The sequence below is a fragment of the Dryobates pubescens genome, chromosome 5 (genome assembly GCF_014839835.1).
Source record: "Dryobates pubescens isolate bDryPub1 chromosome 5, bDryPub1.pri, whole genome shotgun sequence".
Taxonomy (NCBI): domain Eukaryota; kingdom Metazoa; phylum Chordata; class Aves; order Piciformes; family Picidae; genus Dryobates; species Dryobates pubescens.
Window position 1 is genome coordinate 42,195,043 of NC_071616.1, and position 72,089 is coordinate 42,267,131.

General features: G+C 41.6%; 1 protein-coding gene and 1 long non-coding RNA gene across 4 annotated transcripts; both read right to left on the bottom strand.

The window, feature by feature from the left end:
• Positions 1-46,294: 46,294 nt before the first annotated feature.
• Positions 46,295-56,628, bottom strand: LOC128897249 (uncharacterized). Of its 3 annotated transcripts, none has more exons than XR_008462270.1 (5): positions 56,384-56,628; positions 55,893-55,959; positions 50,364-50,408; positions 48,515-48,580; positions 46,295-47,573 (listed from the first exon to the last, which is right to left on the bottom strand). It is a non-coding gene; the product is annotated as an uncharacterized LOC128897249 (long non-coding RNA). The 3 variants fall into 3 exon arrangements; XR_008462269.1 differs by having other exon boundaries at positions 48,511-48,580; XR_008462268.1 differs by lacking the exon at positions 48,515-48,580 and having other exon boundaries at positions 46,299-47,573; positions 56,384-56,623.
• Positions 56,629-61,028: 4,400 nt separating this feature from the next.
• FOXG1 (forkhead box G1) lies at positions 61,029-63,262 on the bottom strand. The gene has a single exon (XM_009911706.2). It carries the CDS (start codon positions 62,947-62,949, stop codon positions 61,567-61,569), a length of 1,383 nt encoding a protein of 460 aa, XP_009910008.2. The 5' UTR covers positions 62,950-63,262; the 3' UTR covers positions 61,029-61,566.
• Positions 63,263-72,089: the final 8,827 nt, after the last annotated feature.

The following is a 72,089-nucleotide window of genomic DNA, read 5'->3' on the forward strand; positions in this document are numbered from 1 at the left end:
AAGGTTACTCAAGTTTTAATACTGTGCCAATGTAAATATTTTCTTCAGGTTATTTTTGTTTTAATAAATTGTATTTTCAGCTTATCTCCAGTTCTGGGCTCCTCAGTTTAGGAAGGATGTTGACTTGCTGGAGCGTGTCCAGAGAAGGGCAACAAAGTTGGTGAGGGGCTTGGAATACATGCCCTATGAGGAGAGACTGAGGGAGCTGGGGTTGCTTAGCCTGGAGGAGACCCAGGGGTGACCTTCTTGCTCTCTACAACTACCTGAAGGGAGGTTGTAGACAGGCAGAGGTTGGTCTCTTCTCCCAGGCAACCAGTGATAGAATAAGAGGACACAGTCTCAGGCTGCACCAGGGGAGGTTTAGGCTGGAGGTTAGGAGGAAGTTTTACACAAAGAGAGTGATTGCCCATTGGAATGTGCTGCCTGAGGAGGTGGTGGAGTCACCATCATTGGAGGTGTTCAGGAGGAGACTTGACAGGGTGCTTGGTTGCATGGTTTATTTGGTTAGGTGGTGTTGGATGATAGGTTGGACACGATGATCTCAAAGGTCTCTTCCAACCTGGTCTATTCTATTCTATTCTATTCTATTCTATTCTATTCTATTCTATTCTATTCTATTCTATTCTCTGGTGACAAACATACTCTGCAGTGAATTTTCTCTTCAGGGTAGATACAACACAGTTAAACCCCCCATCTACTCTTCATAGACTTCTTTTTGTGGGTCTGAATTGGAATTTGTTTCTGAAACATAAGCATTTAAAAATAGTTGCAAGTTGTCCAAGTAGCTCCTAGAAGTAAGAGTCATCAGATCCTTTCAATCTGGCAATTTTATGGAGAAGCATTGTTTGCCATCAAATTCTTGCCACTCTACTGACTGTTTGCCAGTTCCTGATTAGATATTTTTCTCACATTCCCTTCTACAAACTAATCTTTCACAATTAAGAGACACTATGAGATAAACTTTTAAAGAACTGCAATCAGGATATTCAATTAAAAACAAAATATTCCTATTATTAATAGATTCATTCCATTTTTAATACACAGGGGGATAGCTGTGTCTTCTGAAGGACAATTACCATGCCTGATTTTGTTGTTGTTGGTTGGTTTGTGGGTTCATTTTTCTTATTAGTCACATGTAGCTGTATTGCAATGTTGCCACAATTTTGTAGTCATAAAAGCTGACAGCTAATTATGAGAAGAATTGTTTCAATACTTCAAAAATTTAAACAAACAAACTAGATTTTTTTTTTTTAACAGCTTAAACCCATGGGGAAAAAAATAAAATACAATAAAAAGCTGATGGAATGGAATGGAATGGAATGGAATGGAATGGAATGGAATGGAATAGAATAGAATAGAATAGAATAGAATAGAATAGACCAGGTTGGAAGAGACCTTCAAGATCATCGTGTCCAACCTACCATCCAACACCACCTAATCAACTAAACCATGCCACCAAGCACCCTATCAAGTCTCCTCCTAAACACCTCCAATGATGGTGACTCCACCACCTCCCTGGGCAGCTCATTCCAATGGGCAATCACTCTCTCTGCGTAGAATTTCTTCCTAACATCCAGTCTGAACCTTCCCTGGTGCAGCTTGAGACTGTGTCCTCTTGTTCTGGTGTGGGTTGCCTGGGAGAAGAGACCAACCCCACTGGGCTACAACCTCCCTTCAGGCAGTTGTAGAGAGCAAGAAGGTCTCCCCTGAGCCTCCTCTTCTCCAGGCTAAGCAACCCCAGCTCCCTCGGCCTCTCCTCATAGGGCTTGTGTTCCAAACCCCTCACCAACCTTGTTGCCCTTCTCTGGACATGTTCCAGCAACACAACATCCTTCCTAAACTGAGGGGCCCAGAACTGGACACAGTACTCAAGGTGTGGCCTAACCAGTGCAGTGTGCAGTGATTTTCAGCTTTTTCTTGTTTCATACAATTTACAGGTGTCAAGTCCAGAAACAGAGAGAAAACCATGGGGCCTGATGTTTGAATATTGGATTTTAAATATATCCTATCCTATCCTATCCTATCCTATCCTATCCTATCCTATCCTATCCTATCCTATCCTATCCTATCCTATCCTATCATATCATATCATACCATATCATACAATATCATACCATATCATATAAATACAATATAATATAATGTAGTATAATGTAGCATAATATAATGTAATTAAACATTAGGGGGTAAAAAAAAGCAGGAGTTATACTGTACAAAAAAGTATCCATTTCAGAAAAAGAAAAAGAAAAATCCTGTTTTCACATGTAAGGAACAAAGAAAATAAGACCCAAATGGTCAGGTAACCTGTTTTTATGACTTATTCCCCCTGCTCTGTTTCCTACAGTATCACGAAAGGAGCAGCATTTCTTAGGATACAGCACGAAATCTGCCACACAACCCAGTTGAAGTGTTGCTTCAGTTCTTCTTAATATAAATTCAGTAAGTATGTAAATATATTTTAAATTCTAATTCTTCAGCAATGTGCATTCATTATCAGAATTTAGCTCAAATCAATTTTTCTTTTTTTTTTTTTTCTTGGTTACTGAATTTAAAGATATGACAAAACCTCCTGGGTATCTTTCTCACTCCATTTCTGAGCATAGCTTCCATTAAGATTAATGGCTGTTTTGTATCTAATGGGAATATGTATCTTAAGAAAGAAGCTGATGTAGAAGCAGAAATTTTAGTGGAAATGATGAACAATAGAGGTCATGATTACAATAATTGTTGAATGAGAAATTTAACAAGATTCTATGAGGGAAATATTCCTTTCTTTAAACAAAAAGGCCACATGTTGACACTAATCATATTGAGTAGACCTGCTGAAGCTGATATTCCAAAGATTTCACTGGGGACCATTTTCCAGACTAAGACTGAGATTCCTTCACTTATTCAGTGCAGACTTTGCTGTATTATTCTCAGTTGTTCAGTAAGGCTGAGACTCCTCAAGGTTGGATAGCTGAGGAGGCATGGAAATCTCCAAGGTCAAAGACCTGAAACACCATCTTAACAGGAGAGACCATTGCAGAAGATAGCCAAAACTTTTCATCGTGGGTGTTGGTTTTACAATGCAGACAATCTAAATAACGCAATAATCCAAACCACAAATGTGATGCTATGATATACATTAAAACAAAAAATAGGTTTAGCATTAACTGATTCATAAATTATAAGCAAATAAATTTGATCTGTACTGTCTGTGCCTGTACGTACCGCACAGCAGCATCCTCCCGGGTTTTAACATTGACACACAAACACTTCAAGGCTTTATTTAACTGATTCATTTTCAAAGTGAAAGCCTGAAATAGGGCCATTGGAGTCAGATGAAGTACTGAGTGTAAGATCTAATTAAGACCCTGCATAGCTTAAATGATTTTTTTAAATGTACAAGGTTGGAGAACAAAAAGTATATTCTAAATGTTTCCATTTCTTGAAGTTGGAAGAACTTTTCATGTTTTCAGCCTTACTTTTTAATCCTGAAGGCATTTCTTCAGTGTGTATACATTTATGCTAATCATATACTACAGCCATGGGTTCCTCTATCAATATGAAATGTTTTGTACTTGCTGTTTTTGTGCATCTTGTATTGTTATGTGCAATATACAAAATAATGTGTCTAACTATGCCATTTATGCTTTTGAAAGAAAAAGCAAATTACTTACTGAAGAGAATGGCATTTGCATGCATGTGTGTCAGCTTTCAAGCCATTTCCCTCTACAAAATATTGCTTTCTACACTTAGAAAATGCATCCATCCATCAGTTACAAACCATTTCAAAGCACTTTATGAATCTACAGAGCAAAATGTACTTATCTTACATTGGCAGTGTCCCAGCTGTTACAAAATTGCTATTGTCCTAATACTTACAAGGCAATTTTAGCATCAGTTAATAATTTTACAGGATAGATAACTTCTAAAGCATTATAAAATGACAGACATTAAACAATAGCAACTTAGCATTTTTTGAAACAGTTCATGACAGCTTAAAAACTAAAGTGATTTTAATGTATAGTCTACGCAGTTTTAGTTTCTCATTGACAATTCCTTTAGAAGATAAAAATGTGAAAAATCCTTTTAAATAGTGGGTGAAAGAATAAAACAAATTTATCTTTAAAAGATATTCAGTAAAAATCTCAATTAGGAATAATGTCTCAAATCTTCCAGCACAGATAGTAGGTGACAAGAATTAGAATTTATTTAGGCAGTTGGGGGGGGGGGAGAGGTGGGAAGTATCATTTAATGGTAGGATACCACAAAATAAATACCAAAAAAGGCATATGTATTCATTAAATCTAATACAAAAAGGAAAATACAGTGAACACCATTTTATGTAAATCTGTATACATTATTTCCTCTCAAAAACTGTTTTTTATCAGTCTTAGTTTAAGAGCCTTGGATAAAGGCAAATTCTTGCTAAATTGTTACCTTTAATCTCGCTTAAGTAGCCACTGTGGCCAAATACTCACTTTTTGGTTAGACATTTATAATTTACCTAATGTACAGTACAATCTGTGATAGCAAAAGATTTGGTGATGTGTAAAATGTAAACTGCTCCAAACAAATTAATTTAATTGATATTGGAGGTTTTACTTTGGTAACAACTCAAAAGAACCTTTTCACTGCACCTAATGTACATCACAGTGGCTGTTTTTTGGCAATGTACTTAAGTTAAACCAATTGTACCACTTGCTGTCATACCACACAGGGAATTGACCACCTCATCAAACCATAGCAAAAAGAATCCCTTAGTGCCTAATTACGGCATTCATCTGTACTACTGAACACATTAAAGCAACATTAATGTGTTGTGCTCTAGACATCATTACCCCAATAGTATTAGAAGGTCCTTGTACTGGAGAAAGGAGTTCTGATTGCAGTACAGCTATTTGCAAAATTCTGTCAAACCAACTTTCAAAGCACTTTCAAAAAACAGTGTCTTGCAGATTAGTTGCAACACTTATCTAGACTGAATATTTCAATTAATGTTACAGCTCTACCTTGCCCAAATATCACGAAGGTTAGAAGTTTCAGAAGTCTGCAAAGTAGAGAACAGATCTTAAGGCTTGCCAAAGCAAACAGCTGAAGTGATGACCACAGATAAGAGGTAAATAAGTAATGTTTGACATGCTACTAGTTTATCCCCAGATGTTTTACCTAATGGAACCTTATTTAAAACCTTTTGCATAGCCTATAGAAATGTGTCTAAATGCAATGGGAGAGAGTGGAATTCTCTTTTCAGAGAATTCAGGGATAAGCATTTGCCATGCCCACATTAGACAAGGTTTTTTTCTTCTTTCAGAAGCATGCTTATAAAAATGAGCATACCCTTGCTGGTTTCCCCCCAACAAATAACTTTGTAGGGCCAAATATGCAACTGAGCACAGGCAGAAATGCTGAAGCGGGCTGAAGGTGAGGATCTCTAGAGTAGGTTGTTCCTATACGAGGGGCAGCTTTTCAATAAGCATCTTTGTGAAAGATTACATGTGCTGTGTCATCACCTGAATTCCTTAATAGCCCCTTGCTTTAAAAGAATCTCTCTCTGAAGCAGTCAATTCGTGTCATGAATTCTGGAAACGGAAGACTGCATTTACAGTTTCATCTCATCTTTGTGGTTGTTAGGAGCTAAGACCTCAGAAACAGCAGTTCTGGAGGGAGGAAGAAAAAAGGGGGGGAGGGGGAAGAAAAGGAAAAGTGTGTAACTGCAATCCACCAGCTTCTTGAGATCCAGCTGCTACTTCAGTACTGTGTAAAACTTCTAAACCAAATTATTTTTAGATGAGTGTGTATAGAAAGATCACCTCATCAAGAAAGAAAATGAGAGACAGTTGCCATAACAATTTACTCTTTTACAAATTGATGTGGATCATACATGCGATCCATGCTCATCATCCAGTGATACCACACAGTGGTAAATAAAACTAAGTTGGTTCACAGTCTGGTTTGTATGAGAGGAAAGTAAGCTCTATATTGGTTAAGCTTAGAGACAAGACAAAGCGACCCTATCTGTACAGTGCGACAATGATAACCAAAAGTTAACTGATGGAAATGTTTAAGAAGAAACATTTTTTTTGCCCAACCATTCTCTACCAATGTGTAACTACTGGCATTGGAGAGTTTGGGGTATTTTGAGTATTTTTATTGCTGTCAAAGATTGTAATTTCTAGACTTGTAAACAGGTATCAGAGAACAAGGGACACAGGAATTACCAGCAAGTACCTGTGAGCTGCCTTCAGCCCCAGCTTTCCTGACATTCATAGGATTATAGAATGGTCCAGACTGGAAGTCACCTCCAAAGGTCATCCAGTCCAACCTCTCCACAGTCAGCAGCAACATCCCCAACTAGATCAGGCTGCCCAGGGCCTCGTCAAGCCTCACCTTGAATATCTCCAGGGAAGGAGCCTCAACCACATCCCTGGGCAACCTGTTCCAGTGTTCCACCACACTCATAGTGAAGAACTTCTTCCTGATATCCAATCTAAATGTGCCCTTCTCTAATTTGAAGCCATTGCCCCTTGACCTGTCACCACAGGCCTTTGTAAGCAGTCTCTCTGCATCCTTCTTCTAGGCCCCCCTCAAGTACTGGAAGGCTGCTATCAGGTCTTCCCAGAGCCTCCTCTTCCTCAGATTCTACTTTAGAGTCCACAGGGCAGGGCGAGGGGTCAGGGGGGAGAAGGAAAGTCCATAAGGCTTCAAATCCTTCATTCTCTCCAGATTGCTTAAGAAGACAAAAAAATCCTTTTGAGAATGAGGTTCTTGACAAAACCCTTCTTTTATTCTATATCACAGCTTCACCTGAATGGAGCAACCCGTGTTGCTTTGGACATCCAGTTCAGACACTACTTCATTTTGTGCAGTGAGTTTCCAAGGAGTTTTAGTCTGATCTTAAGTCATGTGTACATCTAACTATATTTTAATTTTTTTCCTAGCTGAATGTATTTTCAAAGTAGATTAGGTAAGCTATATTTTGATCCAGAAAAGTTAACAATTAAGAAGTTAGACTTCATCATCTTGCCTTTTTTTTTCCTTTTCTTCCCAGTTCCAAAGATTTCTAGAACAGATTCTACATCAATAATTAGCATCTGACTCACGTCTTCAGGTAACATTCAAGATGTATTACTCACCAGTAGCCTGGCAATGTCTGCATTCCCATCATAGAATATTTACTCTGGCCTGTATGTATGTGCTATATCACAACATTTATTCTTGGCAGAAAGAATCAACAGTTAATTGGTCCATACTTCATTTCTCACACAGAAACAGTGACATTTTGAAAGATGTAAATTGTAGGGAAAAGGTATTGATAAAATAGATTCTAGAAATAGCAAACAAATTGATGAGTGCTCCAGCCAACCACTTCAAGCTCCTGAAAATGACTGGTTTACAGAAGCTGAACCTTTGGAGGGCTGTCTTTTAATATTATTTTGTAGTAAAAATGATGCTTCCCTCTTGCAAGATGAACAGAAAGCACCCCATTGGTGCTGGTTTATTGTATTGGCAGCATTTCAAGCTAAAGAGGTGCTTCCATTATCTCTTCCCTGCAAAAAAAAATAGAACAAGTATTTGAAAGCCAGCACGAGAAACAGCCACAAGGCAGGCAGGTAAAGGCAAAACATGGAAATAAGGATTATTTGCCCACCACAGGGGATGTAGCTTGGGTGAAGTAATATGTTGAGTTCAAAATTCCAAATGAGAAGGGCAGTTGAACTGCATACATTAGCCACTTTGACCCTACTGTTACATAGCTTCTATAGTTTGATGGTTACAAAAATCTCATCCTCAAGCAAAGATCTATTTCTTCTATGGAAAAACTGTGAATGAATACATGTTTGTGTATCAATACATGTTTGTGTATCCATGTGTACATTTGAAATTACAAATATCTCATATTTAATGTACTTTAAATATTCAGGTTGCCTTTTGGGGTTTTGAGGGAGGTGGTGGAGTCACCATCACTGGAAGTGTTTAGGAAGAGACTTGATGGGGTGCTGGTTCCATGGTTTAGTTGATTAGATAGTGTTGGATGATAGGTTGGACTTGATGATCTCAAAGACCTCTTCCAACCTGGTCTATTCTATTCTATTCTATTCTATTCTATTCTGCTCTATTCTATACATTTCTGGAGAAATGAACATTTACTCTCTATCAAATATTTTATATTCATCTCTATATATTCTAACAGTTCTTTTATATAAGGTACTTAACTTGAGATTCAAAGTAGTTGGGATAGTAGAAAATGCATTTTGAATATAATTGATAATTTGCAATTTTTATCTTCTTTAGATCATCAAATCAAAGAGTGGTCTAGGTTGGAAGGAACCTCAAAAGGTCATCTAGTCCAACTCCCTGTGCAGCAAGCCTGGGCATCCTCAACTAGCCCAGGTTGCCCAGAGCCCTGTTGAGCCTCACTTTGTATGTCTCCAGGGATGAGGCCTCAACCACCTCCCTGGGGCAACCTGTTCCAGTGTCCCACCACCCTCATGGTAAAGAACTTGCTCCTAACATCCAATCTAAATCTACTCTTCTCTAGTGTGAAACCATTGCCCCTCATGCTATCACTACAATTAAGGGTATTATAAGGAAAAGTTATATATCAAAAATTCAATGTCCTTCCTGACTGAAATTTTCTTATAAAAGATACTGCCTCTTCTTGTACATATATAAGAAAGTGATTTATTGCTTCCTGCTGAAGGACATTTGCTGTTAATTCTTTTCACTGATGTACTAGTTGTAAAACAATACAAACTGACTAGCTCCTGGTACAGAGCTGGATTCAAGTATATAAATTGTACCCAGTCACACTACATTAATTTCAGCATGTGTAATAACTTTTAGTCATTGGAAATTAGATTACAATGCTAAATTTCTTTGTTAAGATTTTAGTCAGTTTTACTCTGTTATTAAGTGTACCTAAAGCAAATTTGTGGGGGACACAATATTCTCTTACTCTGTTGTACTGTCCTTTATTTTACTTGGCTCTTACCCTGCTCATTTATGCTTACAGAACAATTTCAAAGTGATCTCAAACTAAGAGGAGTGTGTCACAAGATATTGGGAAGGTTTCTTTGTACTTTGCTCATGACTTGCTGATGTGTTTCTCATTTTCTCAGTGGTGCAAATGCTCTTTGATACTGGGTTTTAGCGGTATCTTATAGGATGGTTTGTTTCTTTGATGTCCTTTCAGTGTTTCCTTCAAGGTCAATGTCACTGTGAAGCTTTCAACGGGTAAATTCTATAGGTAAAAATAGATAGAAATTTCCACTTCACATTCTCCTAAGCCTGAATAGGTAGAAACTCACACACAAAAAAAAAAAAAGGTGAAGCTGCACTTACCACAGTTCAAAATCTGTTCTGTTGGACATCTGCTTACCCTGACAAGACCAAAAATAATTGTTTTCAATTTAGTATTATTTTAAATGGAGAAGTTCCCTCCCCCCCCCCAAAAAAAAGAGAGCAAAATGAGGTATTTTGGTTTTGCTGTTTCCTGACAATCTGATTGCCAAAGTGCCAATCATATGCAATCTGAATGTGTACATTTGCAAAGGGGCAAATTTAATTACCACAGATTTGTAGAATCATGTGGGTTGTAAGGGACCTTAAAAACCCTCTAGTTTCAACCTTTTTGCCAAGGTTAGGGACACTTTTCACTAGAGCAGGTTAGTCAAAGCCCCATCCAACCTGGCTGTGAACAGTTCTAGGGAGAGGGCATCCACATGATTCATCACAGCATAGACAAAGCAGAAGGTTATAAATCAAACCTACAGTCATTTGTTTGGCAGGGTTTTATTCCAGTTTCTGCATCTCTCTGTAACTGGTAAATTAGAATAGAATAGAATAGAATAGACCTGAGATCATCAAGTCCAACCTATCATCCAACACCATCTAATTAACTAAACCATGGCACCAAACACCCCATCCAGTCTCTTCCTAAATACCTCCAGCAATGGTGACTCCACCACCTCCCTGGGCAGTACATTCCAATGGCAAATCACTCTTTCTATGAAGAACTTCTTCCTAACACCCAGCCTAAACCTCCCCTGGTGCAGCTTGAGACTGTGTCCTCTTGTTCTGATGATGGTTGCCTGGGAGAAGAGACCAGCCCCCACTTGTCTCTTGTACTTGAAGGCACAGAGAAATTCATGGTATGAATGGTGCAGGTGCATGTACAAATGTTAGATGGTCAAAAAGATGCTAATGGACAAACAAAGTATAGTAGTTCTGGCAGCACAGAAATATGGTTCCCAAGCCTAACAGAGAGAAAGCTGAACTTGCAAGGAGGCATAAAGTCCTTGTCATTAGAGATCATCCTTACCACCAGCACCTCAGATCACAGCAACAGTTTTCCACAGCCCAAGCTGATTATTTGGACACTGAAATTCTTACTACGATGGGATTTTTACCATTCAGCCGACAATAACAGTAAGAAAATTCATTTAAATCATTTTTAATCTTTTTAAAATATTCTGAAACTCAGCTTTCTGAAAAAGGTATTAATTTATTCACTCATTCAGAGGGGAAAAAAAAAAGTGCAAGAAAAGATAAAAAAAAAATATAAACAAATTTGATTTCACACCCCAAAAAATTTTGTGAAGATAGCAATTTAAGGCAAATCATAAAAAAGGCCTCCTGGTGATGAAGAGTCATTATTTGGAGGAGGAGATAACAAATATTAATCTGGGGTTTATATAAAGGCTGGACTCATCTTTCTCGCCAAAAGAGTGGAAATCTAGATGAGCAGCATAAAAGGAGGTTTTGCCTTGTGCTGGGTGTCTCTAAAGTTATCTGGAAAGCTATTTGTTGAAAATTTCACAAGTTAGATAAGGATTGAACCTTTCATGGATAACTTACTATCAAAGATGAGCTACAACTCCTCCTCAAAATAAACTGGAGAAACAGTTATGAACCATGTGTGAATTCAGCATCCCAAATACTAGAACTCCTAACAAATCTACATATTCAGTAAAAAAGTTTGTTGTATATTTTTTTCTTGGGCACTTAAAGAAAATACACTGTTCTTTATCTTTGGAACTGAATTAATTCCCCTCCCAGAGTTGCAAGAAGAATGTTTGATTGCAAGTGTCCTGTCCAAGACTGAGCAATGGTAACATTAACTCCTGAGGTCTTGAGGGTGGTACTTCACATAGATCTGCACAACTGAGTAAGGACCTTGGCTGCCTACAGGAGAGAATGAACTAGCTGGCCTCATACAGGAACAATAGAAACATAGAATAGAATCATAGAATCAATAAGTCTGGAAAAGACCTCAGAGATCATCAAGTCCAACCTATCACCCAACATCTCATGACTAACTAAACCATGGCTTTAAGTGCTACGTCCAGTCCTTTTTTGAACACCTCTGTGGATGGTGACTCCACCACCTCCCTGGGCAGCACATTCCAATGGCCAGTCTCTCTTTCTGGGAAGAACTTTCTCCTCACCTTGAGCCTAAACCTCCCCTGGTGCAGCCTGAGACTGTGTGCTCTTGTTCTGGTGCTGGTTGCCTGGGAGAAGAGACCAAGCACCCACCTGGGCTCTGGCACCTGCCCACGCTGAGTGAGGAAAGCTAAGGGTTTGGGGCTGTGCTGTCTCAGCTGGGTACCCAAGAGTGAGGCAGTGTTTACTTACCAGCTGCCCATGGCCACACTAGGTCCCCTCCCAGCACACCACATAGTTCCCTCCACTGCATGAACATGCCCAAGCCTGCACAACTTTTCCTTAAAACAGGTGCCCAAGGAGCAACAAGCTGCTGCAGCAGTGGGCTGAAGACACGGTGAGGATGCTTTGAGAGGGCAAAAAAGACTGGATTGTTGGATAGCTGGGGCTGCAAAATGGTGAAACAAAGAGTAGAAAACACTCCTAAAATAGGATCATTAAGAGGATACTTTCAGTCAGGAACATTTGTGGTGATAGAGTTCCATGAATCAACCTGCCAAAGACAGAGGTCCACTCATGAACTCAAATCTTATTTGCATCCTCTTGAAGACTACTGTGAAAGAATCAAACCCATTCACCTGAAAGTGTGGTATGAGTGGTAATGCCACTGAAGAAGCCCTGAGAGAAAAGTCTATTTTTTGAGTTTGTCTCCTCAAGAAATCAAATAAATAAACAACAGCACCAAAAATTCTGCCTAGGTTTTGTAATAACTGGAGTAAATTAAAAACAATAAAGAAATGCTCTACAAGTGGTGAAGTAGTCTTGGCAAAGTGATGAATTCCACAGATCTCAGACTGTGGAAAGTGCTGGGAAACATGCAGTCCTAGGCCCGTGTTTTGTGGTGAATTCCCTTTTCTTCTATGAACAAGTTAAAAAGCAACAAACAAGCAAGTAAGAAACAAGCCATTCACTGGGGCAAACAAAAAGAAATCAGCTGCCTCATAATGAACATCAAGAAGCATAAAGACTTTTTAAAATGTCTCCTGCAAATGGAAGGGCTTGTGGGTTTATATGTGTGTAAAGAATCATTGCCTTACTTTATAGTGGACTTCTGGTTTGTTTATTTTGGTTTTGAAATAAGCTACCCAAAACCCAGAGAGAAGAAAGAAGGAAAAAATCCCTCTGCTACTAGCATTTATTTGCTATATCCACATAATCTCACCTGCCATGTTGACCAACTCAGCCTAACCAAAACCCATTCTTTGCACAGGAAATAGGCTGTACAGAAAGGCACTCGTGTTCTCTCCAGACAGCACGGAAAACACTGCTGGTCAATACTATGCAATATATAATGGATAATTATGAGCTGAGTGTCCAAATTATAATCAGTTTGACAAATGTCCACAAGCGTCTTCAGTCTATTTTATATTTTCACTAAGACAAGGCAATCATACAACCAGACAATTCCATCAGGGAAGCTTGTTAGCTGCTTAGTCTGTTAAACCCTGGTTGCCATAGCATCTAGAGTTGAAAAAGCTGCAGATTGGCATGAAAAAGCATGTCGACAATTGCCCTGTCACAGCATGCAAGCTAGGTCTGCTCAAAGGCAGCACACTACAAGTTTTCTTTCCCAGTTTGCACTACCCCATGCTGTTTAATAATATCCATTTACTGGTATTGGGATTGATCTAGTGTAGTGTAAAATCCGCATCTAGTGAGATTTTGCTTTTCACGTGGGGGGAGATTCTTTAACAAATAACCACAAGACAATTAATTTCTAAAGGAAGCATTGTGAAAATGAAAATAAAAAGAAAATAAAATAAATGAATATAAAAAATTGTAGGAGGCATATCTGATTTGCAGAGGAGCCATCCAAACTTTTAATGATCGGATCTTTAGCAAGCTAATCAGTTGCAGAAAGTTTAGGGGAAAAAAAGGAAAGAAGGGGGGGGGGGGGGGAAGGCATTCTTTTGACATTTTCAAAATACTTTTGTTGCTGATAGCCAGTTTGATCAAACTGCTTCGCACGTGGATATTAATCTTGGTGGGTTTTTTGCCATCAGAAAAATCCGAACGTTTCTCGTGGCTATGCTTTCTTTCTAATTGTCTGCTTTCTGTAATTAAATAGATTATACGTGCTACCAATTAAAGAGAATTCCCTTCATCATTAACCTGTTCTAGTCAAACAGGAATTAGTGTAGAGCAACAAAACGGAAGAGCAGCACTTTTATTCATTTTTTTTTTCCCCCCTCCCCAGAATAAAGCCATTGTGTAATTTTAATAATAGAAGAGGTTAACGGCGTTGGTAACGTTGTTGGGCTTACTCCTTTAAGGAGTGTATTTTAGTAGCACATTCATATTTATGCTTAAATATGAATCACTACATAATAAAAAAAAAAAAAAAAAGTTCATTAGTCATCTTCACCACAGTGTTGGAGTCACAAAAATGAAATAAAAAAGCAAAAACCCACCAAACATGTAACTAGTGGGTGTTACACAAGTGTTTCCTATCAAAACTTTACACTTGGTTTATTCACTTTCCCTTCCATTATCGCCTTCTAATCTGTTCTGTCACTTCATTTTACTTTTCCTTCAATGCCACAACTGAAGAAAATCTTGAAAACTACATACCCAGGAGCACAATTAAACTGGCAAACCCAAGAGGATTCTGGCATGGATCTTTTCTCACATTTTTCCAATAGTATTGTTTCACTTCTTAATCTATCAGTATCAGGTAGACATGTTTTACTACAGCTCTCACCATCAGGGTTTTTTTTATCCTGTTCATTATAGGTCTAGATACAGAATTACAGAAAACACAGGAGAAGCTACATCTTCCAGTAATATTAGCAGGCTATTAAACTGTTCAGGAGAAGTAAATCTTTTCAAAGGTAATTTTCTAATACATGTTTATGATCCTAGTGACAGAAAGCATCACTAAAACTGTTCTTAAAACTGTTGCTGAAATTTTTCCTCTAAGGTGTCATGTGAGTTGCAGAAACAACAACAGAAAGATTCTTCTAGTTAATAATGCATTTTATTACAGTTTTTGTTGTGCCCTGTGTTTGGTGTGCACCACATTTGTATTTGCTCTGAATTTTCTTCACCCTTGTACTAAGTTTGCAAATTGGCTGTCGTCGTAAATATGAAGCTTGCCTGAATTTTTGACACAGACTGCGTTCAAGGAACTCTTTTTTTTCCTTTGAAACCCTTATCTCTGTGTGTTTGCAGTTGGGGGGGGGAATGTTAATATTGAGAATACTCCTATGCATATTTTACTGGGAATTTTTAAGCATCTTACTGAAGTGCTGAATCTACAGCTCCTCAGCTCACACCACAGGCTACAAGATGCTGTCATTCAGAAAAACGGGCTGTAGCTTCTAAGTTTTCCAGTTAATTAAATAATGTTTATTGAAGCAACTCTGCATTTACCTGCTGAAAATCAAAGCAAAAAATATCCATGTTTGATGGAGAATCTCTCAGAAAAACAGTAGATTTTTTTTTTTTTTAAAGACTGGCTAAAAAAAAATAAAATTATCAGTGGAATACAGGATGAAGTTCATCATATAAATAAATCTGCAGCAGAAAGTAACTTAGCTCCCAGGTCAACTTTTTGGTACTTCACTTTCCCCTCTTGTTGTAATGTTTCTGCTAATCGATATAAAGAAGTGCAGGCTCGTGTTGCAAGGATAAAAACGTGGTCCTTTTGGAAATCCCCACATGAAAGTCAGTATGCATATGTGAGGTGGAGTGTTTTCACATTACAGTTCAGAAGTAAGGCTCAAATATTTTCTTCTATGGGAGGTTGGGGTTTTTTGGGGGCTGAGTACACAAAGATATAATTCTGGATAGATGGAAGAGAGCATAGTGAGAGAAAGCCTGAATACAGAAGAGCTTTACTTTACTCTGATGGTGACTCTCACTGTGGACCCTCTGAGGAGTGTTAGAAGGAGGTGGACTGTGTGAGAAAAAGGTGGGTGCAGTTGGTAGCACACTAACACCAATACCCCACACAAATTAGGTAATCTCTGCCCATGATGTTGCAGGATGGCAGTGCAGCAGCACACGGAGGGAAATATAACTGAAAGCTCCAAGCTGACAGTCAGGAAAATCGAGGAGCAGCTCAGCAATGTTCCTTCACCAGAGTGAACATTTTCTGCAGGTACTCAAGCTGTGTGAGAAAGAGAAATAATCTTCTTTGCTGCTTGAATATCCTTTCTGAGGAGGGAATGAGTCAAGCTCTGTGGGCCATCTCTTCCTAGGAGCCATTGAAATCCACTGAAATTGGCATATGCTCATTTGCAGAAACTCAAAGTTGTTAAGTTCCCTCTGTTATAATTAGTTCTTCTTTGGTATCCTTATTTCTATCAACAGCAACAACTTGGTCCCAACGTTGGAAGACTGTTTTACATCTTCTGTTTTTTAAGTGGCTACTGGTTAGTAGAGCAAACACGCATTATGTGTGGTCACATTATGCTTTGGAAGCACTGAGACGGATGGTAGAAAGGAAACTTTTCTTCTCCATAAATGAGAAGTGTCTACAAACATGAAGTCCCTGGGCCCACTGTCAGGGTCCTTGCTGTATTCTGCTACTGGTCTTTGCTATTATTCCCAAGATTGTTTTCCTCCTTGTGGAAGAAAATACTTATTCGGTGCCATTAAATGTGCATGAGAATTTAGTGTGCAACGGAAAAAAACAACCCTCCATTTGCCTGGCTTTATCCTGAATTTTCTCTATTACTTAAAATGAGTAGTGACAGATTATCACTTTGTTAGATAATATACAATTTACACTAAATATTATCCTTCTTGTTAGGATACTTATTTAGAAACGTGCTTATACCTTTTTTGTCTTCTAATTAAAGCAAAAGGAAGATTAAAATAGAAATTATCGCACTTGAAATTCACTGACAGAAAAGAGTGGTTTAAAATAACAGTAAAGGCAGAGCTTTTACAATAGATGTGAATGATGCTGCAAGTCAAATAGTTCTTTTAAACTCCCACTGCAAATTTCCTCATAAAACAGATTTTCTTTTGCTTAAATCCAAACCTTTTCTACAGTTGCTGCGAAGTCAAATAGCAAAATAAATCCTGAATTGCAGAACCATTCCTACAGAGTGAAAAAAAAAAACCACAAACCACCATTGCTCTGTAGTAGCCTATATTTTTTTTTTCCCTGCTGCATTTTACCTTATTGTAAAATTTTCAACTGGCTGAAAGCACATTAGCTGCTAGATAGGCATCACACTGATGTCTCCATGCTGTAGCTTACAGCCGTGAATTTGCTACGATCTGTTTAATCATCAGTGTATTGATTTTCCTCAGCTTTCCTTCATTTTAGACCCATAGCAGGCTTCTGTAATTTCCTTTGGACAAAGTGTAACCAAACTGTGCTAAGTGATGTTGATTTGCAGGCAAAAGTAAAGGGGTAAATATAAATTAACAAGCTATAAACATTTTAGAAGTGGGGAGTCAATAAAAACAGTGTCTGCAGTTCTTCAAGGGGGGAAAAATAAATAAATAAAATAAAATATTTCAAGCAGGTTGTTAACAAAGGTGTCCAAAGAATCTGACATGAGTCTGAGAATAATTTTTGCGCTTTGTGATTAAGAATTGATCAGTCTAAAAGCCTCTGATGCAACTGAATCACCCATAAGCTGCTGGACTGAAAAGGCTCAGCAGGGGCTGGTATTTGTTTGTTAAACTCCCATGATTCCAAGTAGATAATTGGTCTGTGAAGTTCATGGCAGAATCTGAATTTGCTTTCTTGCTTCCCAGCTGGCTGAGCACTGGTTTATAGACTTCTGTGTACAAATTTAGCCAGCAGCAAACCTCACATCTTTAATGTAAAAGGTGTTTTGTTGTGTTTTTCAGGTGCTGAGTGGAAAGCCCACACTCCAGAAGCTCATTAAAAGGGCCAAGTTACAGTACAGGTTTATTTCTGTCACAGCGTTTCAAAAAACAGTGACAAGGATTAATATGTTTCGTTGGTACTGGAAAAAGCCTGATACGATCCCTTGTGAATTTGATCATCTGTTTCCTTGCCTGTACAATATTCAATCTCCTATTATATCCTGAAGTTACAGCTGTAAACCAGAGCTGATAAGAATTCAGGCAACACTGCCAGAGCCTTCAGATGACTAATTGTTTTATTAAGCAGTATCTTGTTTATTGCAATTTATTTCATACGTCACTCAGCGAACCAACTCTTCTTTAAAATGGTAACACATGATAAATCTGCTGTACATTACCCATGACAGGCACTATATTGTATAAATATGTACAAGTAATGGAGTTTAAAAAATCTCTCAAACTGGTACTTCTATTCTGTGTTGCTTACGAATAGCTATTTTTGAACATTTATGGAATTCCTTCCAAGGCTTTTCATAATTCTGACAGTAAACTCACATCTACAGATTGCCTAAAAAGTCATCTCCATCTGAACATAGAGCCTGACAATGTAATTGCGTGCTCTGGCCTGATCAGAGGAAAGCTATGCGCTATGCAAATGCTCGAGAGATTCACAGGGGCCCCCCAGCTCCAGGAGCACAGGTAGCTCTCTTTCTAGAAAGTGCTCTGTGAAAGGGGCACTCTCCTGAAAGATGGGCAACAGAGAGGGGCACCAGATCCCTTCCGTCAGAAATTCGTACTCCTGTCAAATCTTCTCAGGAACCCTGGGCCAACACATCTGAGGCTAATGGTAGCTTTAGCGTTGCCTCTGATACCTTTGTGATCAGACCCAGAGATATTACAAAGAGTTACAAGACACTATTTTAAATCACAAGCTAGAACAGATGGGCTTCACTGCATATTTATGAACCACCAGTATAATGGGATCATTTCTGAGAGTAGGAGGGAGAAGACTGAAGGTCCACTTCCATTTGCTTAGGATTTCTGTAGGGAACAAATAACGCTGTCCTTTAAAGAAAGCTGCGTTCATGTTCGAGCCTAAAGTGGGGCTCACTTTTTTTCTTTGCACTCATATGGTTAGTCCTGATGGTTTCGTGGAAATAATCAGAGAGAGAAAAAAAATAAACCACTTAATCATTGGTGCTGTGGGTAGAGTTTTGATTATTTGTCTTTTTGCTGTGATTCATTACCGTGTGTGTGAAAATATATTTCACTATACCGTAATTCAAAGCCCACACCCTTACGCAGAGAAGGATTTAAGGACTGAACACACTCAAACAAACAGATATAAAAGATACACATTTTATTGTGCATGTCAGAAATGAGACAATAAACCCACGTTATTCTTAACAGGAGTTCTTATTCCTAATTTCTTAAGTGTCACACCAGCATTTTAACCCATAATTGGTTGTATATGATTGTACAATACATAGCTAAACAGACCCTTGTTTGCAGCTGGCAATTTATTGCCCTCCTGCATTACAACAAAGAAACCCAAAATGGTAGCCAAAGAGAAAACTGCCAGTCAAAACACTCTTGCTCTCTTATTCACACTGTTGCTTTCTACCTCCACACTCCATTTTTCTCTAACAACAAATTTAACTTATGAATGAGAAAGGTTAAAGAAAAAATATTTAGTTGCCAAAAACATGGCAAAAATATTATAAAAAGATCTGTTACTGTTAAACACTGTATGTCCTTAGGAAAATGCTAGGAACCACAAGAGTTACACTTTTATCTAAGAGGTAGCATATGTGCCATATAATACATATGTTGCAATCACAGCAACTTATTTTGCATGAACAGCAGCAAACTGAAAAAAAAATTGTCCAGTGCTCAAATGAAAGCTGTCATCATGCCTTCATTTTAAATATGCATTCAAAGGAAAAGCAGTTTTGTATACTTTGCCTGACAGGTTGGTGGGTTGTTTGTTTTATTTATTTTTTTGGGGGGGGCAGGGGGCACACAAAGGTACCTGCTAGCCTGAAAAGGAAAGCAGCACATTTATCACATTTATGGGGTTGTTTTTTTTCCTATTGCAAGATGTTTTGAACAGTCCCATAATGTCATCATTTTTATGCAGAATGATATTGAGTTCAAATAATTATTCTTGTTCACAGGCTCTTATTTCATTCTTCCAGTGATCACTTAAAATGAGGGTTCACACTTGCCTCGTTACAGATACTCAGCTAGTATTCCCTTTAAATATTTGTTATGCAACCAGTAACAACCTATTTATCTTTAAAAAGAAAAGAAAAAAAAGAAATTTTAAATAAATAAATAAATTCCTGGAATATTCTGGAAATCCAAAGATGTGTAGCTAAATGAATATTAAGTATTCAGCACTCCTTATTCTGTTAAGCATCCACTTGTGCCCTAATGAAGCTATTTGGACGGTGGCCTATAATTTAACCCCTGCTTTTGTGGGGGCTCTATTGTACTAGCACCATACATTCATATAGCTAAACCAACCTCACCTAGATTGCTGCCCCTCTCGATAATGGACCAATATCTCTCTCTCCCAGCCCACTCTTCAAAAATGGGGATGGTCTTACACAAAGGGGAAAACAAGAGATCACAGAGCAACAAACTGTCCGGAGGGCAGAGTAGTGGAAAAGGCATCCATAGACTCTGAAGTCAAGATCACTGTTTTCATACACAGCAATATGAATTAATCTCAGAAACTTAACACACATTAAAACCAGACAGATTGGTCTCCATATTTCTCCTATTAGAAGACTCTATCCAGAGCCTTTATACTGCCAGCAATGATGGCAGATAGCCCAGTCACCAGCCTTTGCAGGTTACATTTGCTTCAGGCCTGAGACAAGAATGATTGGCATCAGCTTTTCAGGGAGGTCTTCTTCTTCAGAAAGCGTAGTGGCAGTGATCACAAAGTTTTAAGATTTTATTTATTAGACAACATTAATTTGCGCTCTTGCACTATAAAAGCTGAGTGCAGATTAAACTAGTAAGGATAAAATGTGTCTCAAAGCATGAATTTTATAGAACACTTGCAAAATACAACCAGGTTATCCTGAACTACAGGACAAGCATGGCTTTTGTAACTGGACTTCTTGGTACAGTTTTAGATGCATCGGTATTCACTCTTAGTCTTTTCATTCTGAATCCAGCAGTCTAGACCCTCAAAAGGCAGGGTGGCACTTAATTCCAGAAAAAGACTTTGCTCTAAATTCTTGTGATCTCAGATTAGCAGTGTCTTAATATCTAATTAAAATCTCATGGGAACTTTAGCATTTCGTTTCAAAGGCTAATTTGACCACCACGTACTCTTACATAGTTGAAAAGGAAACTAAGCTTCTGCCCAGCCTTAGGGACACCCCAAAAAAAGTATTCACCACAGCCACAGAAATTCCACAAATTTATTTTTTAGAACTGCCTTACTAAGAATGATCTATTGATTTAGACTCTTTCCTGACATTGGGGTATGTATTTCTTTTATGCTGAGCTGTTACCTGAGTAAATAGTCCTAAAGGTTCTGAACTGCTACACAGTACTCCTAAAACTCTAGGTGATCTTTCCTGAAGCTACTGTGTGATGTTTGTTTTCTTTTCATTAGAAAGGACTGGATGACCAGATAAAAGCAATGTGAACAGCTTGTCCAAAGAGCTGCTTCACTTTGCTTTCAAAAGCTGAGAAAATGAGGTTTCCAAAGATTCAAATATTTTAGGACAAATGTGGAAACGTAAGGAAGAGGTAGGTACAACACAATTTTAAGGAAAGATGAGTGTGTGGTACTTCGTAAAGACAGATCTCTCAATTCCCTGGAGGATAAAACAAACAAGCAAACAAAAACTTTAATATTTTTTTTTTAGTCAAAAGAACCTTCCAAATCCCTTCCCTCTTCAAAGACATGAATTGACATTCTAATGAAGTGGTTTTACAATTAAGCACACATTTACTTCTGAGAAAGCTACCAGACCGTGTGACTTCACATGATCTAATTTTTCTCCTGACTGTTTGCTGATGCTACCTTTGCAGCCACCAGAGTCTCAAAGACACACAGAAGCATGCAGCCAAGTTAGTGATGGGGTGGAAAGTATTCCCTGACATGAAGCCCTACTCCTTGACCCTTTAGAGCTCTTGGGAGTGCAAGTGTTACTTCTGGCAAGCAAATGAAGAGTCCTCCACAGAAAGGCTACACAGCTGCTCTTTAGCCACATCTTTGTGTGTGAAATTCAATCTCCAGAGCTTTCACAGAGCATAAGGGCTGAGCCTACCTATTCAAAACGGGCAGTGGAGTGAAACTGAGGTTTCATTCAGCGCTTAAATATGAAAATTACTGTAATATGTGTGATGGACAAGGACTTGGAGAACAGTAACTCCAATAGATCTGAGTATTTGCACACATACACATTCTATTCAAAGCATCTGTAGGCTATAGAATGTTATCAGAAGACTAATATATCCCAATCAGACAGGATTTATTTATAGAGAACGCTCTTTTTGCAGTGTTAGATGCCTCATTAACTTGATTCAGCTTGCACACAGCAAAAATATTCCCTCCCTCTTCAGATTTTTGATAGGGAATTATAATTTCTTGTTTCATTTGTTAAAATCCTTTTGCTATGAGGACATTTCAGAAACGCTTTATTGCACACGACTTTTTCAACTGCCAGACTATTCATTTTGACCAAAAGGCTCTCCTTTTTTCTGGTTTCCTCCTAAGAGACACCAGAGAGGATTGTCCTATTTCTTCTTTTCATTTGCCTCTTCCAGAAACCATTAATAGCCAACATTTGATCCTCCTACACAAAAGTTCATGATAGCAAAGTTGAAAGTGTGGGTTATATAGCATGCTAGGAACTGATTATAACTTTTGTATGTCACTGCTACTGTCACTATAAAGCTGAGGGAAATTATACTGTAAGAATTTTATGTAAATGTAAGCACAAACCCATTCCTGGAAGATTCAGGAAATCTATGGATTTAGAAAATGTGGAGATTTTGAACTCAGCCTTTCAAGTTAGTGTGGAGGTTTACATGAGTTATCTTCACAACCTGGTCAGGAGAAACTGGCAAAAGAGCATAATTCTGTTTTGGGGACTTCACCATTTTTCTCTTGGTTCCATAAAGCAACAAACTCCAAGATCCCTTTCTGGCTGGTTTCAGATCCACAGCCCGCCCTCTTTACTGATTACAATTCAAGACAGAGCAAACAGAAAACATCCTGAAAAATACACGAGCCTACAAATGTGTTGAATTCACTGAATTCCAGTCATATGCTTACCCTGCAGACAGGGTCTTTCTAATGACTGGAATGCAACAGGGATTAGGAGCTGGGGATGCTATTTTTAGGAAACGAATGGGCAATGCATTCTTTAGAAGTTGTAGTTCGTTTATGGCTTGATTTTTAAACTACCAATATCAACTTGCTTCAGTGGGTTATTGATCAAACTCCTCTAGCTTCAAGTTTTTCAGGCCAATGCAGACTCTTTTTTAATATCTCTTACCAAAGAAGGAGAAATGCTTACAGGCATTCCAGTCATTTCCATTACAAACCTCATTCTGTGTTCTTAACCATTTTAATTTTTCAGCACCTGAATATAGAGAACTGCCCTTTGAGGAGTGGTTTATCGAATTTCTTTTTGAGCACCATATGGGAAGGTGACATGGTAATAATTCTTTCCCTCAAAGGTAAGTTTGTTGCAATGCTACTTGAAGGATGATTCCGTGCCCTAATAATACATAGAAAACTACCTTCATTTGAAAAACACAGTAAATAGAAAGTTACTTTTCATCTCAAGTGTAGTCTAAAGGCCAGTTACCTAAACCAAACAGCACTGCATTGTTGAATATTGTGACTTTGTTGCCAACTGTCATAATAATTTGATGATTTATTAAAAACAAGAAGGAAAGTTATGAATCTTAAATAATTGATGATTATGATAATAATATTAATATTAGTAATAATAATTTCACTTCCATATACTATAATAATAGTTGGGCAAAAACTCTTGAAAATATGACCTGAATCAGTAGGAGACAAAAGAACCATAAATAACTCTACCTCTATTCCTATGACTGCCTGCCTCTTTCATAGAATCATAGCATCATAGAATCAATAAGGTTGGAAAAGACTTCAAAGATCATCAAGTCCAACCTGTCACCCAAGATCTCATGACTCGTAAACCATGGCACCAAGTGCCACATCCAATCCCCTCTTGAACACCTTCAGGGATGGTGATTCTGCCACCTCCCTGGGCAGCACATTCCAATGGCTAACAACTCTCTCTGTGAAGAACTTTCACCTCACCTCAAGACTAAACCTCCCCTGGCACAGTTTGAGACTGTGTCCTCTTGTTCTGGTGCTGGCTGCCAGGGAGAAGAGACCAACCCCCTCCTGGCTACAGCCTCCCTTCAGGTAGTTCTCCACCTTTCTCTCTAGTTCTGTCTCCAGTTCTCTTTCTCTCTTAATGTGTCACATTTTTAAGGACAATCTCATGATTTATGCACTCACTACATAGCTCTTGAACATTTCAAGTATGTGCATAATATTCTGGAATCCAAAGGACTTTGAAACACAAATAAATTATTACAGGGCAATCAGTTATCAGATGTGCTTTGATCTGTGGTAAATATGCTTCTGAGTAATCCCGTAGCACACATGATAATGATGGTGAGCTTCCCTGAATTAGCTTCACAGTAAGCATAAAGGCACTTAACCTGGAACAGCTGATGCATGCCAAATCAATAATTATGTTAATTTTATTGCAAAACTATTTCTGCTCAAGATTCTTAAGTTAAAGAAAGTTATGTGGACATTGTGAGTACTGCTTAGCACTATTTGGGTTCGAAAGGCAACTGATTTGCTGAATGCCTTTCAGCAGCATTCTCAGTGTCACAGAATCCAGAGCTGATGTGGATTTCATAACTGATAAATGCTCTGGTGTAACACAGAGTGACCAAGCCGCAGACCAATTTCTCTCTAAGCAATATGAGAATGTTAAGAGATGTCTTTTTAGCCAGACAAATGCAGTTAATTTCTGTCTTTGAGAATGGTTGTTTTCTTATTTTGGCAATGTAGGCATGCACTAGTTCTCCCTGTATATCCTTTTTTGGTGCATTAATGCTGATGAACCTGTGCAATTTCCTCAGTGATGAGCCAAACTTGCCATTAAAAGCACTGTTTAACCTAAAACATATAACAGGAAAAAGAACAGCAGCAGTTCATAAATGAGTCTGAGTTTCCATGGAGGTACTATAGATCTTGCTTGCGTCTCAGCTTCTCTGCTCTTTAAAAGTGCATTCCAGCTAATCTGATGATCTACTGAGAGTAGAGAGTTATTTTATAAGCATGGATTACTCTTTCTTCCTGTACAGAATGACTGAGATGATCAGGATGTTCAAAAAACAGAGCCTAGAGTCTGCTGATGATGCTACATACAAAACACATCCAAGCAAAATACGCTCAAATGCAAGACCCTGGAAAGTGGGAGCAATAACAATAATAGAATTTAGAGATTTTAAAGACACTGTTGGTATTTTTGCCTCTAACAGCTCCTCAACTAATGTGATCTTTACTGAAATTGTGCCTGTAAGGAATGCAAGATGGCTGCAATCAGCTGTTTAATAAAGCAGATTGTATAAATTAATAATTAAGTCTTTCTACCAAAATATACTTATGGTAAGTTTGTAATAAAATCTGGATCATTACCATGTAAAGGCCTCCTAAAAGCTCCAGAAAGCTTGTGAGTTTCAGCAGTCCAAGTGAAATTTTCCTTTTATTCCCTATTTTCATCTGTTTGTCTCCTCCATCAATTATTCCAATAGCATGAGAGTCTCTCAGACACATTTTTCAGCTTCTTCAAGCACCTGTATATATCTTCTTCCCTGTCTCCCAAGAATTATATTCGGCATGTCCCAGCCTTTCCACAGCATTACTAGAAAGACTGGTAATGTACAAGTGAACACTTGAGATTGCTCTGGTACCTGATTAGTTCCTATGTGAGGGAAGGTTCCACTGTGCTTTTAATATATTCATTCTATACACATGCTTTTTGAATACTGATCAATCTTCTCCCAACCAAGAACTCAAATTATCCTGTTTGCAAGCAGTACTTTTCTCACTTCTCTCTTGATTCTGATTCTCTTCTTTATCATCCTGTCTCAGCTTCAGGTTCTAACATTTTGTCGTGTCATGGGGGTTGGTCTCTTCTCCCAGGCAACCAGCACCAGAACAAGAGGACACACTCTCAAGCTGCACCAGGGGAGGTTTAGGCTGGATGTTAGGAAGATGTTCTGCACAGAAAGATTGATTGGCCACTGGAATGGGCTGCCCAGGGAGGTGGTGGAGTCACCATCACTGGAAGTGTTTAAAAAGAGACTGGATGAGGCAGTGAGTGCCATGTTTTAGTTGATTAGATGGTGTTGGGTGATAGGTTGGACTTGATGATCTCAAAGGTCTTTTCCAACCTGGTTAATTCTGTATTCTGTATAGCCAGGCTCTGTAATCACTTTATTAGCAGTCTAGCATCCCCTAAGTCTGTTATGATTCTTCCCTAGTGATATTTTTTCAGACTCAGCCAATTTTTATCAAGAAATGTACCCCCTTTTCTTTTCTGGAGTAATGATGTGGTTCTCTATTGCACCACAATAAGACAGACAGATGTGATTCTGTATTGCACCACAATCTGGAGTAATGATGTGGTTCTCTATTGCAACGCAGTAAGACAGGCTGGTGTAGTTCTGTATTGCACCACAGTAAGACAGGCTTAGTTTCTTCCACACTACAGAACACTACAAAAACAGCAAGTAAATGTTACAAGGTGTTCTACCAGTGCTGTTGCTGAGGGAACTGACCTTCATTTAGGGTATTTCACTTTTGCTCTCCATACTAATTCAGGATCCTTGTGTACAGTGTCATCTTCACAGTTCCTAGGGAGTCTCTTTGTTAGCAGTGCTCCCATTGCCAGAATTTCAGGCCTCAGAACCATATGAGGGTATAATGTCTTTTAATCCAACATGGACTGTCATTATGATAAATTTATTTCTCTGTAAACACTAAAATAACACTTACATAAGGCAGATAGCACCTGACAGGTAACTGCTGGAGGCCAGCTACCTGGTTTAATCACCGTTAGATTCAGTGGCAACAGTAATTGTGTTAATTAGGGTTACTTTAAAGATGGGCTCTGGTAACAGACTAAAAATGTGTTTTCTTGTTAGATGTGTTAGGCTATTGTGAAATTACTCCTCCTGCTACTACAGAGCAATCTGAAGCAGTAAATAAGAGGCTTGGACAACATGCACCACAGGCACTCACATACTGAAGCAACAATGTGGGAGCTCAGATAGACAGACAGATAGATGGACCTCCAAGAATCTTGTGTTGATGTGGTGGTATTCATGAACTAAAAAAGCAGCCCCCACACCGCCTGAAGTGAGTCAGGCTGATTATAAAATGCAAGGGATGCAGCCTCCCACATCTGACTCTAAATTCCCATTCGTTCTGCTAAAAAATAATAATAAAAAAAAATCCACTAAAATTGCTCAATCTGGTTTAAAAATTGTTAGGCACTTCTGTGGTCACAGTGACCCACAGCAAGGCATGCTCAAGCCTTTAGACAATACTGCTCACTGGATTAGGCAGGAAAAGATTTAATTTTTTATTTTTTATGAGGCATCACAGTGGGAATTTATTTTAGAAGAAGGACATGAATCAATATGTCGAAGCAACAGAGCCAGGGGGAAGCTTCAAAGGATTGTTTGCATAGAGGAGCTAAGAGGAAGAATTTTTTGGGGGTGCTCGGTCAGGGAAAGGTAAAAAGCTACTCAGATGTGAAGGGAACATAAAAGAAAAACATGGGGTGCTCTGATTCATGAACTGAGTGAAAATATCATTTCCATGAATGGCTTGCCCATATGTTTTGTCAGGCTGCCGTCAGCACTTTTCAGTAGCCGTTCTTCCAACTAATAGACACCAGATATATATTTCGAGATGTATCAAACCTAGGCTGAACAGTAAGATTAAATCAGGCTGCCAGTCAAGGAATGATGTTTGAGAGCAAATGCCTTTCATTCACTGCTAAGAAAGTGAAAGAACATCACAATCCTAAAGCCAGAATACATCAGATAGTAAGGCAGAAACAAAACCATTGTTTGCTTACCTACCATCCCCTTCATCCAATCCAATGGCTTCATGAGTTTAATCCTGTAGAACTGGGGTCAAGGCATTACAATCAACTCCACAACTTCCACTGCCATGTGCACTCCCTCATAGTGCCTCTCACTGCTTCACTCACAGACAGGGACTGTGATTTGAAGAAAACATACTATAAAAGACAGTGCAGGATTAAAGGTTTGGGGGAAACATACTATAAAAGACAGTGCAGGATTAAAGGCTCTGTAATATTGAAGGCAGCAATGGCTGAAAAAGTAACTGGCACAACTGAGATATACTTTGAGAGATGTACTTCGGTACTTCTTAGATGAATCTTATTTCCGATTCTGTTTTGTCTCATTTCCATTTAATTATGATTTTGGATTGTATCCCTCTAAATCTGTACTTCATTATTACCACAGCATATCTGGGCTTTTTTTTTTTTTTTAATGGCACTAATTGGCATCCTTACAGGCAGTCTCAACAAAGAGGCCAAAGTCTGAATGTGCATGGAGAATGAATTGTCACCTTCTTCGAGGCTGTCCTTCTTAAACAGGGCAGAGACATGCTGGAGAAGCAGGGCTTGTGATGTGCCGTGGAGAAGCTGGTGATGTCGATCTATGGTGGGCTGAAAATTCCCCCCACCCCCAGCATAAAATTGCCAGACCAGCTCAATTTTAAGCAAATGAAGCCATATTTACAAGCAAAACTACAATCACATTTACATTCTATTACTTTTTGTTCAGGAAAATTTTCCAGGCACAGCCTAAAACTACCACATGAGCCCACTCCCTAGAGGCAGGCTGGAGATGTTACTGTGCATAGACCTCTTTCTGCTACCAGCTCAACAGCAACAACCTTAGTTACTCTTATACTGCAACCATTTACCTGCCTTACCTTTCCTTATGGTAGAGGAAATGTAATTTACTTGTCAGATTGAATGTTTGATATAAACCCAACCCCCCCATTAATTTTGCCAGACCAGCTCCACTGGAAGCAAATGAAAGTTGTTTTACAGGCAAAACTACAGTCTACAATGGAATGCAATGAATATGTACAAATATACAATATTTAAAGTATTTATAGAAATTTACAACTAACAAACAACATGAGAAGCCCTCTGGTCAAGAGATCAAGGAAGCTGTCTTTCTGCCCCCTCAGCCCCTGTCCAAAAGGGAGAAAGGAGCTGAGAAAGTTGCTGTTAGACTTAACCTAAACAATGCAGCCAAAGTTAAGCAGAAGCAGTTTAGTATCTCTGAGAGCAACAAAGAGAGAAGAGAAGAGAAGAGAAGAGAAGAGAAGAGAAGAGAAGAGAAGAGAAGAGAAGAGAAGAGAAGAGAAGAGAAGAGAAGAGAAGAGAAGAGAAGAGAAGAGAAGAGAAGAGAAGAGAAGAGAAGAGAAGAGAAGAGAAGAGAAGAGAAGAGAAGAGAAGAGAAGAGAAGAGAAGAGAAGAGAAGAGAAGAGAAGAGAAGAGAAGAGAAGAGAAGAGAAGAGAAGAGAAGAGGGAAGAGAAGGGGGAAGAGAAGGGGGAAGAGAAGGGGGAAGAGAAGGGGGAAGAGAAGGGGGAAGAGAGGAGAGAGAAGAGAATAAGGTTGTTTAGAATGATCTCTATTTTCCTTTTCATATCCAACAGTGATTTATTTACATTTTATTCCTTTTCTGCTCAAGATCTGTGGAAAATTTTAAAGGCATAGCCTAAAACTACCACAAGTTTCCACTCCAAAGGTGCTGGCATGCAGCATTTTGCAGGACTGGCGTGCAGGTGAACAGTGGACTTCATCCTCAGAGGGCTGTTCATCTTGTCATTTTTTTTTTCCTAAAAGCAGCAAAACTCAAACATGCAATTAAAATATAAATGTCCAAATACCTGCTACTTTCAGCTTCTGCTGCAGTATAAATTGGATGAAGTCCCATTCATATTGAAATGTAAATGCAAAACATAAATCTAAAAAGGTAAAAAAAAAAAAAAAAAGGGAGGAAAGAAAAAAAAAGGCCAGCTTGGAAAAGGATAACGTTTTTCATCTGTGTAGAAGATAATGATACAATATTCAAGTTTTCCACTCTAAAGGTAATATTTTTTGTCTAAGTCAACATACTTTACCATTTTTAAACTTTTCTCATCATATTTTTGACAGCAGGTTTTCCAATTTTGACAGCTTTTAAAAAGTAATTTTAACAGACGAGTGATTTCTCCTCTCAGCAAAGTCAGATTATGTGAAATGTCAATGTAAAAACTATATACTGTGACACATAATCATTTCTCATTGAATTTACTTATTAATTTTACTTGCTATTGCTAATAAAATGTAAGTGCTTCACTAATTGTATTGCTTATTTAAATTTTTTAAAGGAGTATATTTTTTTTTAAATTGCCTTTTTTTTTCCCCTTTCTGACTCAAAAAAAAAAAAAAATTCTCTGAGGCAGCTGTAATTTGTCACCCTTCCAATGTATTTAAAGAAGAAGAATTACTATCACAATTGATATTCCCAGCTGAGCGGCCAAAGAATGAATCAGCAGGGAGAGGTTAAACCAGCTTTTCATCTGTAAGGGTAGACTCTTTGATTTATAGGTTGGAGCATATCTGCAGAGTTTTGCAGGAAAGTTGGTTTATTGAGGTTTTTTTTCCTCTGGTGTGATGCACACACTCCACAGAGAGCTTCGGGTTTTGTTTCCTGTGCTATCAGTTGGGCGCCTTCGGTAAGAGCAAACCCGGCAAAGAGGAGGGCAGAAAAATCAGAACGGAAATGGACAGCTCAAAGTTTTCATTTCTAAATCAAACTCAGCCCAAGTGAGGCATGAATTCGGTGGACAGACTTCTGTCTCTAAAAAAGAATGCAGTAGTTCTAAATCTAAGTGTTCTATTTCTGTGTGTGAGTCTTATTTGTAATTTTCTATGGCAGCGATTCAAAAATAATATCTGTTTCTACTCCATAAATGGGGGAAAAAAAAAGAAAGAAAAAAGAAGAAACATTGATCCACAATCAAACTACTCACAGTCTTGAGATCACTACTATAGGTAGAGTGTGTCTTCAAATTCAAAAATATCATCTATTTCTACTCTACATATCTAAATGCCAAAAAATTGAGAACAAACAACAAACCACAGCCAAACCGCTCACACCCTCAAGCTCAGTACTATAGGGAGAGTGTGTCTTCAAAGTCTTCAGAGTGTAAACCCAAAGTCATGGACTCACTGCAGTTCCACACACTTGTAATAAAGACTGAAATGCAACCTCAGCATAAAGTTCTTTCGTTATTTGTCTCACTTCATCCAGAAAAACTACTTCAGTGTCTGAAAGAAAGTACCCAGGGAAGTGAAAGTTAATGAGAAATAAAGACTTTCCCTTTTTATTAGGGAAGTAATCTTGCAAAGTAAGAAAGATGTCTCACAGGAGGAAAAAGGCTCAGTGTCAGTCCCTGTATTTAAAGTATTTCTATATCAGCTCAAGTGTCATTACAATCTACTTTGTATTCCATTTTGATCCATCCACTTCATATGTCACTGGGCCAAAAGTATGCTTGCGTTCAAAACCGCTGACAAACTTACCACGATGCAGGCTGCTCCTTCACAGCATTAACATAAAACAGTTCTAAATCGAGCAATGTTCAATTATCCCTGAAAGTACAGATGACTTAGTTCTTCGTTAACTTAATTGTTTTCCAGCAAAAGTGAAATGTGCTGTATGCAAATTAAATAATACCTAGTGTCAGCACTTCAAAGAAATGCTCATTTAGCTTCAGTAGAGGGGTTTGGGGTTTGGGGGGGGGGTTTGTAGTTGTTGTTGTTGTTGTTGTTCAGATCTTGTTCATTTATTTTATAAGAACTTGTGTTTGTCTTAATTTGTTCCAAACACAATAACAATTGTGAGACACAGTGCCTGCTGGCAAAGTTGGGCTTGCTGTCAGCAGGAAATGGCAAAGTAGTAATAAATGGTGGTAAAATATTTATGTTATAGTTTACTGGGAAAATGAATGCCGTTTTCCATTTCATTCCTGCTTGAGACAGTACACAATAACATAGTTGTTTCCAAAATAAGTGGATAGGATTCTAAATGCTGTGGTGGCTTATCTTGTAACCATCAGATTGGGGGGAAAAAAAAATAAAGTAATTATAAATATAGAGCCTTTTACTAGCTCTAATTTAGGACATTTTAACTGGGAATCTGTAGCACAGTAATTAGTAGCATCTCACATTCAATGTCATTGGACACTGGTCTGACAGATCAAACGCTTGTGTATGTGGCCTACTTACTTAGCTGCTCCCTCATAATTTTCAATAACAGTGCTGTTCTCATACAGGGAGGGGTGGTCCAGAGCCACAAGAGTACTCTGCAGGATGGTGATGTTCAAGTACAACACCGTGTTTATGTACTCCCCAAAGTGTATCAAAGCTCAGATCCACAGAAATAAAAGAAAAGTCAAACAAAACAAGCATTAGACTGCGTAAAATAAGGTATGGACAAGGCAAACAGGTGAGGCATTGTTTAGGTGGCTAAGGTAGATCAATATCTATGCTTGCAAGCCAGGAATTCTGCCTGCTTTCCTCTGGCACTATGCAGATCATCTTACGGCCTGCAGACAGACTGTCGCCTAAACCCAACTGACAGACAACCTATTTCACCCTTGCAAAAATCATACCCATCTTCATTCTTGCAGCTCACAGGGGAAAACTAAAAGCCCCTATGCCTGCGCAAAGTCGTTCTGAAGTGTAGGCATAAAACAAAATTGCAGCTAACGTTTTGGTTATTTTGTTATACTAATTACATGATGAAAGCAGGTAAGTTTTCTGTTTCTTCAGTCGCGAGCGACAAGTTGTGCATTTTGCCCAGGCTGGCTTATCAAAGCACACTGCAGTAGTCTTTCAGAGTTTGAAAAAGATTCATATGACAGGTTGATACCGTTCCCTCCTTTCTCTTCAGGTGATCTGTTTTATTATCTGAGATGTTTTATGATTTGAGACAAGGAGATATTGAGAACCTCTGGCTGCACGTCCTGATTACATAGATTGATTAAATCCTTTTCCCCCTCCAAAATATCTTTTCATTTCAACCAGGTCAAATTAAACTATAATCAGTTTAAAGAACCCCTGGACTCCTTCAATAAAATCTTGCAGATCACTAGCCAGTTTACCTATGTCAGAAACAGTGTCAGGATTTTGTAGGAAACCATGAAATACTTTAATTCCAGTGCCAGAAATTCCTGTGGAAAAGTCTGCCTACAGGAGAGGATAAGCCGCAAATCGTGCCAGCTTCAGTACGGGAGAGACTATTACTGCATCCTGCATCTTTTAGGTCTTAGGCACATAGTATCAGAGTCTGATGTTAGGGAAGGAAGTGAGGATAACAAAGACCTTTTTAGACCCTTAGAGAAAGCATCATCCTCCGTTTAATTAAAGATGTTAGCACATCTATGACATTTTATCCACTTTCAAATCTGAAAATCCTAAACTTTCTTTCCTCATACATGAACTGATTAGCTATTAAACAGAGCTTAAAACTGATGTCTGATTCTTTATTTTAAGGAGGTAAAATGTTTAGCTTTAATCTCCAGAGTGTAAAAGGTCACCTTTGTAAACTGATGAATGTGCTACCTCTGAGTAATGAGAACGAGTGTGCATTTCCTCAGTGCAACAACCCTAGTTACTCTGATATTGCAACCATTTTCCTGCCTTACCTTTCTTTATGGTAGAGGAAACGTAATTTACTTGTCAGATTGAAATGTTTGATATAAATCCTTAGCCTTTCTTTCAAACAAGCATTTCAGAACCATTATATTATAAACAACCAGCATGTTTAATTAAACAACTGCTTTATTTTCAGCAGCAGAAGAAGGTATGATTACATTAATTAAATAGTAGGACCAGTGACCAAATTTTGTTGAAAAAAAAACTAAACAAAAAAAAAAACAAACCCCAACATATTCAGCTCAACAAGGAGGTATGATTACCTTAATTTCAAAGCAAGACATGTGAGTAGAATTGAAACAAAACATTTAAGCCTCCATCTTCACAATTATGAAAAACTATTTTCATTGTAAAAAAAAAAATAAAGGGCCAAACAAAAGTTAATAAATGCAATTTGCGAAATATGTCTTCCCAGGATAACTCTTGCTTCAAATCACAAGCTGGCTCACCAATTATAGTCAATCAAATAAAAGTCCTGGAGCGATTTAATTCTAAGATGAAGAGGGGGTTTAACTGAACCCAAATTTTAGCATACCTTAGAATTAAAATGCTAGCATGGTTAGCAAGTGCATCATAGCAAATCTCTATATTTCATGAGATATCTGTAAGTAGATAAATGTGACCAATGCTTAAGGTCTGATGGTTTGCTCACCTAAGTAGTCCATTCAACTGATTTCATCAGCATGAGTAAAGGAGCAAAAATTCACCTAAATCAAATGGCAAATATTCTTCTAAAAGTATCAATAACATCAACATATGAAGAGAAAAAAATTTTAAGGTGTTAACAGGAAAAATGATGAGACACCAAAACAAAACAAAACAAAAATGTTTGCTTGTTTGCAGTAAAGCAAAGCAAGATGTGCATCATTTCAATGCATCATTTCAATGCTTCTGACCAAAGGAAATTATCAATGAGAAAGGCAAAGCTGTTAAGGGGCCACATACATGGAGTCACGGTTTTAATTACCTGTGTTTAGATAGGTCGATTTAGGTAAACAGAAGAAATATTTTTCATCCAGATGTGACAATTTCAGGGCTGTCATTTACCTTGCAGAGATCATAGAATTTTTGCTTTTATCACATTCCCCCGAGTACTTTTGTGTTTTCGTTAAGAAGCGGTGGTTGAGAAAACATGTCAGGAGCTAAGCACAAAATCCACAATGCAGCAACATGGGGGGGGGGGGGGGGGGGGGGGGGGGGGGGAATAATAATGTAACAACTGTTTTGGTGGAAATATCTTTAAGTCAACCTCCATACAGTCTTAAATGACTTGCCAATGAATGCTAATTAGGTCTAAAGTTACACCAAGACACGACTCTGAGTGTTAAGTAAAACACCTTCTGATTTAACTGGTCTCTGACCGAAGAACAAAAACTACTAGCAGATATGGTTTTGAACGAGAACTGTGGGTAAAGTTGTGTTAGTATTTGGGATGGTTACAACAGTGCTAGCTAGAAATTAAGCCAAAGGCTAGCTAAGTAATGTCCTTGGGCAAGTTGTAATCATTAAAGATGCGACTTTTGTTGTGTTTTGGTTTGAGTTTGTTTTGGTTTTGTTTTCATTAACAGCTGACTTTAAATGAAGCTTATACTGAAAAGCAAAAATGTCACTAAGAGCAGAGAATTTCTTCTTATAAAAAAAGTAGTATTTTATTCCTGCTGTAGCTAATGAGACTCCACAGGGGTGTAAGTTGAGTATATTATCCTAGTTCATTGCATCATTATCCAACCTATCTAACAGTTTGGAGGATGCTTGTAAAGAATATTTCCAGTGACAATGAAGTCAAACATGAATATCATTTAAGTAACCCCAAAAAAACCAACATCAATAAGTGTCAAAAGTGTTAACTATTTTGTATAGCAATGCCCCATTGTCAAGTGTGGACAGGGGACTAGTTCCCTTTTAATTTATTTACCTTTGTACAAGCAAGTGCAATATAAAAGGACAAGTCTTCTCATCCTCTCACACAGAAGCTGCTTAGATGTCAGTGGAATTATTCATGAAGAAAATTAATGAAGTTTAGTGCAAGATTTTGAATTGTTAATTTACTGGGGGGGGGGGGGGATGTATATGGGTTAACAAAGATGAATTTTTCATTTTCCTGATAATAGGAGATTTCCTTAGAGTCTTCCATGACATATCTCATCAAGATTCATCATTCTGCAAATGATATAAAGACATCAAAAGCAAGCACTCACATTTGCTAATATATCCTGTGAAGTCTGTTGAAGAGAAAGGAGAGCAGTCTTTCTTGTATTCCTGTACAAGGCTGAGTAGACAGTCAGAACTAAATAGACAAATGTAAACAACTGATTCACAGGAGATGAGAGACAACACAACTAACAGCCAAACTCTTCATGGTAACCGTTTAATACTTCTCTGCACTCCATCTTTCTAGTTAGAAAGTCCTTCCAGTCAATCTGTAAAATGCTTTGCTGATTCAAGCTACACATTTGACCAATTACTCTAGCAATCATCATTTCAGCCCTTTACTAAAACTCTTGTTTCATTCCTTCCCTCCCTCTCCCTCTGCATACCCTCAGCTGGATTTTACAGTTGTTCCTGAAACAAGCTCTATCTCCTTCACTTCTGAGAAAGGAAACCTCTTCTATTAATGCATGTGCTCCCCAGTCTGCATGTGGTGTTGACCAGAAAAGGAAGCCACTGGCCTTTGTGCCTCTGCCCTTTGTGCCTATCACCCCAAAAGCCTTCTGCATGTGATCCCCAGTCTGCATGTGGTGTTGACCAGAAAAGTCAGCCACTGGCCTTTGTGCCTATCACCCCAAAAGCCTCCTCTGCACTTTTGTTTAAACTGTGATGCTGAAAATCACTGATCATAATGGGGAAGTATGAATTTGCTTTGGTCACTCCTGCAGTTCAACACATTTTGGCTGTTTTCTATCTTTAAAGAAGTTTAAGAGGCATTTAATCTACTTCTTCCTGCAAATTGTGTCCCTGTTTCTTCCTGATGGTCAAAGCAACTAATCCTGAAGAGTTTCTATACTAAAGTGAGCTCTAAGGAGCTCCCACTCCCTTTCACACAGTGTGCATCTTGGTTAATCGAATGGCTTCTGATCCTCTCCGTCCCTGAGCTCTATAATTTGGAAAGGTAAGAATGGGTGATACTGAGCAAATCTTCCAAACTACACAGATGTTTGCAACGTTTTCACAGCATTTTAGGACTTCACCAGCAAATTTTAGTCTTCCTTTAAGTGACTTTCTCAGTTTGAATTGCAAGAGTTGCACAATAATCACCATATCTTGTCGTTTTATAGAACCTAAGCAAAGGTTCATGCTCATTGGCAGTATTCTAGGGATTTTATTAGCAGCAGCAGTAAAAGACAAAGAAAGAAGCATATTTTCACAGAATCACAGAAAGATTCAGGTTGGAAACAACTTTCACAGAATCACAGAAAGATTCAGGTTGGAAAAGACCCTCAGGATCACCAAGTCCAGCTGATAGCCTTGCTCTATAATGTTCACCCCTAAACCATATTCCCAAGCACCTTTAAATACATGCAGGGTTGGTGACTCAACCACCTCCCTGGGCAGCACATTCCAATGCCTGACCACTCTTTTTGTGAAAAAGTTTTTCCTAATGTCCAGTCTAAACCTACCCAGTTGCAGCTTGAGGCCATTCCCTCTTGTTCTATCACTAATAAACCTGTAAGAAGAGACCAGCACCAGCCTCTCTACAATGTCCATTTCTCTGTTGCAGTTGAAAGGAATATTCTCACCCTGTACTCAACAAAGCTACTTTAGGGTTCCTTTCTTTACCTTCCTTACCCTGTAAATCAATACAATTGCTTAATCCTAGTAATCCTCTCACCTTGCCTTTTACTCGCCACCACTGCCATTAGAAATATGTTAATGTCTCCACTTCCTTTTTCACTGTAAGGGAACTTTCCTATTTTTTAACTCCTTCAGACTGACTTTCCACATAAAATTAAAGCTTTTTGAGGCTTTTCCTAACAACACTCCACCTGTACCTAGGATCCCATGCCATGCCTCTCTTATCCCACTCCTGGCTGGATCATTTATACAAGTTTTCTGTCAATGCTGTTTCTGCCTGTAATTTTGTATCTGTCTCATGGTGCCAACCTCCTTTTCAGACCCGTTTTTCAAAGAATACCTGGCCAGGTTCACAAGTGTTTGCTGTCATTCTCTATACTTTGCAAATATCTTGGAAAATGACACAACCATTAGGCTTTTAGCAAATTTTTTGCCACTTTTATGGCTTTTTTTATTGCTCATGCACTTAAACCGGAGCAACCTTGGGACAATAAACCGAAATCTGTGGTTATCCAAAATAGAAGCCAAATGTTAGTTTATGCCCTGAGCAAATGTGCTTTCCAGGAAACATAACAAATGCTATGCCTATAGTAACCTGTGCTTTATAAATCAATGACTTTGTTTTATTAAAATACATGTAAATGCTGTAGAAACTTAACACCCATGGCCATAGCTTATATCTTTGATTTGACAGTCTTCTGCTTGGGTTCTAATGTTTTTTTGTTTTTAGAAGTCTGTCTTGGTTTAAGGCAGTCCACTCTCACAAGCAAGTACCCTGCAGAAAATGTCAGGAGGGAAAGTAACACACACACACACACACACACAAAAAAAAGGGTTGAGATAAGGACTTGAATGGAAATAATACAATGTATGATTACCTTAGCTATTTCACAGGAAAAAAATCAGCAAAAACAGAAGCAGCAGCAGAAGCCAGCCATAAAATAATCCCCCTCTGTCATCACCCAAGCCCAGTGGAAAAGGCCAAACCCACACAATCAGAAACCAGAAGCAGCACCTGGAAACAGGAAGCCTCTTGTGTTACAATCCCCATGATACTTTGCTCCAGCCAGCATTCTCATTTTAAAGCTGGCATGATTGCCCAAGGAGGTGGTAGAAGCCCCATCCCTGGAGGCTTTTAAGGCCAGGCTGGATGTGGCTCTGAGCAACATGATATAGTGTGAGGTGTCCCTGCCCATGGCAGCGGGGTTGGAACTAGATGATCCTTGAGGTCCCTTCCAACCCTAACAATTCTATGATTCTGTGATGTCAGCCTGGTGTTGAATACTCACCAGCAGATTCAATTGGCTAGACCCATTACATTCTCCACCCCTTATTCTATACCACCTACACCATGCCCAGCAGCAATTAGCATCAAACAGCACACTGTCTTTTGTAACTCAAAAAGAGGACCTACACCCATTAAACAATCCAAATGGCTGTGTTATAGCTGAGCAAATCATAGGTGCTGAGCCCTGCCAAATGATGACCAGTAAAAAATAAAAAGTACATCATCTTCCATCTTTTTGAAACAGAATGCTAATATTAAGCTTAGATATATGTGAGGGGGAAAAATACAACTGGTAGCTAAAGAAAGAAAAGCATTGGTGGGGCCTGTGAAGTAATTCAGCCTTTTTATTTCAGTAAACACAAAAACAATCAAATATAGTCCCTGAAGTAGTCATAACACAGTGAATCCACTGGCAGAGATGGAGTTGATGAAAGAGTGCACTGGAAACCTCCATAGTTTCCCATTTCCTGTGAAACCCAAAGCTTTCTTATTCCAGTGGAAGATACTAGTCCTCCAACAGCTCTGGTTGGTGAGGGGAGAGCTCTTGGCATTACTCAGGTCTATTCAAATTATTTGATCTGAAGAATCTCTAGGAAAAAAATGCCATGTAAATAGTAGCTGCAGTTTGAATATGAATATTAATTTGACTGCATTTGTAGCCATATATAAATTTGGGGGGGGTTCCCCTCATCTAAATATGTCTTTCATGGAAGCCAAAATGTTTCATAAAAATGTGTCCATTTTAATGAAGTTTTCAGGACATTAAGACACTTGACCATGGCCAGAGAAGGGCAACGAGGCTGGTGAGAGGTCTCAAGCATAAGCGCTATGAGGAGAGGCTGAGGGAGCTGGGTTTAGCCTGGAGAAAAGGAGGCTCAGGGGAGACCTTATTGCTGTCTACAACTACCTGAAAGGAGGTTGTAGACAGGTGGGGGTTGGTCTCTTCTAGGCAATCAGCAACAGAACACAATGACACAGTCTCAAGCTGTGCCAGGGGAAGTTTAGGCTCAAGGTGAGGAGAAAGTTCTTCACAGAGTAGCTGTCCATTGGAGTATGCTGCCCAGAGAGGTGGTGGAGTTGTTCAAAAAAGGATTGGACGTTGCCTCTTGTCCTGTCACTGGAGGCCCTTGTAAACAGTCTGTCTCCATCCTTCCTGTAGCCCATTTCAGGTACTGGAATGCTATTAGGTCTCCCCTGAGACCTCCCCTTCTCCAGGCTGAACCCCCCCCCCCAGCTCCCTCAGCCTGTCCTCATAGTAGAGGTGCTCCAAGCCCCTGATCAATTTTGTGGCCCTCCTCTGGACCCACTCCATCAGGTCCATGTCCTTCCTATATTGAAGGCTCCAGACGTGCACACAGTACTCCAGGTGAGGTCTTACCAGAGTAAAGTGGCAGAATCACCTTTCTGGATCTGTTGGCAATGCTGCTTTTGATGCAGCCCAGGATGTGACTAGCCATCTGGGCTGCAAGCTCACACTGCCTGTTCATGTCCAGCTTCTCATCCATCAGAACCCCAAATCCTTTTCCACAGGGCTGCTTTCTATCACCTCATCCCCCAAGTCTGTAGTGATAGTGAGGATTTCTCCAGGTGCAGAACCTTGCACTTGCTCTTGTTGAACTTCAAGAGGTCCACCTGGGCCACCTCTCAATCTTGTCCAGGTCCCTTTGGATGAAATTCCATCCCTTTGGTATATCAACAGCACCACACAGCTTGGTGCTATCTGCAAAGTTGCTGATGGTGCCCTCCATCCCACTGTCTATGTCATTCATAAAGTATTAAACAGTATAGGTCCCAGTACAGACCCCTAAGGGACATCACTTGACACTGCTCTCCAACTGGACTTCAAGCCATTAAGCACCACCCTCTGGATGTGACCATCCAGCCAATTCTTTATCCACTGAAGAGTCCACCCATCAAATCCATTTTGCACATATTGTGTTGGCCTGTATAAATCAACACAGAAACATAACAAACCAGTATTATACACACAGATAACTGAGATTTGTGCTCAGTTACATTTCAAATGTCAGTTATATTGTCTGGATGTGTATGAGGTATCTGTTATATTGCATACAAAACCATTTTAATATCACATATATATTGGCTTCTACAAAGAGTTTTTATTTAAGGAGTAAAAAAAAAATATCAGTTATGAATTTTCCATTGCTGGATAAGATGGAACTGAAAGGATCCATAAGGGCTGCCCTTATAATCACAGCTACTCATTAAATAGATGCAAGGGTGATATGAATTTGCTTTGATCATCCCACAGTTCCTGAAATTTAGGAAGTTATGGCTGTTTTGCTTGCTGCTAGGGAGCTGCAGTGTGAACAGATGTTAACTGTGAACTGTGCTTGGGCTTCTTCACAATGGTCAAGGACAATAGCGACCCAAGGAATATCTGTGCCCTCTGCCAAAGTGTGTCAAAAAACACTTCCCCAAGCTTTGGGATTAACTTAATTTAGGATTTATAGTAGAAGGTCAAAAGCTAGGATTAAGATGAGTGAGAAGTTGAGAACAAATGTTACAGGTTCCTGCAGTAAAAATCGTAGTATGTTAAATAAAACTCTCAGCTAATCCATGGAATACAATAATATTCCTCATTATAAAGGAGACAAAACCACTATTCAGTGGCTCCTTTAGTCGGATCTGGCGAAAAATAATCTCCCTTGTCGAAAGTTGGCAGCCAATTTCACCTCAAAGCTGCGATCATGACATGTTACAACTTCTGAAAATGAACCAATATGGCCTGCTTTTGTGTTGCTACTCAGATTTTCAGCTGAGGTGAGTTAGCATAATATAGGCCTACCCATCCTGAAAATAAGAGCACAAATAAATTCACATAGCCCACTCAATTAACTAGTACAATGCAACTTGCCAATTGCCAAAATTCACAACAAAACAAACAGGAAGGGTCCACAGAGAGAGGATTATCCACTGAAATGATTCACAAGTATTTTTTTTTTAAAGGGTAAAAGCAGTAGAGAGTTTTGCAACCTGTTTGCAGATAATTGGAGAACTTGGTGGGGGGAGTATAAAATTTGCTATATCAGTTATTCATTCTGGGTTGATCAGTTCACTTTAGTTGATACTCTAGTAGAGACATTTTCTATAAGCTTTGCATACTGCAGTGACGTAAGGCACGCACGCAGCATAGGAATGAAGGAAAGCCATTTCTTGGCCTCATTTTTTTCCTTTGTTCTTCTTCTTCTGTGTTTTTTTAAACCACAGTCATGTAGTGATTCTTTGGACTGCTCACATTGTTTACAAGGTGGTACATGTATCGCCTATAAAACATCTGTGAAGCACAATATCTGCTACATGTTAGTCAGGGATCACTTCCTTTCAAAGCAATTATTGATCCACTGTTAAAACAGCTTATAAAACAACCATTTGTGAAGAGACTTAGAACTTCATACTGCTATTCTCTTACACATTTAAAAGTTATCTGCAGGGGAAACTGCAATATTGTCAAATAATTTCTGATCTCATTACAAACACCTATGAAATCTGGAAATAAAACACTCCTGGGATTATTTATATTTCTATAGAAAGGAAAGATAATGTCCAGGACTGGCTTTTAAAACTATTAATGAGCACTGGCAATGTGAAAAAAAGATGGATTAGGTAGATGTAATGAGATATGATTAAAGGGTGTAGGCACTGAAGGGTGTTGGAGAAATTCTTTTCAGAAGGAGTATAATTAGTGTCTGATAAAAGTACTTAGTAGATGAGATTTTTGAAGAAGAAAGGTTAAGATAAACACATACCATATGACAAACTTGTTTAATTTTTTTTCCCTTTGGTTCTCTGCATACTCAATAATCAGTTAAAGTTTCATACAGAAATTACATTTGTTGAATGCTTGATGAAACTTCACGAGACAATTAAAGGGGTTTTAATTGCAGAACACAGAAAGCAGAGAAAAATGTTTAAATGTCCTCTTGCCTTTCCATAATGCATTTCTCTTTTTATTTGTGGAGGCTTGAGGATTATTTTCGTGGATCTAGACATGGGCAAGGGGAACAGTGCTATTTCAATGGTAAATCAAGATCTTAAAAAGAAGCAGAGCAGATCATTTGTCTCATGACTTCTGCAGTTTATACAGATCCTAGCAGTCTATTGCTAATTAATTAATTAATCAATTATGAGATTCGTAGCTCCTCCAAACATCAAGCAGACCTTCCAATAGAAGTGAATGCAGGGTCCTATTCCAGGTGCTAGAAGGGAGTTTCAAAGTAATTCCTAATCAACAGCCCTTAAAGAAGATTGAGAAATTCCATTTCTTGTCAGTAACCTGTTACTTCTGAAGTATAATGATAACACTTTAGGTCAGCTCTGTCCAGCACTGTCAGTGTCACTGATGCTGCTTTGTCATCTTCAGCTAAACATAATGCCCCCACCCCCCAAAAAAAAGAAAAGAAAATGAAGGGGGAAAAAAAAACCACACACCTGTTTTATTATTATTACTATCCCAAGGGAATGTGTTCATTTGGGTTATGTTTATGTGAAAGTTGAAATTCTAAACATGTGCAAATTAAAGTTGCTCTAAGACTATCTATTCCCTTTCAATGAAAGGACGTTCCTCAGATTACATTTTTCTCCAGGTTTTTCACAAACTTGGCATCCAATGGTTAGATTCATGAGGCTTCCAGTATTTACCTGGAGAATATTTTTCTCCAGATTTCATCAATCAGGAATATTTCAAGAACATTAAACCCTAGGTTTTCTCCTGGTGATACTCCAGCACCATCAGGCTGGAGGTTCGATGGACTCTAAACGAGCAGGAAAGAAAATCATAGAATCATAGAATCAAGAAGGTTGGAAAAGACTTCAGAGTTCATGAAGTCCAACCTGTCACCCAACACCTTGTGGCTAACTAAACCATGGCTTCAAGTGCCACATCCAATCCCCTCTTGAACACCTCCAGGGACGGGGACTCCACCACCTCTCTGGGCAGCACATTCCAATGGCAAATTACTCTTTCTGTGAAGAGCCTAAACTTCCCCTGGTGCAGCTTGAGACTGTGTCCTCTTGTTCTGTCAGTGGTTGCCTGGGAGAAGAGACCAACTCCCACCTGTCAAGGCCTCATTGCCCTTCTCTGGACACGTTCAAGTGTCTCACTGTCCTTCTTAAATTGAGGGGCCCAGAACTGGACACAGTACTCAAGGTGTGGCCTAACCAGTGCTGAGTACAGGGCACAATGACTTGCCTGCTCCCGATGGCCACACTATTACCGATGCAGAAAACAAAAGTTTAAGAGTTCAACTGTGTTGCAGAAGGAGAAGATGAGGAATTTCTTCAGGTAGGATAAGGCAGCTAGGCCACTTCCTTCTCATACACATTTCTTGCACTCACTCACTCACTCACTCACTCACTCACATACCTTCTTATGGAACTCTCCATGTCCATTTCTTCCTGTAAACCAATGACACTGTGTTTTACACTTCCAGTAAAGGTCACAGTGGAGATGTACAGTGAAAGTCAGGACATTTTTGGGTTCTACACCAAACCAAGGTAGCAAGTACTTTTCTGCATTGCTTATAGGGGCATGGACGTGTCGGAAAAATCTCAGAGATAGTGACAGAGGTGGCTTCACATGCTGCAAAACAGGGACAGTACTCAAACACCCACAGACCAGACCTATTTTCTCCTGTCACCTGTCTGGGTACTACAAACTGTGGCACACTCCATCTTTGAGCTAGGAGCTACATACATGGAAAATCAGTAGTACAACCTTGCTCTGTAAAACTTTTCTACTTGCTTGCCTTCACTGCCATTTGGATTTCTTTCCTCTTCATTCTCTCTTTATTCTTGATACAGTCCTAATGTTGCCATTGTTGCTGATACTGCTGTTATGCTCGAAATTGGAACCAAAACCATGTGACTTTTCCTAGCTTTTTAGTATCTGCAGCTCCTCAAACTGATGGGACAGCCTCCAAAGCAACAACTCTAGGCCTCTTAAGATTTGGTACCAACACACCACAAAGAGAAAAAAAGCAGTTGGGCCTGTAGCTGCTCTGCACTTTTCACTGAGCTCATTTTAAGCTGACAGAAACTGGGTGCAGTGTTTGAGAGATAGCATTTACCGTACCCAAAATGGAACTCAGTGTAGAGGAGGGAAACATCAGAAACATAATTAAAATCTTTAGAAAATGACATTCTGTTTGAAGGGAAAACTGTGGACTAAGTCCTGCTGGCCTTAAATTCTTCAGGCGTTTCTGAAGAGAGCTGAAACCCATCATTGGTTTGATTTTTTTATACAATGAGTTCATGACTAATATTTTCTGCTGTATTACTGCCAGTCTGTGTGATTTAATGTTCCCTGCAACTGTTATACACCAGTTCATTATTTTCTTTAAATGTGAACTTAAAGGGACTTTCTTCTGCTGTGTTCTCACTTCATTGTGTTGTGGGGTTTTTGTTGTCATTGTTGGTTGGTTGTGGGTTTTTTGGCTACATTCAAATAGGTTCTATTTCTAGGTGAAAGGAATATTTCCTTCCTCTTCTCTCCCCAAAAGAAAAATTAAAAGTGGCTCTTCTAAGCATCATTCCCCTGTAGGAAGGTCTCTGCAATCTGTTGAAGATTAGGGACACATTGTATGCAGGAAGAAAGTTGTCACAGATTAGATCAGGTGGGGTGAGGGGGGATGGGAATAAAAAAAAATTAAAAAAAAAAAAAAAAAGAAGAAGAAGAAAAAATAATCACCAAGCTGATCTGAGAGACTGCAAGGCATCCAGTTCCTTCTGTGTCAGGGAAACACATATCTTTTTCCCACTACTTTCAAGGAGTTGAAATAACTATTTGAAAAATAAGGAAAATCGCTCCTCGCCTCAGGCTTGAAACAACAGTGAAATTTAGGTACCATCATTCTGAGCCGAAGCTTTAGGAAAATATTGCCCCCCCTTTTCACCTCTCAGACTGTTAGAAAATTCTTAGCATGTTCTGTTTCAGAAAAACTCACAAATAATGGATAGTTCCTTTCAGAAATTGCCAGCAACACCCTATTCTTACTAGATTTTCAGAGCTCACAGTAGTGGCTGCATAGATGAGGCCATCACGAGCCAGAGGCACCAGCAGCACAGAACACTCTGCTGTTTATTTAGGCTCTGAAAAAGAGCCTTCTTGCTTATTTTCCTAAAATAATTAAAATGCATCACTGAAGTTCCGATTTGCTAAAAAAGAAAAAAAAAGCAAAAAAAAAAAAAAAAAAGCGTGGGAGCATAAATGTTTTGGCTCAGAGCTGACAGTAAATATATCTTCATATCATGTTTTTATTTTACCACTTTTAATGCATCTATCCTTTCTGCCCGCTTCCCCTCCCCCATTAATTCCTGAAGTGCTTGACAGAGCCCTGGAGCTCACACTGTTCTCTCCCCTCGCTGCAGCGGAAGATCAAATGTATTACTTTACCCCCTTTGCATGTCTGGTGACAGGATAGAAGTATTGGCTCAGTCGGGATTTACTTCTCCTCGGGGACGAGCCCCGGCAGGGCGAGGGCTGAGAGCCCGTCCCCGTCGCCGGTGCGGAGCGGCGCGGAGAGGGGCTCACCGCGGCGGGGCTCGCCGGGGCGCGGCTGCGCGTCAGCTGTGGCCGGGGAACAGGCCTACCCCGCGCTTGTCCTGGAGTCGGGCTTGGTTTGAGGGTTTGTTATTCTTGTTGATGGATTTATAACCCACGAAACAGGTCGTGGGGAGCGTTACCCCAAATTCCTGCACTGCTGACTGGCTACACTGGGATTAAACCAGGGGGAAATATATATCTGCATGTATTTATCTAAATCTTCATTGCCCTCGAAAGCTGAGAGATCACTGTTATTTGCACGTTGTGCAAGGAAGGCATCTCGATATTAGTTTAAGAAGGGTAACTCCACCACTGCTGGTGCTGTTCATTTGCAATTCCTACACACTGGCTATTATGTGCAGTGAACTAATCCTGCCTTGCCTTGGAAACAGAGCTTCCACTTAGCCCACTACACTCCTCAGATTTCCTTTATAAGAGAGCCATTGTTTTGCTGGGATTTTATGATTATTTATAATATTACATAGAAATTTGAATGCTCCCAATACGCATGCAGAGTTTTCTTTCTTTTTTTTTTTTTTCTGGCCCTTTCTGAACTTTCTGGGGTCTTTCTGTGCTCCCCGTGTTATAGGAAGGAGAAACTCGGGGCATCCACGTTTCTTTAGTCCTTCCTGTGGCAGCTGCTGGGGGTGAGTACTACACGATAGGCACTGCACAATGGCCAACCCTCTCACACTCTGTATCAGTGTCCGGCCGCGGAGGATCGCCGAGGTTTAATTGCATCCATCTGCTGGCGTTTACTGGAAGGGTGAGCGATATGGGCCACGGTTCACACCAGGGAATTCGTCCCTGGGAGAGCTGCTTCTCCTTATAGGCAGCTACTAAGTGGGGCCAAATTCTGTCACGGGTGTCTCTGGCCGTTGCACTTAAAAGTCCTGAAATCCTGGCCTCGCTGAAACGAAGAGAGCCCTTGTCTCTGCAAGCCCGGAATGGCCCCTCCGAGGAAAGAGAACCCAGCGGCCGGGGCAAAAGCTTCCCACCCGTCCACCCGCGTTTTCCCAGAGCACCAAAAGTACCCTAAAGCAGGGAAGGACCTCGCAGCCCTGGCAGGGGATAGACCTCGTGTAGTTCGGGCCTGAGAGGCTGGAGCATCTGCTGGCCGCTGGTCAGACGCGGTTTATGCGTTTATTGGCATTATGGCAATACAGTGCACGGTCAAAAACAACGCAAGAAGTTACACGCTCGCCGCGGGAACATTTCCGCCAAGGCCGAGAAAGACAGATCTGCACAAAGTCACCCAAGGAATTAAATCATGTTTGCAGTTTTAGTGGGGTTTGACTTATCTCGTCCCGTCTTGCTTGCTTCTCCTCCCTCCCCCTCCCAACCGATCCTTTACCCAGGGGCAAATCTTGTTCTCTACGATTTTTCGGCAATTACCAAAGAGGCTGGCTTAACCTCGGACATGCGACTGGGAGATTTCGGGACTGATTACTTTGTGTAGTACTGTCCTTAGATCCGTCTTGGATCCAGATTCCATGGCAGCATTTTGGAACGGTCCGGTGCCGCCCCTGCCTCTCGCTGGGCTCTAGTACGTTTGGCAAACGCAGCCTCCCCATTTCCAGAGGAGATGATGGAGTCGTGTTTACATTCCAGACAGCCACTAACTTCTCCGATCGCTCCCTCCTAACCCCCACTGCCTCCCCCTCTCCATTTTCCTTTTTGGTTCTAGCGAACAAAAACCGGCATTTGGTGGCAGCACGCTGTCCTGTTCTGCTGTTGCATCATGACCACGCAGACCTCATTCATCACGGATCCTTCTCCTGGACAGTTCCCCACTTTGCTTGTCAGACGTTTCTTGTCACGTCACCTTCTTCCTCCAGATACCTAATCAGGGAGAGAACACATCCCGGGCACAGCCGCAGGCAGAAAATCCCGCCCCCCCACACCCCACCCCCGCCCCCCGCCACCGTAGTCCCTGCGACCGTTCTTCAGGCCCCATGGCTTGGCTTTCCCAGGGCTCAAGAAATACAGGAATAGATAAAAGGACCCACCTCTACAGGACCTGGTCCTAACGCAGTTTCCCCGGGTCTCAAGCTAAGGGTAGCGATGTAGGGACTAATTTCCCCAAGCACGACACAACAGTCCCAGACACCAGGGTGACCAGGCTGTTCATATCAGTCTCTGTCAAAGTACTTGCAATGCTAAAGTACGATGCTGCTGAGATGGTTAACAGCTTGTGAAGATAGGTTAGGAAATACTGAGTGGCTGGTTGGCAGAGAACGGAAAAAGGAGACGACGAGGACAGAGGGTCCCAATAAAGCCCCAGCAGATCACCGTTTTTCTCAGAAGGAAGGTAGATTTATGAGGGCATCTGTTTAACCCTTTTATTAGTCTTTTTAAAAGCAGGGAAGAGGGCAAAATCTTTAAACGACGGTTCATGAGTCACTTGATAGGTAGCTTGGAACTGTTGCCAACTGCAAGTTGTGTATATGGCATTTAAAAAAAAAACCACCAAACAAACAAGGAACAAACAACAACAAAACAAAACAAAACAAAAAGAAGGAAAAAAACCCACAGCACAGGAGCTACAAGCCCAGACTCCCTTGAGTCACGGTGTTTAATAACTAACTAGGTTCAACTGTGCATGTCTATGTGTGTTTGTATTTCTATTGTCAAAGAATGAGGGTGTAGGTTCTTCACATGTTAGATTTACCATTTCGTGTTGATTTTAACATCCCCTAACGACCCATCCCACAGAGGTATCTAAAAGCACCTACAGATTATCTCCCATCTCTCTACTAGTCTAATGTGACACACCTACCTACATTTTAGGGGTGCATCATTTGAGACAGATTTACAGTTCAACCCTCTCGGAAGACAGGAGGAGAGATCTGCGTGGAATATAAATTCAAGAATGTAATTCTTTCTCAAACAAATAATCTGCTCCCTTTCAAATATAATTAATGTTTTGATAGTGCATTTCTTGTAAGAGAGAGATACAAAAACAGAGGCAACCTCTAGGCTCTCTGTTTGTATATCTGCAACAGGAATTTACAATACCTATCTTGTGAATGTGACAAATAGGGTGTTTTAAACATTTAGAAGTTTATTTATTAGCAGAACTACAGCAGGAAACTGATAGGTCTTCGCTATCCACCGTGCCCACTTTACGCACGGTTTTGTTGAAAGGAAATTGCAGTTGCAGGAGGAGGGCATTAGTCTTTCATTGGGATGAGAATTGTTTCCCAGCTCTCAGGATGCAGCCTTCTGTCCTGTTGTGCTTGGAAGGCACATGTCCTTGCGCTTTGTCTTTCATCCTCTTCTATCTTTTCTCCGTGGGGCTGAGCCTACATCCCTTTTCCGCCCGCAGGGAGCTAAGGAAAAGCTCCCTAACACAGCGGGAACAGTCAGCATTTTGGTTTTGACAGTCTTCAGCGTTCAGACTGGTTCGGGCAACGATGTGTTCCAAGCCATATAGTCTGAACAAAGCCATGCTTGAAAATGCTCGGAACATTTGTCAGATGCTTGTTAAATACTGTTATATGATCGTATGGCTCATTAGTTATAGATCCGCTACCAAATCCAGCGGGGCTGAGTTATGGGGGTTTTTATATTTTTTTATTCCCTATCTCCCTCTCTTTTCTTCTCTCCCTCTTTCCTTTCTAATAGCGGTTTCATAGGAAAGTACCTAAAGGCGATTCTGCTTTGGTGAGGGCCACGAAACTGAACGACATTCACTGAGAATGTCTACATCGTTCCTAAAGCACAACACAAAATTGCCTCAGTGAAAAAACTTCTGGTTTAACTCCAAATCCTACAAACGCTGGAGATCGGCTTGAGACCAAAGCCATCTGGATACTCCTCTCCCGTTCATGAATGGCCAGATTCGGCTTCCACCAGTACCAAAAGTAAATTTCCCATTCATATCACTGGAACCTGCATTGGGTTCTCATTATTTCTATAGCCTAGCAGCACACTTTGGCATGCCGTTTATTTTCCATTGTCATGTTATTTTTGAAAATCTGAGTGTAAAATGGAACCGTGCTATGAAGAAATTTTTAAAAGCAATGGTTTCCAGCTGGGGTTAGCTTGCCTCGCCTCGCTCAAATGGTATTTTCAGAGAAAGGGAGGACATATGTTAAAAATACTTTTTTTCAGAGCGAGAAAGAGACCTGTAGTCGGTTTGGAGGTCTTTAGCAAGAATAAACGTTAATAATATGCGTTATTACTACCCTAAGGCTCTCTTAGTTATGAAAGAAACGGACCTGGCTATTCTGATGGCAGGCTTTCAAAAAAAAAAAAGAAAAAGAAAAAATAAAAGCACACAAACAAACAACAACAACAACAAAAAACCCCAGCAAGCACCACCAAAAACCAAAACAAACCCAAACCCGCACAAAACAAAATAAACAACAAAAAAACTTTTGTTAAAAAAATTTAAATTCAAAAACTTCAAAATTTTTCAGCGCAGTTTATGGTCTCTGAATGGATTGTTCCAGACCGTGGAGCATTCCCTCCCCAATAACTTGGGTTTGGAATAGACAATATTCTAACCTCCTTTTAATTTTATTATACGTGTTCTCTGGATCTGCCTTTTCTGAAAGGCCTCAAATATCTTGTAAACACCTGGACACTATGGCAGAGATAACCTTAGTTCAAAACAAAGTTACCAACCTCAGTCAGTGAGATCCAATTAATTCGATGTTTGCCTCCAGTGATCTGTGAAAAAAAAACATACGATGGGAGAACACAGAAAAAAAAAAAAAAAAAAGAAGGGAAATATTAACTGCACTGATCTGATAACTTCTAGGAAAATGCCAAATACACGTTTTTAAACTAATTTCTTTTTTTTTAAAATTAAGAAGAACTTTGGTACTTTTGGGATATGCAACTGGTCTGTTTTTCGTCAAAGGCTAACGTTAGGGACGATCGCACTTACGTTCAGAAAATATTGCTATTTTTCTTAATGGGGAAAATTGGACTCCCGCGACTTAGATCTGCGGTTTTTAGAACTGGGATGGAAATTGGACTGACACCACTTTGCACTTTAACAATCGGATTTCGTCAGGATACAAGTTGTTTGTTTAACCCGACAGCTCCGTGCACCCCGTCGCACGCTTTTACACACTCATTAAAACGATTATTCACGACCTGTCGAGTGTTTTCTCGTTCATTCACAGGAAAGACTTAGCGCCCTAAGATTCAAGCGCATACGGCCAGCTATACCACGGGCCGAGGGGAGAGATTACTTATCTCTGTGATCATCTGATGCTAGGCCGTCTTATCTCTACAGGTTGTAAAGCAGCAGTTGCAGGAGGTAAAAGAAAAAAAAAAAAACACAAGGGGGGAGGGGGGAGTGGAAAAAAAAAATCCCCCCCTCCCCGACAAAACTTGCTGAAAGCACAAGGAAGAAATGAAGAGCGCTCCTAGTCGCGAAGAAGGGCTTGGCACTTGCTCAGCACCGCACGCAGGTCCTGCTCCCTCTTCCCCACCTATAGCTCGGGCTCCCGCTGCGCCGTTCCCCGGGCAAGCCGGTGGCAAATGCCCCGGTGATACTGCGCCGTGGGCGGCCCGTGGAGCTGCGCCCCGGTCAGCCGGTGGTTCAGTGCCCTGGGCAGCCGGTGGAGCTGCGCCCTGGGCGGCTGAGACAGCGCGGGCTCTGGGGAAGAGAGCTGCCCCTACCTACACCTGGCCTTCGCACCGCCGCCTTCCATCGACCCTGTTCTAAGCTTGCTGTCCGCCACCGAGGTGCCTCTGCTAGCACGGTCGAAGAGGAGAAAATAAAATATTGATAAAGCACAACTCTCCTCGAAACGGTCGCAAAAGAAAATGCCAGTGTCGGGGGGGGGGGGGGGGAAGGAAGTGTGATGTAAAATATATATCAAAAAGTCAGCGGTCTAGAAGGGGATAGCTGGAAACGAGACCGTTTAGCAGAGAGGCTAGGGCAATTCCTTTTGAACAGATTAAATCACTAAGCCAAAAAAAAACTCAACTTAAAATATCGTCTGCTTTGGAGCACTCCAATACTTGAATGCCGATCCTTCTATTTTATTTTATTTAAATATATCGATTCCTGATTTCTTTATTCAGATTACCACCGATTCTTAAATTCCATCTATGAGGAAACCCCAGGGGCCATTCTATTGCTGGGAAGGTGTTTTACACTTACAAAGGAAGCCAAGGGCCCAGAAGGCGAAGCCTTACATCGGTTCCTGTTCAGCCTCTGCGGGTCCAGAAAATCACTTTTCATTTGGAAAAATATCTAAACAGAATGTCCTTTTATTTAAATGAACCTACTCCAAATGCAACAAGGGATTTTAATCTGAAACGGTTTCCTAATTGCTCGAAAGGCAAGCACGTATAAGTAATTTGTTAAACTTATTGGATTGCAATAATCCACTATCAGGTTAGCTAAGAATGGATCTGTCAAGTGTGTTTCCCGGTCTAAGCTCTTTCTTTCAAACCAATCTGGTATAATAATTAGCAGACAAAGAACCCGAAATATGTAAGCAAATACCTAAAGTTCTGCATAAATAAACATACTAATCAATAGCAAGCTACTCAACACTTGTCTTATTGATGAAGAGACAATCGATTTTGCTGTTCCAACCTGCAATCAGAGGTTTGTATTTAATTATCAGTACTTTTACCTTCACTGATTTAATAATAAAAATAGAGTTAATAAGCCCTACTCTTCCTTCTAAATGCAAATTATATTGATGACATAAGTAAAGGCAACTTACACTTCCCAGAAAAACAAACAACTTTGTTCAAAGAGAATAAATAAGCGAGCAAGAAAAGGAACATGCAGGGCTGCCTTTCCTGATGAATGCTAGAGGACACTTTCATATTCAGAAAAGATCAGGCAAATATATACGTGCATATATACACACACGTGTATATATGTATATATATACAGAGACATAGGGGGGGGAAGTTGACTGATAAAACAACAATGCGACTTTTATTTGCATAATTCTCATCTGTTTTCTCACAGACCTGTGTGAGTGTGTGTATACTATACGCTAATAAAAATATCCTTGCCATTCTGTGCCACTGTGATTCTCTCCTTCAGATGCACTTGCCATCAGAAGTGCGGTTCAGAAACCTAAATAGAAATTTGCTTATTACTAACGTGTTTTTAATTTACCTATGAGCCATGGTACGATATATATAAAAATGATTATGTGACTCGTTTAACCATTTCCCTGCATAGACCGCTCTAATAATGTGTCTCAGCTTTGTTTCTTTTGGTGTCTAGTGAAAATGTCGGAGCCGCTTGAAAATACACTGGCGTGGGGTTGCGAGTGTGTTTGGGTGTGCCTAGAGCATAAAACGGGGGAAAATGTAAGTTCTAGGAGAGCATCACAAAGATTTTTGCTGCAAAAGAACAATAGAACAGTCTGGTAACTGATTAATGTTACCCGTATTTAATTCTCAAAAGTCTTGCAGCCTTTTGGGACACGCAGTACTTTATGATGAGGGTTTGCTTATTTTTGTGAAAAAGCAACTTTTATTTTCTTTCTCTCTCTCTCTTTTTTTTTAACTGTCTTCCAAGACTAAGGAAGGATTCCTCTTTTTTTACTCTACAGCCAGACTTCAGCCAGATTCTTTGGCAGATGCCTGTCTCCTCTTGGATATGATTAATTTAACAGACTAGCTAATCTTTAAATACTTGCGATAAGATCATTTCTGGGTGGAAACCAGGCATGGGGTGGGTGGTAGGGCAATGAGGGGTCTGCGAATCCTTCTCCTCCCAATAACGAATAGTGCAGGGTGAAGACTAAACTTGGAGGATCACGTTAATGGAGAGCTCGGTGAGGTCTTGTCCGCAGACCCGTCGCTGCAGCCCCCCATCCCTCTGCCACCGTCACGGGAGAGTGGCCCTGAGTGCCGCCAACTAGGGAGCGCCCCGGAGGGGAAGGGTTTCTTTTGCGTATTCCTACCTCCCTGTAAAGGATGCCCCTGCGAAATAAGCGCTCTGAATTCCCCACTGCGGGGAGGGGGGGGAAAAGAAAAAGAAAAAGAAAAAAAAAGGTGGGGCGGGGGGGGAAGCAAGAAAAAACCCCAAGAGAGCCTGGGCTTCGTGCCGCCTTTGTAGCTGGAAACTCAGACTCCCTGGCCAGGCAGCTCCGGGCAAGGAGAGCTTTCACCTCTCGGTCTTAGGTTAAGCAGTTCTTTGCAGCTAACTTTACAAGGATGCTTTACTCATCTTAGGGTAGGGTGACAATGGCAGGCTTTTCTCAGACTCCTCGTTTAGTCTTTCCTCTCAAATCACGGATAACCCCAAATACACTTGGAGGACTCCCTAGAGATAATTCTTTGAAACGGACTTTGCATTAATTTCCCCGATTGAGAATAGAAAATCCGCTCTAATTCGCTAGGCTGATACTGTATTCTGTTACACGGTATTAAGAAGAGAGGGAGAAGAAGTTGCTGATAATTGCTTTGGTTATTTATTTTGGCGATTTGGTTTATTTCCTTAGGGTTGTTTTTCTTTTTCGAGTTTTCGGTGGTTCTTTTTGCCTCAGTGGAGGAGAGGATGGCTTTCGGAATACCGTTCCTGAATAGGAACATCCTGGGCGAGTTCGCAGGAAGAGGACTTTAAATGTCTTTCCCCACGGCAGCATGTGTCCCTTGGTAGATACCAAGATGCAAACCGAAGTCTGCACGGAGAAGGACACGTCAAGATTTTCCTCCTTTCTGAAGGGGAGGGAGGAGGCACAGGCTCAAGCCGTCCAAATACAAACGCCTCCTCTCGCCTGCAAATCGCAGTTTTACCGGCTGGCAGGTGAGCGCCGGGAGGTGAAAGAGGCCCCGAGTACACAGGGATTTCCGAGGCGGTGGTAGCCGGCGGTAAGCGGCCGGTGCCCCGCGAAGCCCGGGGGCGGCTCTCCCGCGAGGCAAGAGCGCCCCCAGCCGCGGCACCGCGGCGCCACCGCCTGGCCCCCGCCCGCCCTCCGCTCCGGCCCCCGCCTCGCCCCGCGGACACGCGAGTCCCGGCAGGGTGGCTTCGCGCTGGGCTTGGGGCTGCCGGAGGCTCTGGCAGAGCCGGGTCTCTGCTGCCGCGGGGAAGCGCAGGGCTGGGTGCCGCGCTGCGCAGCGCAGGGGTGCGGAGCTCCGCTCGTGCCTCGCGGGACCCACGGGGCAGCCCTGCCCCATCTGTGGGCAGACGACACGCTGCCAGTTCCGTCAGAAGTTAACGCCGGCGTGTGCTGTGCGTGTGTGAGCGCACGCTTCCCCGTGCACCGGTGCCGTTTCCTGCGGTGCGAAGGAGACAGCCGCTCGGTATCGCTGCCCCCTACGCTCACAACGTCACGGAAAACTTAATCTGCTGTATATTAGAAAAAATCATTATTTTCATGAGGTCACAAACAGCAGGAATAAGGGTTTTAAAGTCATCCACCGGGTGAATCCTCTCTTTCTCTCCGCCGCTTCGGGTCAGCGGGACGAGAAGAAGCCGATCCACAGAGGGCCCCGTCTCGGGTCTTGCCCACGCAACCAGGCGCCTGCCCCCGCCTGCCAGCATGAGCAAACTGAGCAAATCAGTGGTTTAAACTTTCGCCCCTAAACTGAGGTTTCAATGTGCGGTACCTACATCTTCATATATCCAGGATGTAGTCACAGAATTTGTGGAGTGGGAAGACAAAGGGAGTGCCTGGAGCTCTCCCGTGAGCACGAACATTGCCCGTGGTCGGGTTGGCGGTTGTAAGGCAGCATTTGCTCTACTGGCGCACTCAGTGCAAAGCCCAGCTCAGTTTTAGATGTACGACTTTGTACAAGGTCTTCCTCCTTGCTCTCCCAGAATTTTTGGCATTTAGTCACTTTCCTGAGACTCTAAGGATATTAGCACTGTTTATGCAAGCCCCCAAAGGCGCGAGGAGCCCGTAGCTTTTTATCAAACGATAAGCTCAGGGGTTTTAAAATCGATCCCTTACAGAATCCGCCTATACCCGCCATACTAAACCCGTCCTTCATACAGCTGAGACGGAACAAGTAGCAAATTTCACCCTGGAATGATGGTGGCGGAGCACTTCGCCTAGTCCCCATAATATTTCTACACTCAACCGTGACCAAAAAGGCATGACACGCTCCGGGGTCTGCGGGAATCGCTCTCCCTCCCATCCTGATACCAGCGGACTCAAATCGCGAGTGTAATTACTTGATCCCTGAATGCAAAAGAGGAGCAAAATCTACACTCACCCTGTGCCGGTGGAAGACTCCCATTCCCAAGTGCCATCGTGCAGGTAGAGGCAGGTTCTCCTTGGATCTTAAAAAAGGCAAACACAACATTGCACCCGTGTGATTTTCTCTGGCGTTAGTGGCAAACAAGCAAACAAAGACCACATTAACAAAACAAGCTTTAAAATCTAAACGTGCGAAGAAACTTCCGACTTACCGATTGAAACGAAAAGAGCCCGAAGGGGAGGGGGGAGGCCGGGGGAGGAAACGACCAAAAAAAAAAAAAAAAAAAAAAAGGAAAGGGAGGAAAAAAAAAATCCTAACATTAGACACACGCAGTTTTGGTGTAACTGGTGCTTTGAAACTATGCTTCGGTTGCATGGGCGATCTGCTTATTAGGGGGCACGGGGGAACAGTACGATTAGACAGAAGTCTGTCATCTCTTCATTCGTATCACATGGATCTGCCTGTTGGGAGAAGAAGTAGGGAAGGTTTTCTTGAAGTGCACCTACCCTTCTGGCGGGAAGGCTTGCTGGGATTGCTGGGCAGGTTTCTTCTGGAGGGTCCCATCTCTCTGGAGTAGCTGCAGTGGAGTTGAGGGCAGGTTCTCCGGTGAGGTAGGAATGTGCAGGAACTCCGCCCTCTGGGCACAGTCACACAAACCCAGCAAAACAGCCACAGCCAGCCCTAAAACCTCTAATGATCTTCACCTTCACCTCTTTCTAACCCAGTTCTCCACCACTTTTTGACCCATTTACCCAGGCATCTTCACCACGGGGCGGGGGGGGGGGGGGGGAGCGGGGGGGGGGAGGGGGGGGAGGGGGCGGTATTCAAAACAAGAACATTTCAGTGCAGAAAAACTGCCGAGAAGCTTCTACAGGCACTAGCGCACGGATAGACAACTCCGTAGGGTTGTGTGTGTCTATATGTACACATACATATTTATTGCCATTCGTTCAACTTCTAGCCGTGTAAAATGTATGAGCATTTCTGTCTTAAGCGCGTGTATTATTCGTGATATACCATTAAGTACATCGCGCTGGCTATATATAGGCAGACAGGGTTTTTTTGATTGGTTGTTTGGGTTGGTTTTTTTTCTGTCCTAAAGGGAAATACGAACAATTAAAAAATATAGTTATTAATAAAGCAACGAACCTTGCTCAACGTTCTTTCTTAAGAAAAACTCTTATGTAGTTCAGGCAAAACGTAACCGGAGTTCAGTGGGAGTTTTGCTTGAGTGAATAGTGAATACGTGGTGATTGAGACCTCATATTAACACAAGTGGTGAGGGGGTGTGTACCTGAATCATAATTTCTGACATAAATCTTAATAGTCATCAGAAGAAAAGCAAAATGACGTTCTGGTTAAACTATTTTTTTCCCCCAAGTACCAGAGTGAAAAAATATATCCCACCCCCAAACAGAATTTTGTGCCATTTAAGGCAAAATATATTATTATTCACTTTCTTTTAAACTCCTTCATAAGAATATATTCCACATAACGGATGTTCTTTTACTGAAACAATACCCCCCCCCCCCCCAAAAAAAAGTGTTTCAAAGAATTGCAAAATTGGTTGACCAAATCACGTATTATGGATTCCAGTTACACTTAGTACCCTCAAATATGGTGGCCAAAGCAATCTTAAAATCGTAATTGGAGGTTTCTTGACGAGGAAATTTCTTCCTCCGTTTATGTGAGCAAAGTTAATCACCTCAAACATCAGCTAGGAATATAACAACAGCTCCTTAATTCCATAAAGGCCACTCGCCCCCCATAAACACTCCAAATTAAGAAACGCTAAAGAAATGACACTAAGACACTGCAATATTCTAGAAATGCGCATATTTTAAATAATTTTTTAATCCTAAAATATTCTAAAAGCTTAGCTTTGAGGATTTGACATCGAAATCACAATGGAGACAAGTATCAGAGTTATTGCTTCTTTAAAAAAAAAAAAAATAAAGTGAAAAAAAAAAAAAAACAAACACCAACCAAATTGCCTACCTCACATTCAGTACCGAGCAAGCCTGTGCACAGGATAGCCTCAGTGAACAAAAGGGTTTCTCTGACTGTGGAGCAAGCAAAGGTAAAAGCATGTTTGGGGCCTTGGCAGTCCTGCCACGATCCATGACAACTTTAGAGGTTGTGGGGATTTTTTTCCTTACAAAGACAATCACCTTGATGATAACACGTATGTGGAAACCAGCTCAACAACCACCCCTTTCCCCAGTAGAAGAGGAAAAAGGGAGAAGTCTGTGGTACCTGAACTGCTTAGGCAGCATTTTGCTACACTGAACCTCAAGGAGAGCACAGAGAGGGAGTGCTTGCTTAAATGAAGTCTGGAGAGGCATGCAATCAGGGTTACCCTTTTCAGGAATTATTATGCATCACGCTATCTAATTAATGCCAACCCCAAACTCTGACCATGGCAAGATTGTGCTTTCTTCCAACTGATATGTCTTTTCCTCCTTTTAGTACATTGTCAGTAGATTTTTTTTTTACATTGTGAAATAAATAATACTTTAAACTACATGCTATTGGGTTTCCTACGGTACACAACCAATTGCAAGTGGTAAATAATAAATTATTTCCTTTGTCAGCTGCAGGAGATGCCATTCTTTTAATTTGCTTAGGCACAAGTATACAGAATGGGTCTCGAGACTTGAAGAGTTTAAATCACACCTAGTTCATTTAATTATTTCCGATAGGTTACTTGCGAAGGAGCTTTGAGTTTAGGTTGGTTTGTTGGTTTTGTTGTTGTTTGGGGATTTTTTTGCCATCACTTCTTTTAATGACAATAGGGTGAAGAATCGGGGGGAGGGGGGGGGGGACACAGGCGCTTCCAAGTGGTCGTATCATCTCTTCATCACTAAACAAAGCCACCATTTTCTCATAGTGACGATTAATTTTGAATTGCAGAAGTGGGAATGAAAGCCAAGAGTATCAGAGATTTCTCTCCTTCCCCACATAGTGCAGACTTGTTCCATCTCTCACCCGTAACCTTTCACTCCTTTCTCTTTCCTGCAGATCTGCTTGCGTCTGTTTATTTATTACAATAATTCCGAAGATTTCCCCTCCCTCCCCTTATTCTTTCATGACAAATATTCTGTTTTCAAGAATTCAGATTCGCTAGTGTTTCTTTATTCACACACCCCCACCACCCCCACCACCCTCCCCTCCCCCCGCACCACCCCCACCCCCCGGCATTTTCTCTTTTTCTTCCTCTTTTCTGTCTTTCTAAGATCAGCTCTTTAAAGTGTTTGCGATAACATCTCCGACCTAGAGATTATTTTTCATTGGGCCTATTGTGAGCAGTCGCCAGCTTATTGCACTGCTGCAGAGCCCAGTTTAGACTACACAAACGTAACAAATGAACAACTTGTCCTCTGCGGACTCACCGCGGGATCCAATTAGTTCCTAAACCTTTTGCACAAGTTTTCTAATTATTTTCAAGAGTTGCGGCTTTTACAGGCTTCCCTAAACTCATCAAGAAACCAATTCTTTGTAGGATTAAACGCTTCTTAAAATTAGTTCTAGCATTGCCCCCTTAAAACTAATGGATTGATTCTCTGGGCAACGGAGCTGGCGTGGGTTAGTGGGCTCCGGCAAGCGCTACCATCGGCAGAGAGACAGTGGGGGAAAAAAAAGAGCTGCGTCTCAAAACTTTACATTTAAGTAAGTGCATCCACACAGGTTTGGGTTTTTTGCAACCCCCCCCTCCCTCCCCCCCCCCTTTTTTTTTTAACCCTAAAACGTTTAAACATCGGCATGCAAGCTAGGGCGTCACGTGACCCCTGCAGCTCCCTGCCTTCCCGGAACGCAACCCTCTGCAACTTCACCCCAGCCCTGCTCGGGTCCTTCCCGGCCAGGGCCCGAGTGGCACAGCACAGAGCTCCCAGCGGAAACACCGTCGCTACCTTCACAATATTTAAAAGCCAAAGTGTTTGCAGCATTAAAAGTATATAAATACATCTAGTATAGATACTTCCGGAACAGTGTTCCTTTTCAAGTAGGGATTGCATTTTATACACATACACATCGTAGCTTTCTGAATTTGATCAAATGATTATATGAAAGCTAATATGCATATGTATACACACACATCCACATTCATAATATATCTCCAGTTATCACAGAGTCGAAAATAATGTCTTTCAAAAGACTTCTTTGAATGCATTTCAGAGATTTCAAGAACAACACATAGCTAATAATGCACCTTGCTTTTTTCCTAATGTGCACATATATACACTTACATTTTATATGTATGTATATATACAGGTATATATACTCATATGCAATTTTAAGCATCTCCAATGTACTGCAGAGTTTTTCTTAAGACATCCTACCTTGTACTAACAATTTTAAAGCAGACTTGGTAAGATTTATGCCCCCCAAACGGACATCACAATAGTGGCCGTGGTGTTGAATTAAATACCCTGACTCTTTACCTTTGAAAATACTACTGTTAAAGATCAGGGGTTGGGGGGAGTGGGGGGGGGGGGCGGGGGAAAAAGAAACGAGCATGTGAAAAATGGTGGACTGCTGTAATAAGCAGCACTCTAATCTCCCTGTAACTTTAAAGCCTCTGTCATATTAATTTTACTTAATAAAAGAGACAAAAAAACTATCAAATATATATGAATTTAGCCTATTTTTTTTTTTATTTCTGTGTGTTCATAGTAAACATTTTTGTAAGTGACAAACACGGGCATATGACCACAGTATCACAATCAAGAAATTTTAAGACGACATTAACAATCACTCAAATTTATGCGGCATTTGCGCAACACAGGTTACATATTTGCAAGGTTTACCTATAAGTACAATAGGTATTAACATTTCACTACATTTAGAAAAAAAATAAAGGTGACCTGTTAGTGACCACATACATCAAAATATACACAACACAAACTGAAGGCAATCATTAATTTTTGTCCCCTTCTGAGTCATTTGAACGGGCAGTGCTGCAAACTGAAATAAGGTTGCTGTTTTTTTAAATTACTCCGTACACTGAGTGCATTTTCTAGAATCCAATCTTTGGTCTAAAAGTAAACAAACAAACAAACAAACAGAAAAAAAAATAATAATTAAAAAAAAAAAAAGAACCCCAAAAAAAAAAAGAAAGAAAGAAAGCAGGAAAAAAAAAAAAAAAGGCAGTTCTGTAAAGAAAATTATTTAAAAAAATAAATGGCCAAACTGTAGGTTTTGGGCATCTTTCGGTATTAATTTTGCTTAAATACAAATTACGGTTTCTTTTTTTTAATATAGCTTTCATAAATTTAGTGATTTGCTGGTTTTGTTTTCTTTCAAGGTCTGCACCCACCGACATATCCATGATAACTTATAATACTGCAAACATGGAGAATCTGGCGGCTTTTAGTGATAGACTTATCGTATTTGAATAAAAAATTGCAAAAGCAGTCACTATTTAGATACACATTCTACTATAATTTTGTCTTCCAAACTTCATAGTCTACAATGTAATCTCCCCACATTGCACCTTGCTGACACTCCTTATCTTGGTGGAATAATAAACAACCCTAAAGACTGAACAAACGTACAGAAAAATGGGGGACTTAATAAAAAATACCTGGACTTTTTTGTTTTTGTTTTGTTTTGTTTTGTTTTCCTTTTAATTATCATTTACAATGCAAATGTGTGTAAAATGTTCACTTACAGTCTGATCCCATGGATGTTAATGTATTAAAGGGTTTGAAGAAGACCCCTGATTTTGATGTGTGAAATAATCAGAAAGTCCTCCGGAAAGTCCCGTTGTAAAACTTGGCAAAGAAGGTCTTAAGGACTCACAGGGGAGAGTGGAGGGCGCCTGTGGCGACGTAGAGGAGGAGGCTGCCCTGGCCGTCATTGAAGTGCTGCTTTGAGAAGTCATTGAAGGGTGAGGAACATGGGGGAAAAAGTAACTCGTCTGTCCTGCTAGGAGGTTTACAGAGCAGGGATTTAGGGAATAGGTGCCGGAGCAAGGAACTGACAAGCCACACGGCACTGAGGCGGCCAGAGCTGCTGCTGTGAGGTGATGAGTGGCATAAGGTATCTCTCCATTGACTAGTCTATCAACACTTAACCCATTAGACGTGGAAAAGGAGTGGTTGTTTCCCAAGGAGTTTTGAGTCAACACTGAGCTGTAGGGCATGGGGTGGCTGGGGTAGGCGGACGTGGTCCCATTGTAACTCAAAGTGCTGCTGGCCCGGGGGTGGTGCAGGGAGAGGAAGGGGGACATAGGCCAGTACAACGATCCTGCCCTATCCATGAATGTCAGTCCGGTGGAGGTGAGCCGGGCGCCCCGCTTGAAGGCCAGCTTGGCCCGCGAGGTGGTTGAGCGCCGGCGGAGCTTGCCGGTGGTGCCCCCGATGAAGACGTCGTCGCTAGAGGGGTCCAACATCCAGTAGTTCCCTTTGCCCGGGTCGTCGTAGTGGCGGGGCACCTTGACGAAGCACTTATTGAGGGAGAGGTTGTGGCGGATGGAGTTCTGCCATCCCTGCTTGTTCTCCCGGTAGTAGGGGAAGTTCTTCATGATGAACTCGTAGATGCCATTGAGCGTGAGGCGCTTCTCGGGGCTCTGCCGGATGGCCATCATGATAAGCGCGTTGTAGCTGAACGGCGGCTTCTCGTACTTGCCGTTCTTCTTCTCCCCTTCCTTCCCGCTCTCCCCCTCCTTGGCCCCCTCCGTCGCCCCCTTCTTCTCCTCCGCTGCCTTCTCCTTCTCCTCTAGCTCCGTCGCAGCCGCCGACGCCGCGCCCGCGTCGCCTTTGCCCGCCAGCATGTCCGCCTTGGCCACCTCCAGGGCGCCGGAGGCGGCGGCGGCGGCGGGGGGCGGCAGGAGGAGCTGGCCCTTCTCCTCGTCCTCCTCCTCGGCCGCGGCGGCTCGTTGGGGCTGCTGCGGCGGCGGGTGGTGGTGGTGGTGATGGTGGTGGTGATGGTGGTGGGGGTGGTGGCTGTTGTGGTGGCTGTGGCTGCTGTGGTTGTTGTCGCTCTGGACGGCTTCGGGCACCAGGCTGTTTATGCTAAAGGAGGATTTCGGCAGCATTTTCACTTCCTTCCTATCTCCCATGTCCAACATCACACACTAGTCTGAGGGGGAAAGTTGCAGCGGCCGAAGAAGCAGCGCGCGGGGCGGAGGCGGCGGCGGCCGAGGCGGCGGTGGCCGAGGCGGCGGCGGTGGCAGCGGCACCACCGGCGGCGGCGGCAGCGCAGTTGGACCGCAGTCTCAAGCGCTGGCAAGTCATGTAGCAATGACAGGAACCGCCGGGGAGGGAAAAAATAATAGTAATAATAATCACCAATCAGATAAAATCAAACCGAGTCAGAGCCGAGGGAAAAAAAAAAAAAAAAAAAAAAAAAAAGGATAAAAAAAGGGGGGGAAAAAACCCTCTGAAAACCCAACACCAAAAAAAAAAAAAAAAAGAAAAAAACCACAACAAAAAAACCCCAACACACAAACAAAAAAAAAAAAAGGGAAAAAAAAAAAAAGCTACTTCATGGTGCCTGGTTCCCCCAGCAAGGCAGAGCAGGGGGGAGGAAGGAGCAGCCGCAGCCGCGGGTCGGCGAGGAGCGAGCGGAGACGGGCTATACAGACCGCCCTGGCCGCAATTAATTTCAGAGCTGCAGACACGCACCGGGGCTGTAAAAAATTTTTTGGTTTAACCTTTCCCACCGGCCGACCAATCAGGGCCGGCGGCGTGCCGGCGCGTCTGCCCGCCCGCCGGCCAATGGCGGACCGCCGCTCCGCCTCTCTCCGCGCCCGCCCGCTACCGGCCCGCCCCCCGCCGCCGCCGCCGCGGCTCCCGCGGCGCAGGGATACGGGCGCAGGGGCGCATCACCGTGGCGGTTTGCGCCTCTTCCCCTCCCCTCCGTGTCCCCCCGACCGTCGCTCCAAGCACAAATCCCCTCACGCCAAACAAACAGCGCTCGTCCCACGGCGGCGGGTCTGGCCGGTTTTCCTACTTCGTAGTTTCTCCGGTGGACTAAAGTTCTCTCGTCCTTCTTTTAGCCCCCTCCTCTGGCGGCGAAGGAGGCGGGGTGGGGGTCCGGGTGGGTGAGGAAGCCGCGGCGCATCGGCGGCGGAGGTACTATTTTGCGGATCCCGACAAAGTCACTCGGGAGTTTATTTTTTCTAGGCCCCGGTGTCGGTTATTTCTATTTGTTATTTTACGGAGAGGGAGGAAAAAAAAAACCAACTAACCATCTGGACGGCGGGGTGGGCCTCCGACCTCCGAGAGCCCGGGATCCGGCAGCGGCCCGGGAAACACGGAGGCCGTTGCCCGCGGCCTGCCGGGGAAGACGGTTTCCTCCGGCCCGCTAGGTCCGTGTCTGCCACGCTCCGGAATGTGAGTTGGGAAGGCACGGAAATGAGCAGGCGCTCTCCTTTCTCCGCTCTCTGCCTATGTTTCTGGTCGCCGGGCTCCGCGGCCCCCTGCGCCCTCCTCGGCCCCGCGCAGCCACCGCTCACCCGCAGCTCGCGGAAACACCGGAGCACGACGCGAGGCGTCGGAGTCCTTCCGTGTCCTCCTTTGCGCTGCCGGGTGGTTCAGGAAAGCTCAGGCCGCGTGTCAGGTGTTAAAAATAAATAAGAATATTAATAACCCGTGAAACATCTATCGCGATTCTTTTTTTTGCCAACCCCCCCGGCCTGGTCCGTGGTGTCTGGCCAGGGGGTTTCGGTTTCCCGGGGTTTAGTCGTGCTGAGGGAGGGAGAAGGCGTGGGGGTCAGCGGCTCGGGTGCTCCTGGGGCGCATGAAGCGGTCGGGTATCGTCGCTTTCTGCCTGACGTCCTGTAACCATACGCAGTGGTACAGACCCAGGCTTACGGCTTCAGTTTCCAGGGGCCAAGGAGCTGGGTGTTAATGGTCCAAATCACATTGTTTCTTACTTCAGCATGGGGACGGGGGGGGGGGAACGGCATGGGAGGGGGGTGGAAATAACCCTAAACAAAGCGAAACAAATAGCGCAGCTTTCTTAGGAAGGAAAAAAGGATATGTAATGGACAGGGAGCAATTGGTAGCATCCAAAGCGAAGCTGTAGGCAAAGGCAACGCACAGCACCGCGTTAAGATACCTAAAGTTTACGTTTGTGCAGCAGGATAAACAGTTCCGTAGGGAAAAAAAAACCAAACCACACAAAAACAACACAACAAAACCAAAACAAACAAAACCCCACCAACAAAAAAACACCGACGTGCAATTCAACCCCGGCTAAAACAATTTATCCCGGGGAAACTCTCGGTCGAGCTGAGTGCAGCAAATGTGCTTGTGTGTAGACGCGCGTTTTATATATATGTTTGTGTATGTCTGTAAGGGAGGGAGGGAGGGAGAGAGAGTGTGAGAGAGAGTAAATAACGAGAACAATTACAATGGACCGGTAATAAACAATTGCAATTGGGAATGGCATGAACTCTGTGCATTGGATTAACCTCGAATGACCTTACCACAATTGTATTTATTTATCCAATTTTATAACAGGTTGCTACTGAGTAAAAATAGATAGAAGTCAATGATGGAACACGCTTATTTTTCACCTTTTTTTTTTGTTTTTTTTTTTTTAAAGAAATGCCGTTTAAAAAAAAATATTCATGTCCATTTGTAATTCTTTCATTGCTTTACACTGAAGTGAATGTATGGGAATTCTCGAGAAAGAGTGCGGTGTGAAGATTGTGGCTTGGCTCTACCATGGCAAAGGGGTAAGAGGAAAGGTAAGATTCCCTGCATATTATTATGATTATGGTGATCATTAACTAATATGTGTCATCATGGTGCACTAGGATCCCATTAGGGTGGCTGGGCCCAGTGCATTTTCCTACTCGGTCTAGCATGTAATGATTCGGTGTAACCGGATTCTTGAGAAAGGACAGGTTACGTAAACATTTACTGATGTGGAGTAACTATACTATTTGTACTCTGATATGCAGGAAGGAAAGTGTTGATTAACACAGAAGAAAAAAAAAGCGAAATTAGCTGATTGCATGCTCATAAGTGCAAGCTGTCATTGAACTGCTTTTAAAATAGACACAGCTGGGTGTTTGTGTTGAAAAATTTCTTGTGTTTTTGCTAATACTGAAATAAGCATGATTTTGTATACCAAACATTTTCAGATCATTAAAATTTGTAATCTGTGCTGGTTTTAAACACAAAGAAAAGAAACAGATTCATTTCGCTGTAAAATTTGCTGATATTATATTAACTCAATCAGGTCTGTACAAATGCTGTATTGTGCCTTATCAAATCCCTTTGATCCATTTAATACACAAAGTGCCAAACGTGTGTATTGTTTGTTAACATTGAACGTTTTATTCAAATCCCAGCTCTGCAGCGAACTGGAGGAGTTCTCGTTTAATGTAACACTGACATTGCCTGTTGAAATTTTAATGCGCTGAGGTGTTTCTTAGGTCAGAGCTGAGTTTACTTTGTGCTGTAATCGGGGATGAAAATGTAGCAGGGAAGAAAATAAACGTTTTATCTTTTTGCGTTTCTGAGCAAAGGGCTAACAAAGAAATAAGCTTTTAAAACGTTTGATGGTCTAGGTTTAGTAATTTGTCACGAGGGCAGAATAAAGCTCTGTGCACAAACTTAAGATTTATGTTTTTTTTAATGCCCTGGATATACAGTTCTACCAAAAATGGAAATGTTGTGTCCAATATGTAGTACATAGCTTTCTGAATCCATGAAGATTAATTCACTGTTTACAGGACAGAAAAGGATATGTAAGAGAAGCCACGTCAATTATTATTTCTGTTGGACTTTTGAGTCCCTCTTTTTTTTTTTTCTCTCTTTCTTTCTTTCTTTCTTTCTTTTCTTTCCTTTTCTTTTTTCTTTTTTTTTTTTTTTTTACCCCATAAAAATAAATTCTCCATTTATATAACTGGAGATATTTACTCTGGGAGTCTTGCTCTAACACCACTTCTTCCTTGAGTTCTGCCTTGGCCACGACTCCCGTGCATTTTAGCAGAGCAGTGCATGAGCGGGTGATTTGACCCCTCCAGCTCTGGCTCAGATTCTTGTAAGTCCCTCGTGGCAGCATTTTCTAAGAGAGAAGTTTTCGTGGAGTGTCTGGAGAAGAAGCTTGTGCCTGAAATGGAAGTGCATAGCTCCAACCCTGTGAAACACGAGTGGATGTGCGGGGGGGTGGGGAGGGGGACCCGAGTCCCTCACCTGAGCTCTTGCTTGCGCTGTGACCCCGTCGCAATGAGCGGCGGGAATGGGCTGAGAGTGTCCAGCTCCGGGGTCAGGATTGGGGCGAATGGCCGAGTTAAAACGCCCAGGCTGAAGCGCCATTCAGCAATTTCTGTGCAGTTCTTGGATGTAACTCGTTGGAATAGCGCTTCAAGTGCACACTTTTCTCTCTCTTATTTTATTTTTTTTTCCAATTAAAAGCAAAATTTTTAATAAAAAGGAAAGCAGACCCTCTCCACTGTAAGCTCAATGGATATAACGTACCCTCTACCACCTCTCAGCTCCAGCCTTCAATCCTTCACACGAGTATTGCCGCTCTGTACTCTCAGGCTCTTTCAAGGGGTTAAGCTGCTAAAATGTACTGACAGCTTAAGAAATGAATGAGGGTTTTTTCAGCCATGAAGAAAGGGTATTTAATAACTACGCTTCGATGGCATCATGCTTCCATGAAACGAGTCGGGACACTTCGGTTTAGCAATCAGTAATATCACATTTGGTACAGTAAATGCCTGGATGTACATATACACAATTCTATTCCCCCCTGACTCTAAGCTTGCCTTATTTATTCCGGGTTTACCTGGGCAATTAAGGTAAGGGCTGCTCAGCAGACACTGATACCCTGCTGCTTGGGCATGGCGAATGGGGACGGAGCCGTGCGCTAACAAAGGGAAAGAGGTAGTCAAATATTTTGAAGAGGAGTGAATGAGACTGAAGGTGGATGGATGAATGGAAGCAAAGAGGGAGAGGAGGAAGTAGTCGATGGTCTACCCTTCTATCCGCATTTGTAGATTTAAGTTTAGGTGTGCTTCTCTAGCCAACTTCCAGTTAATCCTCAACAGCTGGTAGTGGTGCTACCGTTTAGTGATCAGAAGTTAGTCTGTTTAGCATGCTGTATCCTTCTTGCATGGGTTTTGGTTACAGGTTATACGATTAGAATTGCGAGAACAGTAGCAAACTAAACTTCCCAGTAAGAGGTCTTCACACCAGGGAAGTGTTACTTTGCTGCAGCAGCCCTGCCTCGTCAGTCATTAGGAAGCTGCAGGTTGTCAGAGGCTTCTCTTGCGCGCACACACGCGCAGACACACACACGCACACACACAAAACCACAGCACTAAAACTAAATTAAGAAGCCGATGATTAAGACAAGCGTCTACGAGGCCTGTCATTTCAGCATCCTTCCATCATAACATTGTGGCACCGAGAAATTTGCTTGAAAACCCTGGAAAAAATGTCTATGGGAGAGCCTCGTGTTTGAGATAGCATAAATGTTAACATCAAATATCGACTGGGAACTGCCTCGGATGCAAGACAGTATTCCTCAGAGGAAAGGCACACTGCAGAGACCTTTGAGCTATCCGCGCACTCCTGAAACTCTGGTAAGTATCTCTCCCTTCTATTGCAGCACGTACGCAGGCACTGTGTGACTGGAACTGGACCGGGTTTGAAATCCTCAGCTAAGTTCCCTTCGGAGACTTCGGGAAACTCCCTCTAAAGATAGATCTGTAATAAAAAGTCTCTACTGGATGACTAATGGTTATTGGCACTCAGTGCCCCTTTAAGGAGAGCAGCACATATTGTGCCGAAGACCTTGCAAGCACCCTTTAAATACAAATATTTTAAGTCCCCCTCCCATGCATCCTCACCCCTGTTGTTTTCGGGCTAGTTGTGTTGTATCTCCTCTCCTCCCAGCCCCCCCTCCCCACACCCCCATGCTCTCTAGTCTTCCCTCTCCCCTCCCCCATTCAGAACTAATTGCTCAGTTGCTTAAATATTTCAAGAAGAGCTAAATTTCTCCCATCGACGATCCTTGAGAAGCTGCAATGCACCATAAAGAACAGCCATCAGGGCACTCTGTACCTTCAGGAAGCTTGCATAGCTACAGGAGAGGTAGCATTAAAACAATGACATTAACCAACTAGGTGCCAAGAGTTCCCCTCCCGCTGAACTTTAGGAAGTTTCTTGGGCAGGCAGAAGTTGGACGGAGAACGTGGAAGTGGGAAACAATGGCTGTAGGGGCCAGAACACTTTGCAGATGCCGTAAATGTAAGACGAGATATAACAGCGACAGAAAGAGATACGAGTAAACATTGGAGTGTATGTTTCCCGCGGTAGCCACGCTGGGTGGAGAGGTCTGAATTAAATCGCCCTAATTGAAAGATGAAGATTTTGTTTATTTATTCCTGAAACCGTAGAACACCGTCCACAGAAAGCCTATCTAGAGAGTGTAGAGGATCCACTAGATTTGGTGTGTTCAGCTGCCACTGCCAGAATTTTTCAGAATAGAGTATTTTTACACCCTGCCAACTTTAACGTTAAAATGAGAGTGGTTTTAGATGCTAAATGTCACTATTGTTTTATGTGCCAGCGTGCACGAGAAAGCCGTCACACCTGCCAGGGTAATACGTGTCCTTGGGAACAAAAGCTCTACCTAACTCCGAAATCAAGCCGAAATTTAAAATATCTCTTAAGAATTTTTCACAGAGTTATGAGACGACGATAATAAAATGCAGGGGGGGAATGGACAAGTTAAAAACTTTATACCGTTCTAGAGGTTTAAATAGTTTTATTTTCTTCTGTGCTTACTGTTAAAATATTCTTGACCCACATAGTGATTTTGCCGGAGTTATCAGACTGAATTGAAGAATCGCGAAATAAAATACAGGGAAAGAAAAAAAAATCTCCCCATCAGATAGTGCTTGAAGAGACTTCTAGGTGCTCTTTGACTCCTAAGAAACTGTTGCTGGAATATTTTCATGGTGTTGTTCTAAAGCTTTTTAGCCTCTTATAAATGTAATCTTTGGCAAATGACACATGGATCTGTTTTTTTTTTTTTTTTTCCCCCAGTTTTTCGGTAACTCTAGAGAAAAGACGCCCCCCTCTCTGTCCTCGGTCTTCTCCCCCTCCCCCAGCACAAGAGCAGATGCAGTCTCTCTCCCAGTGATGGCACATCCTAGGCCTCCGCTGAGGGCCGCCCGGGAGAGCCCACCCGTCCTACCTGGCCGCGCCGCTGCCCGCCCGTAGCCGCTCCGCCCCGTCACAGCCCTCTCCCTGCACCGCACCTCCACCGCACCCCTCTTCTCGGAGCATCTCGGGCTCTGCGGGATCAGCTGCGTATACAATTTTTAGGGCCTACAAAAGCGCAACATCCTCCTCTACCACACCCCACTCCACCCCCCCTCCGCCCGGGGCCCTCTTGTAACCATAGCGAAATGCCCGGAGTAGCACAAAAGCCATAAACAGCTATACACCCCTCTAGGAGAAGGCGTTTGGCGAGCTTGGGAGCAAAGCCGATTTTAGCTTTCTCCGTGCCTGGGGCTTAGGCGGGAGTAGGAGGTGCCGGAACGAGGTGCCGGTGCTCTGTAGCGGTGGGACCCGCACTTTGCGGGTGTCGAGGTGACGAGGCTTGCTCCAGCTCCGAGGAGGCTGCCCGGAAAGCAGACTTTGCTGGCTCCTTGGTCTCCTCGCATGAGAGGGACTCGCAGGAGTTGACTCTTTATGTAGGTTGTTCTGAATATTTTTTATATCGGGCAGGGTGGTCTCCATGTTTTCTTTCTTTCTTTCTTTAGCGGAGGAAGGGGGGAGTGATGGTAAGGGGCTGTTGTTGGATGATTATAACCGCTACCACTTCTAAATAAGTTTCTTGGGGAAGGGCTGATATCGTACCCTTGATATCAGTGGGTGTGTTCATGTATTATTTTAATATGATATGTCTTTTATACAGAGCGTGTTTTCCTCCTCCCTCCACAGCCCACCCCCTCTTCCTCCCCCCCCTCCCCCCCCCCCGCTTTGTTTCTGGAATTTGTTTCGCTTTTAAAGCACCAGCACAAACAAACAAACACAAAAATGACTGGCAACAAGTTAAATCCCATTTGTGTCCCTCCCACCGAGCATGGACGGTGCCTCGCTAAAGCCTGGGGTTCGTAGTTTTGCCTCGACAGTAATTTGACCAAGAAAGAGAAGCGGCTGCAGACAGACTTTCTGTGCACTGACAATGCGGGGAGGAGAAACGTTGAAAGAAAAGAGTTCTCCCGGGATGCATCTCCTTTGTGTGTTTTCTCTTCTCCATCTTTTAGATGGGGCGGTCGCACAGGCTTGCACACACACAGACACACACACACACAGACACACACGCAGAGGTTATGTTTCCTAGGGGTGTTTTAGAAAACAATGTTTATTATGATCGAGTGTGAACTCCACCTAAATGTTGAAATCATGCCGTAGCTCCGGAAACTGCAACAAATGAATAAATTCCATTTGCCTACTGACAGAATACCAGCAGAGGATGGCATTACACTTTATATTCACACTTATTTCAAAACATCAATGAAAGGGTAAAGAAAAGGTTCGCAAGTCCTTGCACACATTTGAATTAATAAAACGATCACTGTTTAGGAAGAGATAACTTTATTGTTTGTTGGTTTTATTTTTTTCTTCCTTCTAAGGCGACTACAAGATAAATTCTATGGTTATATTAAATAGTGAACCCGCAAAAGCAAAGAAGCGTGTTCTCACTGAGGGTCTCACTGTGCTAAGGCTTCACTGAAAGGCTCTCGCAGCGAGCCACCGGAATTGCCGCGCCTTCCCTTATTTTTGGCTCACAGAACCGCGGAAAAAACATTTCGTGCCTGACTGTGCTAAATGTACCTGAGAGATACCTTTTCACGCAATCGCACGATTCGCAAACGATAGTTTAACTTTTTCTGTTGTGGTGGGCACGTGTTTTGTCATATGAAATTAACTTGTGAAAGCCTTTGTATCATTTTTTGATTTGTGTTTGGCGACAACGCAGATCGTATCTCATCGCGTTGATGGTTGATACAATTGCTAAATTAAAGGCATGCTTTCGGCTTTGAAAAACAAGGAAAAAAAAAAAACACACAACACACCAACAACCCTCTCAGAGCTCATCCTCAGCAAAACAACCCGAGGAGCGGTATAACAACGCGGCGTAATATTTTCCATGCGTGTGCAACGTCTCCATATACATCTGTATCATTCCACGCCTTTATTGTCTGTGCCTAAAGATAGTCAAAGT

Bases quoted from the DNA above. Each gene is read 5' to 3' on its own strand.
- FOXG1 (XM_009911706.2), bottom strand. From the start codon at position 62,949: ATGTTGGACATGGGAGATAGGAAGGAAGTGAAAATGCTGCCGAAATCC.